At 35.1% G+C, this 72,089-nt stretch overlaps 3 protein-coding genes and 2 long non-coding RNA genes across 5 annotated transcripts; 4 read left to right on the plus strand and 1 right to left on the minus strand.

Annotated features, from left to right (window-relative positions):
• The first annotated feature begins 14,604 nt into the window (after nt 1-14,604).
• On the plus strand, nt 14,605-15,271 carry LOC136815532 (uncharacterized). Its single transcript, XR_010847730.1, has 3 exons — nt 14,605-14,711; nt 14,903-15,062; nt 15,196-15,271. It is a non-coding gene; the product is annotated as an uncharacterized lncRNA (long non-coding RNA).
• Nucleotides 15,272-28,882: 13,611 nt separating this feature from the next.
• Nucleotides 28,883-30,457, plus strand: LOC136815539 (uncharacterized). The gene is made up of 3 exons (XR_010847732.1): nt 28,883-28,964; nt 29,833-29,877; nt 30,322-30,457. It is a non-coding gene; the product is annotated as an uncharacterized lncRNA (long non-coding RNA).
• Nucleotides 30,458-36,656: 6,199 nt separating this feature from the next.
• Nucleotides 36,657-41,636, minus strand: LOC136815835 (uncharacterized). Its single transcript, XM_067072287.1, has 9 exons — nt 40,405-41,636; nt 39,828-39,949; nt 39,530-39,686; nt 39,064-39,300; nt 38,774-38,910; nt 38,362-38,560; nt 37,998-38,143; nt 37,639-37,878; nt 36,657-37,205 (listed from the first exon to the last, which is right to left on the minus strand). Exons 1-9 carry the CDS (start codon nt 41,609-41,611, stop codon nt 36,657-36,659), a joined length of 2,994 nt encoding a protein of 997 aa, XP_066928388.1. The 5' UTR covers nt 41,612-41,636.
• A 12,311-nt stretch (nt 41,637-53,947) lies between these two features.
• On the plus strand, nt 53,948-55,116 carry LOC136815844 (uncharacterized). The gene is made up of 2 exons (XM_067072298.1): nt 53,948-54,754; nt 55,008-55,116. The coding sequence occupies exons 1-2, from the start codon at nt 54,069-54,071 to the stop codon at nt 55,114-55,116; spliced, it is 795 nt and encodes a 264-aa protein (XP_066928399.1). The 5' UTR covers nt 53,948-54,068.
• A 7,037-nt stretch (nt 55,117-62,153) lies between these two features.
• LOC136815855 (uncharacterized) lies at nt 62,154-63,272 on the plus strand. The gene has a single exon (XM_067072309.1). The coding sequence runs from the start codon at nt 62,154-62,156 to the stop codon at nt 63,270-63,272; it is 1,119 nt and encodes a 372-aa protein (XP_066928410.1).
• Nucleotides 63,273-72,089: the final 8,817 nt, after the last annotated feature.

Raw genomic sequence — 72,089 nt, forward strand, 5'->3', positions numbered from 1 at the left:
CGCAACAACGAGAGAGGTCCCATTGGTCCAGTCAACGTTCCATCAACATTCAACAAATCATCCAAACGAATATCGACATCTTCAACACGTGGTTTGAAAATGTTGATCTCACATGTCCCCAAGCTTATTCACAACCAAAGTGGTTTAAGAACGACAAGCACTTGAAAAAGGGTGATATTGTCCTTTTCCTTAAGAATGATTCTCCATTGCCAAGACATATCATCTGGAAGAATAAAAATGTTCATGTTAGTAAAGATGGTAAAATTCGTAAAGTTGATGTTGAGTATGTCAATTCAAATGAAACTGCCAAAGTAATACTACCAGATTGTGTCAGAGATTTAGTTGTAATTCATCATGTTGATGAAATGGACGTTTTGCAAGAACTCAATAAAATGTTCAGAACTGACTGTATCTGGATTGGACATTTCACTTTTCCACGTTGGGGGAATGTAGCACGAACGTGCAAAAGATATTATTTATTTATAAGAAAAGCAATTAAAAAAAAATTTATTATACGCAAGGTCATTATGACGTCATTTGTCAATTAGTTTTTTATATTTATCAATTAATGTCTCCCCGTGAGCATTCGAGAGCTCGCATATCAGATCTCACTTTCAGCTTTTTTCACTCTCATTCAATCACATATCATAAGGCGTGAGTGTGGTATGAAGAGATTAGAAATGTTTTCAAGAACTCAGTGCATACATTGTCAATCAAGTTTTCTACATTCATTTTGAACATTTGCATTGATCATTTGAACATTTACATTGAACCATTTGGAATTATTTTCACATATCAATTCACATTTGGCAGGCTGGTAAGCTAATATTTTCTAAACTTTATTTTATATCAAGGCTTTGTCAACTCAAATTTTCTAAAGTAAGTTTTTCAATCAAATTTGTAATTTATCAACTTAGATCAATTTGTATCAAATTTATTTTTCAGTTTGAACATACATACATTCAATTCATAACGTTACGAACACCTGTGTCCGATAATTCCACACATACTTTGACAAGTTGCAGAGATCTAGATCTAGAATATTTTCAAATAAAGCTGCTCCAAATATAGGGATTCTATAACCACACAAGTCTTCTTATCAGTTATTTTGACATTTAAAGTCTGGCGTGTCAACTATTAGGCCAATCTGATCATTCCTCCAATAGTACCTTACACCCAGGATGCATTGACTACTTTAGAGGTGGGGGTGCTTGTTTTTTGTTCCAGGCCCAGGGAGGGGGTACTTATAGGCAAGAATGTGTGCGGGGTATGTGCATAAGGTAACGGTTTTTCTCACATTTTAAAGTCTCTAGGACTAGGGTCTCACAGAATAACCCACTGCATGGTCCAAGAATTCTTGGGCCTCTTTGAGCTATGTTCAGGCTGAAAACCCTATTAATTCTTTTGGCTCGATCTTGACCCTAGTCATTCAGGCCACTCGACGACTTAAATGTTAACTGATCAACCTATACCTTTGTGTCTGTCTGTGAGGATTCCATATTTAATTGATCCGGCTTGTCCAGTCACTTGAGTCACAACAAAATTAAGATGTGAAAATGACGTTGAAATTGTGTGAGAATGTTAGTTTTAATTTATTTTGTCGGTTCATCTTCTTGCTTAAAAAAATTTCTGTAGATTCACTTTGAAGTTTAAAACCAGAATCTGTTTCATAGCAAATGTTTTTTACCTAAATATATTTACAAATATGTTTATACCAAATAAAACATTTCATTTTTTATGAAATTTATATACAGTATGTGGCCCCCAAAACGGCGATCAAATTTGAAATTTCTCTCAAATCTAGGGGAAAAGAGATTTTACAAAAAATTTTGCTGCATGAAAACCTTTAACATCTCTACTTTATTTCCTGGAAGTTCTTTTTCAAAATTTTCAATTTCAACAATATTTTTCAATCGCTTAAAGATAGGTAGCTTTTTTCTAATGGCCCCCAAAACGGAGGTTTGAAATTTTAGCGATTTCTCGAGATATCTTTAAGATATGAATACAAAATTTTGACCATAGTTTTGAAATATTATTTAGAGGGTTTTTGGCATAAATTTATTTGATAAAATTTTTACAGTATACCCCTGGTTGTCAAAATGCAGGTTTGGGGCCCCCAAAACGGAGGTGTAGCTAAAATCAAATTATTAAGCCCGGTGGTAATAGGGGGAAAAACTATGAACATATTTGTGTTTTCCCTTAAATTTACGACCCGATGGATGTAAAATTTATGATTTTTATGAAATATTTCAAGATTTTCGATATTGCAAAGTCCAAACTGAAAATTTAGAAATTTTCAAAACGACAATTTTGATTTAACAACGTCTTCATCAAGTTTTTGAAAACAAATCCCTTTTGAAAATAGTTCCATTCATATATGGAATAGGCTGTGAAAATTTTAGAAAAAAAGCTTAACTGAAACTGAAAATATTAAGCTTTAAGATATTTTTCTCCTATATTTTGCAAAAAAATGACAGAATTTGCCGTTTTTGCTGATTCAGCGAAAAATTGACATTATATATAAAATTTTTCGGTTTTTTTGTTATAAACTATTAACTTAAGGTGATAGGAATAGAATTCCAAGATTTTTTACTTTTTCTCATATTTAGAATTTTCGGTTTTGTCAATGCTGATTCTAGGGCTCCAAAATACTGGTTGACCTTCAAGATGCTATATCTTTTACCCAGCCTCTAAAGTCACAGATGTATTTGCATTTTCTGAACGGCATTAGGTGTAGAAAGTTTCCTATACCCCGTTTTCATAACTTATTTTCAATATCCAAGGAGCTAGAGTGAGTTATATGCAATTTTTATCTAATTTTGGTGTTAAAATATTTCCTTTAGACGCAAATATGTTATTTTGAATCCGTCTCAAACCAGCAAAAACATGCTTATTTTTAAGTATAACCATCATTCTTTCAAAATAAACAAAAATCGTTTAATTCTGATAAATCTACAAGTCAGAATCTTCATTTTAATGAAAACCTCCTTTTTGGGGGCCGTCTCCGTTTTGGGGGCCATATACTGTATGGCATTCACAACAAATTGAAGTAGAGATTTAAAGTTTTTTGATATGGCATTCAAATATTTAAGAGAAATCAAGTTTTTCTACAGAAAATGTTGCAAATATCCAGAACTTGGGCCAGTTTGGGTCATAAACCCTGGCTTTATTCGAATTATATTACTGTAAATAATTTGGCACAAGAATTCTCAGGCCATGCAGTGGGTTATCGCAAAAATCACAAAAATTCAAATCAGTTTCTCTTAGGGTTGGAAAAATCAAGATTTTTAGAAGAAACTTTTGATTCAGAATGAAAAATTGAGAAAAAAAGGACGGATCGGTAGGGACCATTTAAAAAGTACGCATGCTCAAAGGGGGAGGGGGTGTACCCCTAAACGCGTACGAAAGCATACGGTGGGGGAGGGGGTCGACAAGAAGTACGTAGGCTGGTAATTTTTTTTAACTGTCTTCATTGAGAAAAACACATTTAGTTTCGGTTTGATATTTTTGTAAATAAATCAGGCTTAAAGAAATTCGAACTTTCTGATTTGAATTCTTTTTTGATTGTTTACGTCAAACTGTATCGCGAACAAAAATATCAAACCGAAACTAAATGTGTTAATGTAAATATTCTATGGTTTAAAAGAGTTATTAGTTTTGAAGGGGCTATCTTAAAAGGGTACGCCAAGGAGAGGTTACATTAAGCGAACCAAAGAGTACAAGGTGAGGGGGTCAAAAATTTACGATTTTCGCATGTACGTACTTTTTGAATGGCCCCATAGTAAAATCTCAGACAAGTATGAGTATTTATGTATTTTACATACCACCACACCCAGATTCTTTGAAGATGTATTTTACTACCCTCAGGTAATAAAATCTTTTGGGACAATATTTACTACAAAAATTAATGTTTAGCCCTTAGACGAGACCAATTTAATTTATTGTTCTACGCGGGCCCGACAACCCTATTTTTGATAAAAATGAAAAAATAATATTGAATGTGTGGTATCTTAATTTCAGAATGTTAGTTATTCTTAAAAAATATCTGGAGTAGTAGTAGGGCTCTACTAATAACCTTTAAAGATATCTTCACTTTTATTAGCTAATTTTTAATTTTTTTCTGGGTATCCCTTTGAGAGTGTTCCAACAAAAATTAACCAAATTCAACTGGAACAGCCAGTTAACAGAATGGTCTTCAACAGACTAGTTTATATTTTAAATATTTCTTCTGCCAATTAGTATTACTAAAGTGGTCATAAAACAAGCCTTCTGGTCATATTTAGTTCTCTTTGAGGGGATAATAACCGTGTAGTGGACTGGGATCTGAAACATTTGAAGATTAGATCGCGGGGGAAGCTATATTTGGCAGGGCATCTATAACCCCAGTTGGAACCATGTTAATTTCAGGATTGAAGGATAAACTTTAAATTTGTCTTGTGTTCAAGATGGAAGACCTGAGAAGAGTGGCAGAAGAAAGATCCAGATTATTCCAGCGGGGAAGACAGCTAATTTACCAGATAATTTACCACCACCCTTTGTTCCGTCAGACCAATCTAACAATGTAAGAGGAAGAGGCAGAAGCAGACGCGGTGCAGGAAGAGATCGCATGTCCACAAAAGACATAATATTGTTGGATGTAGGAGAAAATATAAGTCCTATAGGACAAGAAGGAGGTCGCATGGAAGAAACAGGCCAAATAGTTGTCGCCAAAATTTCAACCACATGGTCTCAAAGAGAATTAGAATCATTTTTAACTTCATTGTTTCAGAAGCTTCTGGACATGAGCAAACAACCTCCAAGGTATGTATTTCAATGTTATGGACGGGCACTGCTTTGATAAGTTCCTGTTTTTGATTAAATTAAAATCACCTTCAAACTTACTGAAGAAAATCTCATAATATTTTCTCATTCAATTTGAAGCATGAAAAATATTTACGGAAATATTCCAACTACTTGATGTACTCCCGTCGTTGATGAAAACTAACCATCTCTATTATCCTAAGGGCTTTGATGCGCAAGTTAAACCATCATTTGCAACGACTGGTACCTTCTAGTATATCCGTACATCTATTCTATCCATATCATATACTGAAGAGGAGGATTGTTTATATTTAAAAAACCCTTCAGCACAAAACAGTAATGTCAAATTTGTGTAATATAGAAAATAAAAAAGTTGATTTTAAAAGGCGTAAGTGTTGGTTTGAATATATGACAGACAAATCCCTTCAATACTAGAGATAACGAAAGACGGGCAAAGTGTTTGAAAAAGTGACAAAATTGGACTTTCGTGGTTAATGACTATCTAAAATTAAAATTTCTTTTGTAACTGATTTTAAAAGCTCGTTAATGACTGTTGATGACGATTTAACTATCTTTCTCTTTTTCAAATTAAAGATTTTTCATTCTTCATTTTTCACAATTGGTAATATCTTCAAGTACAGATGGGCACCTGAGTATCAATTCAGAACCCCTACATATCATATTAAGTGGATTAAATTTCGCGTGGATTAATTTTCGCAAATTCTGGCCGTTTTCGCGAAATTTAGTCTCCGCGAAAAATTTAAATCAGGAATTTAGCGAAAACTCCTAGGAAACTGAGAGAAATTGATTCGCGAAGTTTTGTCCAAGCGAAATAAAGTCCACGTGCAAATTAATCCACTTGAGGTATATCTTTGGCAATCATTGGAACCGTGTAAGAAAAGAATTTCTTTACCGGGTGCAAGATTAACCAAGATAAACCCCCTCCGAGTAGGATCGCAATTTGTTTTGAAAATTAACTGTAAAAACGTATGGGGGAAAGTTTTTATTTTGGCAATTTTCAGCAACTGTAGAAATTTTTACCCCATAGCAAAAGGGTAATCCACAAGAGCCAATCCAAAGACTGTTTAAATGCTTGCAAAGCAAAGTCTAAACGATTTAAAATTAAAATTAAAAGGTTTTCACAAAAATTTGTAAAAGATGAATATAAAAAGCAAAAAATCCTAGGAAAACTAACTTGATGAGAGCAATCAATGTGGCGAGATCTTTTTTGCCTTTTCATTTATCTTCACTCGAAATTTGATGAAATGAACATAATCTTTCCCAGTTTTACCACTTTTGTAAAAGTAGGCTCGTTATGTTTTACAGCATAAGTTTTTCTATCTTTACACTCATTATACACACAAACACAAACTCAAGGAGTTATTCTTGCGTTTGTAATTTTGGAGGTGGAAGAAAAAACAAACACACTCCACCGCGCATGCATTTTTTAGGATTCTTCATTCAGTAAATAAAAAAAAACATTATAGCAAAATTTAATGCGGAGGAGAATATTCTTCTTTTATTTGCGTTGTATTATGTTTTGACTTTTAGAGAGAAAAAAATGAGCTTGCTCTACAACAAATTTCCATTCATTTAATAAACTCACAAAATGAGAAAGTTTTTTTTTGTAGCGCTATATGTAAAGAAAATATGAGGAATTTTTCATACCTTGCAAATAATAACACCGTCACATCGGTTTTTAGAGGTTAAAATACCGGAATACCGACAAAAATAAGGCTAATCACCGTCACCGTCTGATTTTAAAATACCGTTTTCCAGTCTCTTTTTTCGTCAAATCCCATTATACCGTCCTAAAAAAGGGCCGATCCCCATCTGTGTATGAAAACGTCCATTCAATTTTTGGTCAATTTTCAATATTTCAAAAAGTTTAAAAATTGAATTTTGAATTTTGATAATTAGGAGGCCTGGGAACTAAATCCAAAACACAACCTTTTGTCATCGGGGATCTGCGAAGAAAACATGTGTGCAGTTATGATACGATACAGAATACATTACAAGAATTTGGAACATTTATTTATAACACTCTTAAATTAGTGTCCCTGTCAAGTCCGTCCAATGAATAACCCCGGTGAAAAAGATGCTGTAAAATCTGTCTAAAATAGCCTAAATTTAATGCACACGGCCTGTGTGTCAGCGGTTAATTGGAAAGTTATTGTATCAACAAGACGTAATTTCAACAAAAGCCTAATCATACAGTAAAATATATAAAATAAATAAGATAATAAAGAAATGTGCTCTCGACAAAAATATGATAACATAATATACTTTTTCCTTTCTTTCTTGTGAACCGCTGGCCGTGCCGCTGACCTTTTTTGTCAGTCAATTTTGCATTTCCGAAAATTTTTTGTTAGTCACACCCAAAGAAGAAAAAGATGAAAAGGTGATGACGTAGATTTTACGTAAACACCTACTTTCATCTCCTGTCTCATTTTAGAAATACCCACCAGAGATATTTAAAGAATTTTCTCCCGTGTCTGTTACCATTTATTTGCTGACTATTGTGTATTGGTCGAAACTCCATTCTAATTTGAATAGATTTTACAGGTACCTTTTCTTTGAACTTTAAATTATTTTTGCATAAACAAACGCTTATCATTGGGTTTCTCATTTTTACTTTCCTTTGTCACTTTCCCTATTGTTTTCTACGCGCCTTCTCCTCTGATTGGTTATTTTTCAAAAGCTTTTATTTTCGGTGATATTTATAACTAGCAGAGAGCGTATTTTTACAAAGCTGCCAGGTCATTTGAAAGTGTTAGGACGTCCGTGAGCTGGGTGAGTAACAAACAACACTTTCACCTTGTGTTATGGCGCGGCAGAAGTGAAATTAAGAGTCAAATCAATCAACGCAACATTGGGAGATCATTCCAAGTAAGTTTTATTGTTCTGAAAAAGGGGTATAAAAGTATGTTTGCTAAGTCCTGAAGTGATATAAGATTTCATCTGTCATATCTGAGCAATAAAGCTGGTCATTGTATTATGATATACGTAAAGGCGGAGCGGTGTAGACACCTTAAAGTTAAAAGCTATTTTGGCCCTACTACATATCTCGATTCTACTAGAAAAAAAATGAATTTAGGATTTCTTTTTTTTCTGTTATTTTTTACGGTTTTTTCAAAATCCATTGCATCTCCGGGGTGTGGTGTTTCGAGTCGAAAAATGGATTTTTCCGACAATAATTTTTATATTTCGTAAAATAAAATTTGATTCTGTCAGAGATGAAAAGGCTAAAAATGACAAAACATCGACCTTGTTGATTCGTTATAAATAATTCTCTCTTTTTTTTAGATTACTGACACAACTGGAATTTTCCTAAAACATGGCTCAAATGCCGAATTCACCAACGACCATGCAAACTTCGACCTCGGAGACTATGCGGAAAACGATTTTCAATGTGTGTATAAGTGGCGTTCCTCAAGCATCCCAATCCCAGCCACAACCATCAAGCAGCACTGATATAACATCATCCACCCCGGCTACCAATTCAGCACAAAAATCCACACCAAGACAGCCACCATCTAGTCTCCAGAGAATAGCCAGAAAACCGTTAGCCACCGTGAAAGTCGTCAGAGCTGATGTAGGCGAAAATGGAAAGCCGACAAACGTCCACTTTCACAATTTAAGCGTACATGTGAATTTGTACTCGGAGGAACAAGCTAATATTCCTTTCATACTTGGCAAAGTTAACGAAGAAATAAACGATGATTATGATTTAGTTCTTGTTGGCGCAAATGGATGTCCTGCTATGATCAAGAAGGAACCAGAGGTCTGTAAAAACTTTTCAGCTTAAATCATCGTTTCATTATGAAAAATTCTAACTAGACTTTTATCCACCTCAGGGAATAAGTTAATGCGAATTTGGCCGTGGTGGTGGCATTTATCTAATTCTATAACCCTGCCTTTGTACCCCAGTGGGTAGCGAGGTGAAATTTTATAACTTTCTAATCCGCTGGAGTGGGTCAAACGATTAATTTTTTTCATTGGGGTCATGAAATTCTATTGTTCTTCCATCATATTTTTAGTGGGGTGGCTCTTTTAAATTTTCAACTTTACCAGACAGGGGTGTTTACACACGGCTGAAGTCGATTTAAAACCTTGTTTACACTAGAGCTAATAGTTCAGTTTTCATCTATTCCTCCGTTTTTGTTGATCAAATGGCCTGTTATGTTTTGGGGTGTCGTCTACACATAAAATTATATTTTAAAAATATGCGTACTGTGTGCAGTAAAGAAAGTGTTTACATTGCTTAAAAAATAAAAAATTATATTTCACATGAAAATGGAAAAAAAATTTTCACTCTACTCTAATGTTTTCAAAACGTTGCGTTTTTATCAAAATTTGTCCCCAAAACGGAATTATTTTTCAGCTTTGAACGCAATCCGGAACTTTTAACTCTAGTGTAAACGAGGTTTAAGGGGCGTTGTCTAAGAATTATATAGACCTTTTGCTCATTATGCATTAAAAAAACTCACTGTTGAAAAAGTCTATGTACTAAAAGTTTGTGCTAAAAAGAAATATGGAAAAGATGTAATATGTATATTATAATTCTTGGGGGGAGGAGTCGTGTTCTATAATACCTAAAATTGACTGATTTGCATTAATAAGTTCAATAAATCATTAAATTTTTCTGTGATTCCATCAAGAAAATATTTTGGCTAAATCAGGAATAAAGTGTTTTTGCAAATTCACGACCTTGAAATCAATAAAGAAAGTTCAACAAACTAACGAGAAAATCAACTAGTACTCAAATAATGAGTACAATGTTTAAGCTGGTTTAAGTGGATTTTCTATAACTTCAAAACAAGTGACTGAACCAAGGAATACTGAACTGAAAAATTGCTTTTGCTCCTTGTGGTCAGGAGTCGTATTCTGGAAAGTTGGATCCCGTAAGGTTTTTGCTGTCCCTTGAGAAGACATCAGCAATCGCAGACGTAGATCCTTAGAAGAAATCGAACCTACAAGTTCAACCCCAAATAAACGCCGGCAAAGTTTGTACGAGGAATCAACATTGGATAATGTAGTCGGTGAGTTAACAGATATAAAAGGTGCTTTAGAAACATTTAAAAAGTTGGCATTCAAACACCACTTTTCTGCTACGTTTTTGCACTCCCTCGAAGAAGCTTTCAGCTGTTGCATTTGCCACCGATATCCTGCCTTAAAACCTATGGGCTGCCAACAATGTGGTACGTTGGTGAGTTGCCAGGCCTGCTCAGATCGACACTTTGGCTCAAGAAACGTGTCAGCGAAAACGTGCCCGAAATGCAGATGCGAGAGAGGATTAGCTCATTCATTTAGATTACGTGGATTCGACAATCTTATCGATCAGATAAAGATTATGGAAAATGAAGAATCTGATATCGACGACAATGAAGATGATGAGCTTGGTGGAGCCTTTGACGATACATTACCAGTCATTCCAGACTCATAAACTTTGTTAAATTCTTTTAAGGGCCATTCGCGAAAGTTTATAGACAGAAAAAAACATCTGTAAAACTGGGAATAGTTAACATTTATACACCCTGTCTCCTTAAAGTAAAATGTAAGATTTATACACCCCTGTCTCGGTGAAGTTTTGAAATCTACCAGGAGGCCTATGTAAAAGGTAAAATACACCGTTAGTATCGTTATAAGCATCTTTCAGCCTTTTCAAGCCCTCAACCGAGGCATCTCCGAGCCTGTCAAAATTTTACCCGATGAAAGTTCCCATTTCTCAATGCTCTTTATTTCTACTTGGCCTTCATATCCCTATCTCATCAAGTGGAAATTTAAGGTAATTAAAAGGCAAACCGTACCGAAATTCTCATGTCCTTTCTAAGTAAAAATCACATCGAATGGAAAAACATCGAAACATTATAAAGATGTTTTTGCAGCTTGAGCTCAAATGAAAATCGAACTAAACTCGCTAAAAGGTGGAAAGTTTCTCCCCTTGTCCCGGTGGACTGAGAGACAATATGATGTACCGTTTCCCCAATCTTACCGTATTCATAAAAACTCTTTAACAGACATGCAGGACATGTGAGACAGGGGTGTGTTTCTTTTTGTAAAATTAGCCAAAAACCATGTCATCGTATTGGCGAATAAAAGCCATAAATAAAAGTCTCGCCTGTCGTTCATAATTGACATAATTCTGTAACTTTTTTGTTACATTGTTTTAATTGATTTTCAGTTCATTTATTCCCAAGAAAATTACTTCGCACTTTTAACGACTTTAAAATCAACAATCATCGTTCGTTACAATTCATTGCACATTGTGTTTTAGACGATTCCAATTTCAGATAACTTGAGCTCCACCGCAGATGATTGAAAAAGTCAATTCTTCGTGTGCTTCAACTTCACAAACTTCGCCAATCCTGGTGGTGATAAGATTTATATGAGAGTAATAGTCACGAAAAGCGCTAATAAAATATCGAAAAATGAAGATTCCCAAGATTGGCGAAGGTATCTTAAATCTTGGTTTAAAAAATCTCTTTGATATTTCTTTTTTTTCTTGTGTTAATTGCTTACGTCATTGATGACTTGCGAGATATTTCTCATGATGAAAACACACGGATTTTACCAAGATGATAAGAATTTTTTATATTACAGAATTCATAGAATATAAATCAAATGTCTAAAAATTACCAATTTCCCACACACAAAACTATGTGCGCAAAAATTAGCACATTTTAGGAAAGTGTTTTCCCGCTGACAGTAAGAATTTTGCGGCAGTGATTGAATTTTTCTCTTTAGATTGTTTCAGAGTTCCGTCATAAATGTTTCATTCAGCAGTAACATATTTTTTATAAGCATATTAACATTCGAAAACAGATTTGGGGATGCACATTTTCTTAAGAACATGATGCACAGAATGTCTAAAGACTGAGAAACATGCTTTTAATGCGGTTTTTTGTTAGAACCCATCAATCAAAACAAATGTTTTTTTCTTTGCATGAAAAATAAGCTGATTACGTAAAAAAGTTTAGAAACATGTAAGAAACATTTAAGGCTCTAAAGGCCGATTTCTTAAGAAACATTGAGGCTGCTTGGAAAAACTAGTTTCATAAGAAAAAAAACGTGTACTCTCGGGTGTCTAATAAACGTGTACATGTACGTTTTTTTTCTCGTGTCAAATTTCCCGCCTGTACACATCTTATTAGGACCTGTACGTTTATTTATTTTGACCCAATATCACCCGATTCATACTGTACTAATGCTGTACTACATTTATTTTAGCCTGTACGTTTATTTTGGTCTTTATGTTTATTAGGCATCCGAGAGTACTTAGGTTGAGGGCAACAAGGATGTACGACGCTTACAAGGAGAGTTCATTTCCAAGAGATTTTTAGGAAAATCAGGACCCCATTTTGTTCATTTTTACCTGCAGTACCCACATCCCCTATTTATTCCACCCTTCCACAAGAGTACCCTATGTATATATAAAAAAAGACGATACGAGATTATACAATATATATGGTGAAGATCAGAGATCTGACCTCAAGGAGAGAAAGTGTTGAAAATACTAAATAAAATAAAGATGAAACATAAAAAGGCACAAATATTTTTATAATTATACGTTTTTTCCATTTTTTTAATTATATAAATCAAACCAATCAAACATTCTGTCAAGAAATGAGAATTTTAGGCGAAAAAGAACCAACAAACCAATAAACATAAAGTTTAAAAAGCCAAGCAGAAAAACACAAACACCAAAAACTACTCAAAAACCCAACCAATGCAATCTGGAGTCCCTGACTTGCGACAGGCGCAGCAGCTTTAAACATGTTTTAAGGACGTCCAACACTCAGCCTCCCCCAGATTCCATAACCCTGAACCGACCCGCAGTCCAAACAAACTAACAAACATAGAAAAATAAACAAAAACTCCCACACAAATACAAAGAAACAAAAAAGGGTAAACAACAGACAAGTACAAGTATCAAAAAACACAAATTTTCAGAAAGTAGGCCCAGAACCCGGTTCGACATCTAAAGTCCGTCCAGCCGTCTGCACGGGAAAGAACGAAAAAGAAAATGACTGAGAAAACTAACATACAATACATAATATTTAAAAAAAATGTTTCAATTTTTCAAAAATGCAGTTGCGCTAAAAAACCATTTAAAGATTCTCCGAATTTCATAAAAGTCTCCGGAAATCTATCAAAACACTTAACAATTTGTTTTTGCAAGAAAGATCTTTCAGCTTCCTGATTGAGCATGCGCTTGAAAAGTTCTGAAGTTCTGGGCAGAACATCTTGAAAAAGAAGAGTGCATCTAGCAATGCATATATACTATGAAAATGTTTCCTTATATTCACTTTTGTGCTTTTAGATAATGAATCGGTGGAATCGGTACATTCACTTAAGTACTCTGAGCATAGTCAAAAGAAATACTTCTCTTCGCAAACGTCTTCATTTTCTTCTTCGTTAATTTTTTCAATGCAACTTTTGAATTTTCAGATTCAGGAATAGCTTGTCTAACAGAAACAGTATAACATGTCATAATTTTGTTGGTAACAGTCAGAAAGCACACTTTAAACACGACAATTATGAAAAATTCATTATTGTCAGAGCCCTAATTTAAACCACAAAAGAATGAACATAGACCATTTTTACATCTTTTGTAGAGACCAACAGTTAAGACTCCAACAAAAACGTCAACGAAAGCGTTTGAAGAGTTGGGGTAAAGGCAAAAGTACAGACGCTTAACACAAGTTCAGTAAGCTATCTTTTATGTCAAAAGCATTGGTCTCGTACATGTCGTTCTAAATTTAGTAAACCATGCTCTCCTAACATAATTTTCAGAAAAAGAGAATCAAATGTCTAAAGAAAGGAATGCCTGAAAGTGAATCTAAATGTGTACTATTTACAGGGAAAACGTAACGAGAGCAGTGGAAAAATATGGTTTTCCAACGACTCAAATAAAATTAAAAACATCAGCAGCCACAAAGATCACTGTCTCATGTGATAAAGGTAGATATTTTTTAATATTCTTTCACTTCTCAATTGATTTAAAAGTTTCAACGTCTTCCAATGAAAACTACTTTAAAAAAAGAGTAAAAATTACGATGTGCGTTAAGGGCTCGAAAAGGGCATGTAAAAATCAGGTAATCAAAATATCATTGAAATGTGTCTCTGTGGTCAGAGTCGTCGAGCAGCCAAACGTCGTCGAGCAGCCAAACGTCGTCGAGCAGCCAAACGTCGTCGAGCAGCCAAACGTCGTCGAACAGTCAAACATCGTCGAACAGCCAAACGTCTTTCGAATCAAGCCAAACGTCCTCAAGTGATATTCATCCAAATTTCCAATGGAAAATAGGTGAAAATACCATTCTTGCATCATTTCTCGATTTAGATAATGTAAATCAGCGCGACCCATTCCATTCATTCTGATAATTTCATAAATGTGTTTGTCCAATAAATTCTCTCATTAGGTGATGTTATGTCTGAAATGGATAGGACAAAAGCTGTTTTGTACGTGTTGGACCGATATACTGTTTCTGTGAAGGCATACCATGAGCTGTCACAGATATCCTTTGATCTATCCAGAACCCATCAAGTTGAAAGGACCCAAAAAGAACTCTCTGGAAGCTTTGTTATTGACCACACCCCAGGAGACACTGTTATAGCTCCATGCTCACTGATGGGGAATTAAAAAGAGATACACGAGTAAAGTCAGCAGATAAAAGTATCATGGTATGTATAATAATCAGCATCTCTACTGGTGTATGGGAAATACCTCAAAAAGGTCTTAACCTCGAAAAAAGTTCCATGAGGCTAAAATATCAGTTTGTCAATTAGGATCATAGGTATTAAAGTTTGATATTATTAACTTTAGCTAAAAGTCAGTGGTGATGGCACAAAACTCACTAGAAAGTCGTACACTATTATAGAGGAGTCTGGATCATTCTACAAAAGCTCTGGTGAGTAAAATGTTTAAGTTCAGGATACACCTCCCCGTAAAAAAAATCAAAAACAAAAACAAAACGATTTAGTTTAACCACACTAAACTGTAAAATTGCTTGGTAATCAGGCTTTTGAACATAGGCCTCTAAATAGATAACAATTTTCAAAGATAAACAAATGTTAAAATAAGATGCTTCTTCATTTACAGGAAACAATGCTGTTGGTGTAGGTATGGCTAGTGAATCGTATGATTGTAAGTAAGATCGTAAGATTTGATTACCGAGGTGGGCGAAATTGCAAGAAATCCAAAAATCAATGTGGATGGAAAGAATTTAGATGTAAATCTTTTGATTGGTGGAGATTACAAAGTAAGTACATTTTTTTGGCTGGAGTTACTGAAAATCTAAACAACCAGTCTACTATAGTCATGTTTTGTTGGTAAATTTAAAATGGTCATGAATGTTGTTATTAATGATATTTTTACTTTGTTTCTATATTCAGTTTCTCTTGATGCTACTTGGTATGAAGCAGGCAACCTCCAACAATGCATGCATATACTGCGACATAAACAAGAATGAACGGTAAGTGTGCAACCTAAAATGTAAGATTATTTTCTTAACTGTAAGCTTGATTTCAACAAATGCAAAATAATGTAGTTAAACTCTGAGAGTGCCAAAAGTAGTAAAAAGATTACACAATATCAGCAAGGATAATTTATATAAAACTATCAGCTTTAAAAAATCTCAACACTTTACAAATCTTAAATCAATTTTTAGCCAAGATCCTTCAAAGTCAGGAAAAAAACGGACCATCAATGCAAAATGGAGCAAGCAGCCAGGATGCAAGGATGACCCAATCTTCTCAGATGTGCCGATCGATCATTGTTGCGTTGATGAGCTGCATCTTTTACTGAGGGTCACAGACCGGTTGGAGGATGGAATGTTCCATACCATTATTGATATTGATGAAGTAAGTGGACTTCCTGAAATTCGAGTTATAAAATGTTTCAAATTATTACTACTGATTGAAATTCACATCATAGGGATTTAGGCTAGGTATATTTTTCACAAATCAAAACTTATCCCTAATAATTTCTCTTTAGAAAAATGGAAACAATGATATGCAATCAAAACTTGTGTCTGCAATGAAATCAATCTGCATCACTTTGAAATTTTGGAGAGACAAGAAAAATAAATTGGAGTGGACATCATTAATGGGTAGTGATAAAAAGAGAATGCTGAAGAAGCTGCCAGCATACTTTGGAGAATTTCTGCCAAGCCAGGATGTGGCTCCAACACAAAAACTATGGAAGGCAAAGACTCATATGGGTTTTAAAACGAGAACATCTTGAAATATTTCTTAAAGGAACCAACTTCTGGCAAATTTAGAGATTAATGAAGATTTACCTAAATTAGATATTAATTTTGGTTTCCCAGGACTTCGAGGAGCTCTACACCATCATGAACCACCCAGAATTGGCAGACGCTGAAATTGATGACTATGAATTGAAGGTATGAAGATTTTTTCCCCCAACAAAAATGTCTACATTAAGATTTCAGGTTGCTTCCATTCAGTGTCGTCTAAGATCTCCATTTCTTTTGGTTGGTGAAAGTGGATTTCATCCTGTAAAATATTTTTGTAATTTAGACACATGCATGGATCAAACAATTAAAGAAAATGAATGGGTGTGGATATGATTGGGCCCTGTTACCCTGTTACAAAGCATGCTCCTGAAATCCTGGGGAAATACAAAACCTTACGGATCTTTTCTGGTCAAGGTAATTCTAATAAATTCTGAGAGCCAAAATTAATGTAAGTAGGGATAACCAAGGTATTTATTACACAGCTAGGTCATTCTAATAAATTTTGAGAGCCAAAATCTATGATACTAGGAAGTAAAAAACTTTAATATGCTTGCTGAACAATAAACTGACAAACTTTTTAGAAGCATTTCCAAAGAAAGACAATGTTGCATAGAACTTTACCTATTATTTTTAAGGATTCGAGAAGAAAAATGATGACCTGCGAAAAATCTTTCATTCGAAGATCAACAGGATAGATGCATGTGTGAACATGCTGAGTGTTGAGAAGCGTTCTCAGCAGCTCCATGAAGAAGGTTACGAGAGAAAGAAGCGTCCATACCACCACACAGAAGAATGATTGCAGTTAAATAAATGAGAAAAGAAATTTTATATAGTTTAAACATGATGCTTTTGTTAAAATTCTGAAATTATCATTTAGTGCAAATCTTGGAACTATGTTAGAGATTGCCAATACCCATTCCTAATTTGATCAGCATAAACTTGCATGATCATAAACTATATTTCTCAAAATCACAATCCTAACTATAAATCATACATAAACTAGGAATTTAAAGTATCTTTGCTTATGGTGACTGTAACCCTTTGTGTCAACCTCTGCTTTTTCTCTACTATCCTTTCTAACTGGGTTTTTATGTAAAGTTTGGGGGATTTCGATAAAAGCAGCGGATTTTGATAGTGAAAAGAATAACCCTCTTAGTTCCTCTCAGGTTTATGAGACTAAAATGCCAATCTATAAGGAACCATCTGGGATCAAAGTCATCTTTATGTAAGGCCTTAGTATCCTTTTTTAGGTCCACCCCCTTCCCATTAAAGAGGTACCGGAAAACTGTGACTGGAAAGTCGAGCTGCCTCACACTCTGGAGCCCTTCTTTAAGGGATGCCTCAAAACATGAGAGGAGTCGCTCTACTGACATCTGGCGATGGAGACTCCCAAAATTTAAAAATGCAACCAAGTTTAAATCAAACTTAGAGAAAATCTAGCAGAACTGTTACGCTATTTCACACATCAAAGCCAAAGTCGTGCTTGCGTCATTTGAGCCCAAAAATTTGAGTCCGTCAGTCTGCAATAAAATGCACTCAGAACGGCCAGCGCTGAGATTAACAGAAAAAGCGTAATCTAATGTGCAGATTTCTGATAGTCCTGAAAAAGTCCCTAATGTCTATAACACAAAGTTACAGAAATGAGTGGAAAGACTTACTGCAAAAGTCTTCTGTCCACCAAATGATCTGTCGGTTCCCAGGTACTATCCTCTGTGCCCCATCCAGACCATTTCACTAGATAAAACGTTATCTTCCCAATCTGCAGAATTACAAAATGAGCAACTATGTATTGTCTTTGAGAATACTAGACCATAGTTTTGAGCCAAATTTCTTTTTGTTTGAGACACAAAATAATTCTCAAAAACAAATCAAACAAACGTTCTTCTCTGCTAAGGTTTCTTCAGCTTGATAAATGTCCTTTCTTCTTTTCAGTCTGGATTGTTGAGCCAAAACTTCGTGCTCAGAGGCACTTGAAAAGTTATTCAAGGATACATAGTTAATCCTTTTTCTGCCGGACATTTCAAATCTTGATGTCGACTTCACGTGTGCAAGTTTCCAAATGAAATCTCGAATGTTCCTCACATGTGAAAATTTGCTGACGCGACAAGTTTTTGTCTATTGCCTATTGTTTTTCGGCCAATCATAAGAGTTTAGATTATTACAACAACCAATCACGCGTGTTTAGATTATTACAACGACCAATCATGCACGTTTAGAATGTTACTGATGAAGTAACAAATTCCGGGGGTGCGCGTGAAAAAAGAAAATATGACAACTTTTAGAAACCCCAATCTGCGCGATGGACTTACAACAGTATCAAAACGCTGATTTTTTGTTTGTGGTTCCCTCAAAAACAATTCAAAAGCAATGCAACGACATAAAAAGTGTTTTTCTTAACTTCCATCCCCTTTCAGACACATTGATGAGTCACTTTGCTCTATTTCTCATCATTTTCACTGAAATTTCATTTGTCTACAACCTTTTGTCCATGATAGAAGATTTCAAGTTTATTTATGGGGAAATAATGTAATTGCAAATAAAGTTTTCTTCCATTTTGACGAGCTCCAAAACTGTGGTTGAATTATTCTCAAGTTGGCAAATTAACTCATTTAAAGAATTCTTTTCTTTGAAAGAGTTAGATTTTGTTTTTTTGCAACATCTCCAATCTCCAACATCTCCTTCACGAAAAAAATAGCTTTAAGAATTTGATCTAAAGGAAGACGAAGTGTAAAGGCTTGGGAACACAAGAAGCTTTTTGATTCGAATCAATGTTGTTCCATTGTCCCGGTGAAAAATATCTCACTTTTTTTGGTAGAAAAATGGGGTCGAAACACGAGATCGTGTTTCAGGTTGGTGGGATGGAGCATGTTGGATTGCACCAACCAAATTTATCTATGGATTACATTTATAATGTTGTATTTGCAATGAACACGATCTTAGAAACCAAAAGGAGGATGAAAATTCAAACTCGTGTAATAAACACAATTCTGTTTCAGCGTTGAATTGCTCTTTTGAAACCTCAAGCCAGTCGATCTCCCAAATCAAATTGTTCTAGGGCTGAATGTTGAAGAGGTTATTGCGAGGACAAAAGATGATATTTGCTTAAACATCTTCAAAGATATTCCAAACTTACCATCCCAAACTATTCCACCAGTTGATCAAGGCAGATCATCCGACCACTCGAATTTCATTGATGAATGTACGAATCTGATAGTTCAAATATGTTAAATGATGACATGAATCAAACATCTTCAAAAATGTCTCAAACTCGCCATCCCTGTCTATTACCAATTGTATTACTGAATTGTATCTGGATTGTTAGTTTGTTTGGACTGCGGGTCGGTTCAGGGTTATGGAATCTGAGGAAGGCTGAGTATTGGACGCTCTTAAACAGGCGTACTGTATAACCCGGACCCGGACCGGACCCTGGACCCCAAGAAAACCCGGACTCCGGACTTTTACGAAAATGGACCCCTCGTAATTTTTCGAGAAAACCCGGACCCAATCCAAATTTACGAGAAAACCCGGACCCCGTCCAAATTTACGAGAAAACCCGGACCCCCATCTAAATTTACGAGAGAACCCGGACCCTACTCAAATTTACTCAAATCTATCTTTAATAACAATATATAAAGAAAAAAATGGCTAAAAGTTTTAAAATCAGCTAGTCAGAGCTTCAATTCAGTAGATATAGAGCTTTCAAGATTTGAAAATAGACACTGCATTGGTTATACAAGACTAGAGAAAGATGTCAACCATCCACACGGTTTTTTTTATTCATGAAAAAAATAAAGCATTTCAGGGGGGAGGGTGTACAGACACAGGGCACTGTGTCGTAGTGGAACACGCGCGAATGTGAGCGTTTGACGTCACTCAAGTTGGAGCAGTTGACAGTAGTACCCCATGGGTGAGTACCCTGCCTCTGTACCCCTCCCCCTGAGCATTTATCAAAAAAAGATTCTCTTTTGGTAATCAATTCCAACAAACAACTAATCAATATAACAGTTTTTTGAAAACCATCCCACGGTGTGAACATTATCAACCAACAAAACCCACACCGGCAAAATTGTAAAAATAAGTCAATATAATTTCTATAAACAATTTCTAGTTAAATTTTTTTTCTTCCAACATTCTGATACCAATCATGGATGGCTGGAGCAGCCTGGAAGCATAAAGTACCATGTGTAGAGTGACTGTGTGGCATTTCATTGCTTTTAATGATCATGATACTTGTTGCTTAAAATGTTTTGCATCAGCTCATTTCCATAACTTCTAGTTGCAAAAATGGAACTTTTCTGTCATACACAAACTTGTGTTTACCCCAAGAGCCAAGATTCATTTCACGTGAACGTACATAAGATCAAATACTGTTCTGTTATAACCAAGCCAGAAATAAAAAGTCATTGTGTAACAACAAAAGTTTATTGAAAATCATCCCACGGTCATGGTGTAGCTAAAGATTTATCAACCAAACAAAACTGACGCCAAGTCAAATCTGTCGATTGAAAATTTCCAAGAAAATTATCATCGAAACTTATCTCGTAAAGTGCTTTTTCAACATTCTGGAGGTGTTCAAAGTTAGAGGTATCATATGTAGAGCCAAGCAATACATTAAAAGTCATTTGCTATCCCATTTGCCATGAGATATATGAGTCAACAAATCAAACAAAAACCAACAAATCATGTCTCTTCACTTTCATATCACATCGTGTTTATATGGGATATACCAGAAAGTCAATCCACAAGAACAGCCATCTTCCTTTATTATGGAGTGTTCCAAAACTATTGGTAGGTTGTTTGGAAGTAAAGAAACCTACACAGTTTGTTTTATTTTAAAGATTTAACTTGAAAACAAACTGCATCTTTCCAGCACTCATGTTTCAACCTGTTACATAACAATTGTCAGTCGGGTCTGCTACTAACATCTAATAGTTATATTATAACCGAGCTTGAGAATCCTTTGGGAACTTGTAACATATATTATGTATAATTATATCAGTCGACTTGAATCACGATACATTACTCACATTTCACTGGATTTTCTCGAAAAATTACGAGGGGTCCGGTTTTTCTTAAAAATCGGGTCCCTGGTTTTCTAGGGGTCCAGCGTCCGGTCCGGGTCCGGGTTATACAGTACGCCCCTTTGTGGTACACACAGTAAATTGAATCAAATTTGTAACGATGATGTGATATTGTTCAAAGTTCAAACTGAAAAAGTAGAAAAAACTTGTGTTCAAATAATTGAAAAAAAAATGAAAAAATGACTAAGTCTTAATTGACAAATGAAGTTGAGCTAATTGAAATTAAAATACATGAAAGGAATTTAAGTCTGAGTAAATGAAATTTGTGACAGAAAATCTAAGTCTAAATTAAAGTTAAGTAAAAAAAAATGATGAGAAAAATGAGTGAAAAATTCTAAGTCCTAACTTAACCTAAGACACACCTAAAAAAGCAAAACAAAATGGCTGACACACACAAAAACAAACATGAACCTACCAGGTGGGCCAAAGTTGAAAGCTGTGTGAAGTGTGTGTGTTGATACTTGAAATTGATTGAAAAAGTTGTTGAAATTATTTGAAAAGTTTGAAAGTTGAAAAGTTGTTTAATCCTTCCAGTCTGAATGCATAATGTCTACTGCACATGAGGTGTGTTTGAAAAAATGATTTTTTTATAAATTATATAAAATTAATTAAAAAATACTTCTATTCCCTAGAGGTAATAAAAAGGTGATGTCATGAGACATAATTATTGATAATTGGCCTAATTAAACATATGATAAACTAGTTGAAACAAAAGGATAAGACACATGGGACTGAAAATAGGAGTGACAAACAAAAGACAAAAACCTGAAAAACACTGAGAAGGAGAGACTGAAAAAAGCACAGAATGAAAAGTAAGAAGCTGAAGACTCTCAGGAGAATTTGAAAGAAGAGTAAGATCGTCCACAATCTCTTTAAGAGAAGCAACATCTGTATCCTCAGACCAGCACAAACATATTCAATGATAATATTCTTAGCAGACAAGAAATATAGTGAAGTTATATCCACTGAAGAAGATGCAAACTAGCGACTAACCATGACAATCTGTAATAAAAACCCAATATACATTAAGGGGTCTTCGACAAAAAACTTTCGAATTTTTTATCGGCATTGGGCCGATAAGCCTTAGACCCCCCCACCCCCTGCTCTTATCGGCCCAAAAATTCCTTTGAAGACTGAGTAACCATTGATTTTGTCTATTTCACAGGTTCTTACGATGACCAGAGCACCATAAACGTCTTCCTTTATCCAAGCACCGATCCACACACGTCTATTTGTTCACGAAAAAGCTTTTCCGGAATTTGCTCATGAGCAAAGTTGACATCACTTCATCGCAGTTTGGCATCAAAACCCCGCCCCTTTATCCCGCCGCCCGATTGATTTGAACAGTTTGAAGACATTTGGATGGATAAACACCTTCTAACACGGAGTATTACGAATAATATAACCATGAAAATATTAGTCTCTTGTTATGTTTCATTTTAATTTTCCTTGAGGTCAGATCTCTGATCTTTACCATATATAAGTATATCAGTAATTGATAGTCACTCCCATTTTCATGACGAATATCTTGTATAAATAAAAATATGAAGAAAGAAAAAATATTTATTTATCTAATTAGCAACACAGTCAGCTGTTCTCGTGTGCGTGTTTTGTGTACACTTTCGCACTTTGAACACTTTGCGCATGCTCTACTCCTCTTTTTCATTCGAAAGTCTCATTGACTTGACTTTATTTTGTGTGATCGTGTGGAAAAGTTGAATCGAGATTGTGTGAATGGTAAAAGAAGAATAATGAATTATTAAAAAACGTCGAGCTTAAGTATGAGTGGAAAGAAGCAAACAACACTTTTTGGATATGTAGCCAAACAGAAAACTTTTTATTGTTTTAAAAATCCTTCAAACGATTACGAGTGTTTTGTTGAGAGATATTGCTTGCGGAATAAATGTTCTGGAATGGACAAGAAAAATTTGATAGATGAGGCAACTTCTGTGTGGCAAAAAAACTCTAAGACCATCAAGAACAAAGAAGATAGGAAAACAAAGTTGAAAAATTCTTAGAATCAAAGCGAGGGGAAAAAGCATTTGTAAGGTAATTCTTTTTAGTTTGTTTACATTCTTTTTTACTTTTTTTGGGGCCCGTGAAGCGTTTTATAATAATCAATTGGCTATATATAAAGCTTTGAAATACAAGACTTTTAAATACTCACCCCTATGTCTTTTTCCAATTTAATTTGAAAAATTTGTTTTGGCATGGCACATTTAGTTTTGATTTGATTCAATTTTGATTTCTTTGTTGTCTTTGTCGCCATATTCTTTGTTTTCACGCATTTTCGAATATTTTTAAAGCAATAGAATGACTTCATTTCGATTGTGTTTCGCACACGAGGTTAGGCTGAGGGTGCGGGAGGGAGGCGGCACAAGACTCAAGGTGGCGTCACTCATCTAACACCCCGGTGGGGATAAAGTGAAGAAATTATAACTATAGCTCAGATTATTCAGGGCAGATAATAAATCTAAAAACTCTTCCCCTTTCGATTGATACTAGGCATGAAAATGATCGTTATACTTTGAGCCCAAATGAGGAGGGACAGAAGCAACCAAATCTAAAGCCGTTCTTTGTACGAAACTCTACAGAGTCTTTATCTGAGGAACCTGGACCTACTCAGTCTCATGAAGCAACCACAGCGTCAAATAACAACGAATGCGATAACTCTTTCCGACCAACAGGATCTAAACAATTAGACGCCCTAGAGATTGTGAATGATAAAGCAAACAAGAAGCCGAAGCGGCATGAAGGCCCAGCTGACGTGGCAATAACCAAATGTCGTTTGTATTGGGTATATACCTTAAGAGAACCAATGTTCGCGGAATCGTATTTTTGCAATTTTAGGGTTTGAAAGAAAACATCGAATCTTAGAATCCTACTGCACACATTTTCGGCAGAGATTGAAATACAGAACATTCAAAAAGTTAAAAAAGTTCGAAAATTGGCTGAATGAAAAAAAAACAAAAAAAACAGCTGCCCTGGAAGGTCAGTAATGATAAATGATACGCAATATATGTATATAATAGATTTACTTTATGTTTTTGTTACTAGTATGAAAGAAAAAATCGGTTTAAATAAATTCACAAACTTCAAATGTCAAATGTTGACCTCCAAAGTTCAGAAATATCAATTTAACGCGTAGCATCATGAAAAACATTCCAAACTTATTCAAATTTACACTCACATGAGCTGCATTTTAGTATCCTTTAATGAGTTACAGCATAAGTTTACTTGGGAAAATTCTCTGTGTCAGGTTTGAAAAATCCAGCCACCGTCCGTTTAGTTTAGAGCGATAAATCCAAAATTAACCATTTTCACGGCGTAGCATCATGAAAAACATTCCAAACTTATTCAAATTTACACATGAGCTGCATTTTAGTATCCTTTAATGAGTTACAGCATAAGTTTACTTGAAAAAATTCTCTGTCAGGTTTGAAAAATCCAACCACCGACCGTTTAGAGCGATAGATCCAAAATTGACCATTTTCACGGGTAGCATCATGAAAAACATTCCAAACTTTATTCAAATTTACACATGAGCTGCATTTTAGTATCCTTTAATAACTTACAACATAAGTTTACGTGGAAAAATTTTCTGTCAGGTTTGAAAAATCCAGCCACCGACCGTTTAGAGCGATAAATCCAAAATTGACCATCTTCACGGGTAGCATCATGAAAAACATTCCAAACTTATTCAAATTTACACATGAGCTGCATTTTAGTATCCTTTAATAACTTACAACATAAGTTTACGTGGAAAAATTCTCTGTCAGGTTTGAAAAATCCAGCCACCGACCGTTTAATAGAGCAATAAATCCAAAATTGACCATCTTCACGGGTAGCACATCATGAAAAACATTCCAAACTTATTCAAATTTACACATGAGCTGCATTTTAGTATCCTTAAATGACTTACAACATAAGTTTACTTGAAAAAAGTCTCTGTCAAGCTGGAAATATAAAACTCCAACATCCAAATGCTCCCACTTATGCTCCCTGACCTGACTCCATCCATCTTGAAAACATTAAAAAATACTTTGCCATAAAGAGAATGAAATTTGACTTTACTACCAATTCAATCCAATATAAGAGTAGGTCAAACATCGTGCGGGTAAACGAGGCAAAAATTCTAAATCGGCCGCTGGTTTAGCCTGGACTACTCGACTTGTTAATTTATTGCGCGCACAGGCTCCGACAAAGCCAAAATCTTTTTAGTCAGTTGCTTTTTAAAGGCCCACTTGAGCTACGCGGCTGGGCCAAAAAGAAAGTTGCAAAAAACCATTTTAATCGTCTAGAGGTTCAAAAACTGTTGAAAGACTTTTGTCCGAAACTTATATCAGATGATGTTTTAAATAACGACTTGTTTGTCGACGGCATACACAGGAAAAAATTTTCGATTTCCAAGGTTGGAAATTTCAAGTTTTCTTAGTTGGAAAAAAGATAAAATCCAATGGAAAATCCAACCTGAAAATGTGGGTCATTGTCCAAGGTTGGAAATGTTGCATTTTCCATGGCTTGGAATTTTCGAAAATTCAGTTGGAAAAAAGCCAAAATCCAAGCTTAAACAAGGTTGGAATTTTTAAAAATTCAGTTGGAAAAAAGCCAAAATCCAAGCTTAAACAAGGTTGGAACTTTCCAAAATCGAGGTTGAAAAAAGCCAAAATTCAAACTTAAACAAGGTTGGAATTTTCGAAAATCGCGGTTGAAAAAAGCCAAAATCCAACTTTAACAAGGTTAGAATTTTTTAAAATTCAGTTGGAAAACAAGGTTGGAATTTTCGAAAATCTAGGTTGAAAAAAGCCAAAATCCAAATTTAACAAGGTTGGAATTTTTCAAAATTCAGTTGGAAAAAAGCCAAAATCCAAATTTAACAAGATTGGAATTTTCGAAAATCTAGGTTGAAAAAAGCCAAAATCCAAAAAGTGATGGCAGAGATGTGGAAAAGAGATCTTAAACAAGGTTATTGTTTTTGTGAACAGTCACTCGCTAGCCTAGGCTCGATGGCTCCCGGTCAATCTCTCGTTATTGTTCGCACAGATACGTGGTTGATCTTAGATCACTCACACAGCTCAGCAGGGCGCTATTTGAAACTATGACACAAGTACCCTATGTGCTTCACTGTGCGAACTCACTGCGATTGACCGAGGCCGCTCCGAAGGGACGCCTCACCTGACGGAAACTTACAGCTTTACTGCTCACATTATAGTCTAATATTCAGGTTAGCTATACATCAAAACAGTTTTGTGCGAAAAATCGCTTGTGGTTTTCTCAAAGGAGCATGCGCAGAAAATGGTTAGAAAAACGTAATTTCCACATGGATTTTTAACGTTTTCCAAACTGTTTGGAGAAACACAAATTTCCAACCCAAAAAGTCTAGTTTTCCAATCGAAAGAGTTTCAATTTCACAAAAATGTAATTTCCACATGGATTTTTAACGTTTTCCAAACTGTTTGGAGAAACACAAATTTCCAACCCAAAAAGTCTAGTTTTCCAAGAAAGGGTCTCAATCTTAGAAAAAATATAATTTCCACATGTATTTTTAACGTTTTCCAAACTGTTTGGGAGAAACACAAATTTCCGACCCAAAAAGAGACCTTTTTTTTCAATTTCCAAACTGTTTGGAAAATAAAAATTTCCCACCCAAAAAGTCTTTTTTTCCAACCAGCCTTGGAAAACTGTCATTTCTACATTGGTTTTTTTCACTTGATTTTTCAAGTGCATTGGTTTATTCTACAAAACCTATGGGTAATTTACGTTTTCCAAATCACTTTAAAGTAATCGCCCAAATTTCCAACCCAAAAATATCGAATTTCCAACCTTGGAAATCGAACATTTTTTCCTGTGATAGTTTCCCATGCTAGCGTTCTCGGGTAAGTTATGGCCTGTCCATTCTTTTTGCGTTCGCACACGCGGGACATGTCTTTGAAAAACGCGTTTACTAAGTTCCTTATTCTGATTGGTGGATTTTTTGATGACGATGCGTTTTTCATTATGAGATATATCTGTCCTGCCGTAAACCGACAAATTCGGGAAATCGAACAAGAAGCTTCCTGCAGTTTTCTATTTGACTAAAATGGGAGCCGCCATTTTATTTCTTCGAGCTGTTTCAAGAATATCTCAAGAGCAATGTCCTCAAACATCACTTCAACCATCAAGTTTTACATCAAATCTAAGGGGTATCAGGTAGGGAGTCATTATTTATGATTTAGAACTTTAAATTAAAATAAATTTGATATTTTTAGCTGTAAAACGACTAACAACTAATCAAAGTTTGGTGCTCGATGTTGTTGTGTTGTAGCCTCAGTTAGATTTCTTTTGGAGCTTATTCAAATATTTTTTCTTTTCCATCAGACGAAATATAAACCTAGGGTGGATTGTCCATGTTGTACAATATAGTCACTTTTTTTTTTTTGGGAAACAACACCCAACAAGTGCACAAACAGTTCACCAGTTTATGTGCTTTCAGACAAGATGAAATGACTGAAACTATTTTTATACTAGACTGGTTTGGTAAAAAGATTCCCTTATCATTTCCCTTATTTATCCCTCACTTTTCTCAAAAAAATGTATCATCATAGAATAGACCTTGATCAATAGAGATATTTGCCTAATGTTTACAATTTGAAAATAAGCTTTCATAGTAGACAATTTGATTCCTTGTATATCCACAATAATTAATTATTAACAAGTACCGTGAGATCGGGTAACTTGCATCAGTGGAGTAACCTGGCTGGTCATTAAAATATATTAGAGCTACGAGCAGAGCTGCGTAGTTCATTTGTTTTGAAATTTTGCCACTTTGATTGGTCAGTCATTTGATGGCCATGCAAGTTTCCCTCCACTGATGCAAGTTACCCGACTTCAGGGTATATACATTCTCAGGCGATGTCAACCAACCAATTAATTGGAAGTGAGGCAAAATAATTTGTTTTTGTTTTTTGAAAATGAAACACTATATTGAAGACAATAGGTATAATCCAAGGTTTATGTAATCAAATTGATCAAGTAAAAATGTAGTACCTTCTATTAGATTCTATAATTGAATTTTAATCTTGCGATTGACTTCAATTAATTTGACAATAGAATTATTTGGTTGACATCGCCTTTTGACATCAATTACAATCAATAATAGATATAGATATAATAATTAAGGTCCAAAACATTGTGACCTAGTCTAAAACACAGTGACTATCGGTTATCAATCGATATAGATCGATTTAATGTAATCAATTAATAAACGATATCAATCATATTGATAGGTACAATCGATAATATCGATTTCAACGACAAGTTTGAAATTAACTTAGAAAAATTAACTATAGATGTAATGATAAAATAATTAATGTCCAATTGTATTGGGTTGTAATTGTGTATTGGTTGGTATTTTCAGTTTCAACAAATTTTGATTTTTTTTTGTGTTTCTTTCAGGCTTTTTTCACTGATGGCTGACCCTGGGACAAGCTAGGAAGAGATGACCGACTGATTCTATAATTGTTGAGTTGCCTTTCTTCAAACGGTAATTAGTAGGTAATATTTCTCGTACTTGCACCACTTTTTTAAAAGCATAAATAAAAAGTAGAGAAATATTATAAATTCAAATTATACTTTTTCTGACTTGAACAAGGCTATTTATAGCAAGACAGTTAAGTCAAAAACCCCTATCCAAACCTTACCTCAATTAATTTTTTTGTAGAAATTAGAAATGAGATCATTAGGTTTCTTTGTTGATTTTTTTTAGGGATGCTAAATGAATGTTGAACTACAAAACAAGATTTAATTGATTCAAACTGGGAAAAAGAAAATCATCTTACAAAAAGGTGTATATGTTTATAACTTGATATTAACTTGTAACATATGTATAGTATGTTGGCTTTACCCCCTTCACATACGTAGGCTTTTGAAATTACCCCCATCCGGGGGGTACAAGGGTTGGCGAATGAGGGGTATGTGCAGACGGGACCTCCGAAAACCAACCCTTAGAGAGACTGATTTTTGCTGAAAAGGTGACCCTTAGAGAGACTTTTTGAATTTTTTTTTTCGATTTTTGAAGAAAGTCATACCCTTAGAGAGACTTTATTACAATTTCTTCTCTGGAAATCAAAAAATTTTCTAAAAATCTTGAAAAACCTTAGAGAGACTAATTTAAAACTCTCTGATTTTTCCGACCCTTAGAGAGACTTTGAAAGGTGAAAAAACCGACCCTTACTGTCCGCACATACCCATCATCCATTTTTGCCTAAGTACCCCCCACCCTGGGTCCCCATCCCCCAGATTGAAGGCAGTTGAAGGGTTTATACATGAGCAATTGTTTAAATTAAGGGATTCTTGGAAAAAGTATATTCAACTTCAACTTCCTTTTGTGTTTGTTGATGAAAATACAGAACATCCAGCCAAACTTTCGCTGAAATTTGGTTCTATTGAAAAATGTTGATTTGTACTCTCAGACAGGTGGTCTGAAATTTTTGAATAAAACTATTGGCCAAGGGGTGTTATAAGAATGTCTCGAGTGGAAAATTATACAAAGGCTGCTTATGACCGCACCCTCCCCCTCAGAGCATATGTACTTTATATGAATGGTCCTAAATGATGTCCATGTGTTCTGTTTTCAAATAAATTTAGCCATGTCACAAGTGTTCTAGTGGAATATTAAACACTCAGTATTCTCTAATTTCAAATTTTATTTTCAGGTCTCAAAAGCTAGTGGAAGAAGTGTCTGGATAGCAATTTTCAAGGTAAGGATATTTCAATTTGAAATAATTCTATGAAATTTTTGGACTGTGGTAATTTTTGCTAATTATTTCAGGGTACACGAACTGTGACAAGGAGTTGTACATAGTAATTAGTTCTAACACCTGTTTTAAGGGGGTCTGAACCATGTGAAAATTTCTCTAAGGAAAGGAGATCCCATTGGAAAGGAATTGAAATGAATTCTTATTTTTCTGATCAGGAATGGAGACTTTTCGGTATTTGTAAACAATCTAATAGGAAATTTGCCCAATTTATGACCCATTCCCCATTTTTAGGCAATATTAGTGTGGTATGTGAGTGGTAAGCAGTCAGATTGAGAATCGGAATTTTTTAAGATTAGGGGGGTGCCAAGATGGGAAGATCCGACCTATCCACACTATGAAATTATGTATGTTATGTAAATTTTATTTCTCTTTTTCATTCTTTAGACCTTAAGGATCGGACTGATTGGATTGGATCGGACAGATTGCTCATCGTCTCGACGTCTTGTAGCGATCAGATTCGTCAACCTTTATAACATCAATCCCATGTACTATTGCCATTTGGATTTTGAATTTTTCTGAAGCACCATATTTTATTTTAATGTATCAACGTCGAACAAATTTATATGAAATAATTATTTTCAAAAGCATTATTTGAAACTCTTTTTCAGTTCCTTTTTGCATTATGATAACTGCTGTTTGGTGATATTTTCTTCAGCTAATTTCTTTTCAATTCAAAAATTTTTGGACTCTTAAAGCATCAAAGTATAGCCTGCTATGATAGCGCAATGTAGAGAATAGAATTACTTATTTTGGATTTTTAGAACCCCTTTTATAAAAGAAGATGACCTGCTTTTCTAAAACAATGTTCAAAATAAGAAAAACCCAAAAGCTCAACGCCCGACTTGCACTTAAAATCGGAACCCGAGGGGCTTATCTTCATTTGATTTTGAAAAGACGAATTTGATCTAGTATCTGTGAGGGACAGCAGAAAATTTAGGAGAGTGAGCATGGGCTTATCATCGGAATTCAAAGTGCTAAACCCAAGTTGACTTAACTTGCACTTAAAATCAGAATCTGAGGGGCTTATATCTACATTTGATATATAAAAAAAACAATTTGACCTTATACGCACCTTTCCTTGGGGGAAATGTCCAATAAGAGAGTTTTATTCGCACCTTTCCTTGGGAGAAATGTCTAATTGAGTGACAGTAGAGAGTTTAGGAGAGTGAACATGGGCTTAATCATCGGAATTCGAAGTGCTAAACCCAAGTTGACTTAACTTGCGCTTAAAATCGGAATCCGAGGGGCTTATATCTACATTTTGATAAAAAAACAAATTTGACCTTATTCGCACCTTTCCTTGGGGGAAATGTCCAATTGAGTGACAGTAGAGAGTTTAGGAGAGTGAGCATGGGCTTAATCATCGGAATTCGAAGTGCTAAACCCAAGTTGACTTAACTTGCGCTTAAAATCCGGAATCCGAGGGGCTTATATCTACATTTTGATAAAAAAACAAATTTGACCATTCGCACTTTTCATTGGGGGAAATGTCCAATTGGGTGACAGTAGAGAATTTGGGAGAGTGAACATGGGCTTAATCATCGGAATTCGAAGTGCTAAACCCAAGTTGACTTAACTTGCGCTTAAAATCGGAATCCGAGGGGCTTATATCTACATTTTGATAAAAAAAACAAATTTGACAATTCGCACCTTTCCTTGGGGGAAATGTCCAATTGGGTGACAGTAGAGAGTTTAGGAGAGTGAGCATGGGCTTAATCATCGGAATTCGAAGTGCTAAACCCAAGTTGACTTAACTTGCGCATAAAATTGGAATCCGAGGGGCTTATTATAGTTATATTTGATTTTTAAAAAACAATTTGACCTTATTCGCACTTTTCATTGCACCCCTTCTCGCAGTCCTATTGGGAACCCTTGATAAAATTGGCCAACATATCGTCCCTAGGTGGAAAATTATCCTCTGCAATTTTAGTTCCTACTGAAGATAATCAAATTAACCAATGCTTACTGCACGATATTCACTATTTTCCCCATCGCCACTGAATTTTCTGACTTTAAAACAAAAGAATCCCCATTCATAAAAAGATATTTGAATATCCATCCCCAGATCGAGTTTTAATCCGTTATTTTTATCCCCACTGGCTAAAAAATCCCACCGGGTCTGTGAGAAGGGGGTGTTTCATTGTATCTGTGACAGTTAATCAACCCTCTAAATAATTCTAATAATTATACGCTCCTTTGCTAATGGCCACCACGTAATAAGCAAATCAAACTCTCATCAATAGATAATAGAAGGATTAGTTTCATTGATACTGTTCCTTTTGATGCCAATACAGGGGCTGGGAACTTTTCCAGGGGTTTAAGCTGGAAAATCTCCTTATGTTTCCAAATTTCCACGGCTTATAGTAAAAGTTCAAATCTTCCAGGGGTTAGGCTTTCATCTAGTTTGTCCATCCTTCAATTTAAAACTAACCTATCAATTGAAGATGGAACTGATTTCCCAAAGGATTTAGTTCTATTTTCAAGGAAAATTTCTGATGCTTCTGATTTCTGACCCTTTGATAGAACTAAATAAAAAGCGTAAATTTGACGGGATTGCAACGACTATTTTATCGAAACGCGTCTCGTCACACAGCAACAACTAAAAAGGATAGGCTTCAAAAATAAATGGTAGTTTTGGAAATTGGAAGAATGTTTATCCTCTTGTGTTGTATCTTTTAACTCTATTAAGAATATAAGTAGTTATAAAATGAAAATTTATGAAATAAATATCTTATATGAATAATTTATGAATGCTACTTAATTATTATGATACATTGAAATTCAAATATTACAGCCTAATTAGTTTAAAATATAATTGCTAAAAACTACGATACAAAATACATAATGTCCTTAGTTCCCCCCTTGAGATTTTGAAATAGAATGTTCCCCTTCTCAATCCCTCCTTGAGCCAAGATTGGCATTTTTGATGAAAAAGTTATGTCTCTGAAAAAGGTACGTGTTTACAATGTTTTCCTAAAAAAAGCATAAATGCCAAATTAATGCTGTATTTTACTGACTTGAAACCTGAAAATTTTTCCCGCCTAGAGATTTTCTCAGTTGCAACTAATTTTTGCCCCCTTTCAATAAAGTTTTTGTCTCTGAGGACACCATGCGAAAAAATGTGGTCTATTAATTATACGAATGATAAAATTATGAAATAGTGGAACCATGTTTCAATAATGAAACAATCAATAACTTAATAAAATATAGTAAAATGAAGCGGATAATGATGAAACAAAAGGTTCAAATTTGAAAAAGCAGACAAATAGCATGCATTTCTTCTGGATTTTAAATAGTTAGTGAGAAAATGAATGATTTTAGAGACCATACTGCGAAATCACCGAGTAACCAAAAAAAATCTTATTTCCCACCATCTTTTCCCAGTTAAAAATAATTTTCCCATAATGAAAGAAGTAGAACCGTAACTAACTATAGAGCTATGAAAATAAATAATTATACAACTTTTCTAGGAAATATATCTTTGATCTAAACAGATCTAAAAGATAGTGAAGTTATAAAAAGAGGAAACAAGATATTTCATTACTTGCCCCATGACTTTAGGACAGCGACACAGTGTTTAACTTTATTTAAAGATAAAGAAATATCTTCGTTCTTATTAACATCGTCATTATTGGGTTCGAAACCATGATCTTTGAAGAATTTACCTTCCCACTTTTTCACCAATTTTTTCTGCTCTTCATGGATGGTAACAATTTGAGGCCTTAATCTGTTTTGGATTGTCCGACATATTTCCATAGATCTTTCATTTCTATCGGTACGGTGCTTCATTCGGTGATGATCAAAGTTTTTGATGTCGTCACACATACCGAACAAGATGTAAAGACTTTTTGAAGTACTCGATTTGAGGGTGTGTGACAGGTCGTGTTTGATGGTATTTACTGAAAGAATAAAATGATTTTTGAGAAAACATTGCAAAAATAATCGTTAACTCGATATTTTTAGCATTAAATAACTTTTAAACAGAAGTAATCTTAAGTTAACTATAGTTGTACACATCATACAATACACCTGTTTTTGCTTTTAGCCAATGAGATGTTGTTTACTCGAAATTTTGGTGACTTTTTATAGAAAGCAGCTAACCGTAAAAGGTGTATTTACCTGGACATTCTGGTCTCTCGCTCTCAACATTTGCAGCAACCTCAATGATTTCCACGCGTTCTTCTTCTTGTTCTTTCTCTCGTTCTTGTGGAGGACTTTCTTTTCTCGGCTCCTCAACTTCTGGATCATCGTCTTAGAAAATGAAATGTTATAGGTGTGAATGAGTGGTGGATATGCAGGTTTATATATAAAATGACAGAGATGACAGAGATGAGTTTCATAATTGCTACAAACAGATTTACCCTAAAGAACTAGATCTCAAAGTTGAGCACCATGGAAACCATGCATCGTTTTTAGATTTAGATATTACCGTTGAAAACAATATTTTTAGATATAAACTTTTTGATAAGAGAGATGCCTTTCCCTTCTTCATTGTAAGGATGCCACATGCCGACAGTAACATCCCATCGTGCATTTTTTATGGATCCGTCTTTTCAGAAATTTTACGGATAGCACGTAGCACACTCATGTTTGAAGATCTGACTCCTAGAGTCACTGAGCTTTTCAATCGAATGCGAAACCAGGGTGCTTCAAACGCTTTCTTGAAGAAGCAAGTTGTCAAATGTTTTTCCAGGTTTCCTGACTGTTTTATGAAGTATGGGAAAACCGTCGAAGAATTTTTACATATTTTCAAATTGTGAAATTGTTTCTTGTGTATTGTACGTGTGTTTGTTTGTTTGTTTGTTTGTTTTTTTTTTTTTTTTTTTTTTTTTTTTTTTTTTCTGTCTAAAGAATCAGCATTAGCATCGGAGGTATTCATTTCCTACTTTTCTTTGCCCTGTGCAGTTCTCCCGTCGCGGCACGCCGAACCGGGTTCTCGGCCAACTTACGATTCTATTCTTTTCAGTTTTTGTGTGATTTTTTTTCTATTTCTATGTAAGATTGTGTTTGTTGTAGTGTCTGTTTGTTGTCTGTTATTTATTTGGAAGCTGCTGGTCAGTTCCTTTTTCTACTATGTTTTCCGAAGGCGACTGAGTGTGGGCCCTTAAACACGTGGAAAGTCACTATGCCAGTCACAAGTCTGGGACTTCGGGTTTTGTTTTGTTTTTTTTATTTATTTGATGTGTTTGCTTTTGTATTTGTCCCCATTTTGTATGTATTTTGATGAACTTACGGAAGTGTGTTTATCAAAAAAGTTTTTTGCAATTCATTGTTTCTCCACTATTACTTTTCTTCTATCTTCATTTGGATTAGGTTTTTCTTTCACATACCACTATTTAAATTCCCTTAACTTTTTGCTAAATTACCCTCTGTTTCGGAATGATTAAAAAATAAAAAATACCAAAAAAATCGTAAATACACACAATTAACAAAAATATTCTTAACTTTTTTCGTTTTTATCAGTTTGAGTTATTTATATATCAATACTTTTCTTTTTCTAAAATGACAGATATTACATATCTTCACTATATATATCCATTTTATTAGAAATTTTTATTAGAGATTAATGAATCACCCCATAGTATTTAATTATGATCCTCCCCACTTTATGGTTTTAGTTATGATTATGAAAAAGAAACTAATATACCTTCGTCGATGTAGCTGCTATCCAATAGTTTCGCAGCAACGCCGTTTCTTTTACACTCTTCCCAGTCTTGCTTCAAAGGCTCGTAAAGCTAAATTAAAGAAAAATAAAACTTGAATCAGAATTTCGTACTTTGTACTCTTTTAAAAAGCAATTTATCAGATTTCTCAACTCAATATCACTTTAAGACCTCCTTCATTTTTATGACTGATTATGACCTTCATTTTCAGAGGAAAAATCACCATCTCTAAATTATAGACCCCCTAAAATTAGACACAAAAGAGTAAAGGGATTCATAATAACACTTCCGATAGAATCACACCTCTGACTGGCCAGGGAAAAAATGAGCGAAGTACCAACAAAACAGTTCTACACCCAAAAAATAAAGTTAACTTACTTCATAAAGCATTGTATCAGTAAAATCCTTCAACCGTGGACCTTCTTCGCGAAAATCATCTTCATCTTCACCATCCAAAAATTCGACATAATTGCCGTCTCTTTTCCACCAAACTCCTTCATCGTGTTTCAAAAAGTCACTGATTTGTTGCAGGAAGGCACGCCAGTCTTGACTTTCGAACTCACTTACCAAAAACTTTGCATTTGAACCACGTTCTAAATAATAATAATAACAGCTTAGCCATTCAACATAAAAATATCTTGTATTATAGCTATGTTCTAATTATCTTAAAAGAAGGCGAGATAACTTCACTGGATTATTTCAGTCTTTACTGAATAATTGAATTCTAAACTTATAGTTCAATTTACCTAGGCCTTTAGCAGCTTTGCTAATTTTGCTATCGACACCAGACTTTCTTCTACCATTTCTCTGTTGAAAATCTTTCTCTGCTTGAACTCTAAAATTACAAAATCTACAATCGAAACTTACATTTATATATGCATATGTCACTTAATATTTCTTAATAAATACAAATAACATCAAAACCACTTTCTGAAAGTTTTATATATCTCTAGGCTAAACTTTTAAAAAATCACTAAGACTTAAATTAACGTAAAACATTGATTAACTCTAAATTTCCACTGAAGAATTTATCTTTGTCTGGAATAACGTAAAAGTCTACCTTACTATACCAACATCACGAACTGATTCTACTGATCTTCCTGATGTGGCCAGCCCTATCAATCGCAGCGTTCCAAATAGTCGCTCTTCACTTTCCGTGTGGAGAGATGAAGGGGCGACAATTCTTTGAACAAAGGCAAAATGATCGATGATTGAGTGATAGTATTCACCATAAAACTTAGATAATTTTGGATATTCACCAAAGATTTGCTTACACCTCATACTATGCAAGAAAGACATTGTATAGAGCCTCAAAATTGATTTTGGAGATCGTCTCAGTGCAGGTTGGTAAACAAGCCTAGAAATCTCAACCAGCGAATAAGTTAAATCAGAAACTTCGGATGGAAATTTAGGTTTCATTTGACGGTGAACAACAATAGCAGAGAAACGGAAGTCAGCACCACGATATTGGTCCTTTGGTCCGAGAATAATAGCGACCTCCTTTTGGAACTCTTCCTTTAAATTTGTAGGGAGATGATCTGGCAAAAGATCCCATAGATTGCGTATGTGACCCTTCAAGTCGTGGAGTGGTTCACTCGGACTAATCTGAAAAGAATCATTATCATTGTGGGATAAACATGGAAAAAAATGGAACTTTATTGAGTAAATGTATAAGTAATTGATATTCATGTTCCATTTTTTTCCATTTAGAAAGTGATCAATCTTAAATAGAATACAGTAAAATACATATAATGACTTTCAAACAGAGAGAAATCTTCATAACAAATTAAACAGAATAAAATTTTGTAATTTTAGTTAATGTTAGAAAATCTTCATAACAAATTAAAAAGAATAAAATTTTGTAATATTAGTCAGTTGTAATCAGTCAATTTGTCCTGGATGAGATTCGAACTCATGTCAGGACTTGTGTCCTTGCTCTACCAAATTAAGCTACCAGGTCTTATAGCTAGCTCATGGGAGCAATTGATGTCATGTTATGTCAAGTAAAGTTAGTGTCTGGTAAAGTCAAATGTCAAACCTCATATTTTGATGTATTTGTCTCCTCTGTTGATATATTCACACAACCTTTGCATAAAGCAGGAGGACGCACCAGGCCAGCCATTTCAGTCTTTAATAGGTGTTCCAGGTAGTCCTTCAGAAGGCTTGAATCTTTTTCCAATAGATTTCGGTCCATCACTTCATTAAAAAGATCTTGAGCTTTTAAATTTGAAAGCGGATTTATCTCATTCTCCTGTCTACCTCTTCGAGTTTGTGTGAGCTGAAAGTATCAGTGAAAAATGAGAAATTTAAAAAAAAGAACTTAAATGAACAGAAAAACTTAGCTTTCACATTGGATGCATTCTTACAAATATTAACGGAAAATTCAATGGTACATACTTTCTCCCTTCTCCATTCTAGTGAAGTCAATTTGTATTTGTAGCCTTTGCCAGGATTATTAAATTCAAACTTTGGACATCCACAGTGGCAAGGATAGTTTCCACCAATACTATTCCCACTTTCAAATTGTAGCTCAGGGTGGTCTCCTACAAAAGTCAAATAATTGATTAAGGGTAATTTGATTACAAATATATCCACAAAATTTGAAGGAGATTTCCAATTTCCTCATCAATATATTTCAAGAATATCCGGTTAGTCTTGTTTTATTAGCATCTCAACTTGGAAATATGCTTAGGATCATGCTTAAATATTTCAAAATTTCAGCCTGACCAAAATGTTAGGCTTATAAATAAAAAGTGCATACCTTGGAAAAATCTCAATTTATCCTTCAACTCGATACCATCTACAACGAGAGGGTCAGCCATCTCCATGATCTCCTCTCTTCTTTTTGAAACAAAGGAATATTTTTCTTCAATGGTGTCATTGCAATGGGCCAAAATGTATATTTCAGGCTGCTCCACTTCACTTTGCACGTTCACTATTTTCTTTTTCATCTGTAGCATCTAAATAAATATTTTTTTTATGTAATAGATACAATATTTAACTTAAAATTTCTCTGAACGAGAAAAATATATCTCATATTGTACAAGTAAAAGTGTGATAACTGGGTTTCAACCTACACATTAAATGAATTATAAAATTCATAAAGAAGATTTCTAAAAAGTATATGTGTGGAAGAGTAAAAAGTTCCAAAGAAACCTATTTTGATAGTATACCTCCTGATCAGTGAAGAAAATTTTGCTGTCATACAGAACTCGTGTTGTGTAAACCATAAATCCTTTGCTAAGAAGCGATGAATGATCTCCCCAAACAATGAAGTGACGAGTATAAGAAACCATTTCACGCAGATAACCTATTGTAATAAAAATGCAACAATCCTAAATAAACCCCGTCACAAATCGTTTTTGAGATTTCAAATCATAACTAAACATAAAAATTCCAAATATAAATTCTACAAAAGGTCATCGACTTTTTTTTCAAAAAAAATTTTCATTGTAAGGTTTACCTTTAGACTTGTGCTCTTGATAAATCTTCTTTCTAATTTCAACCAGTGGAATAGCCCTCCCTTCTACCGTAAATGTTTCCACCTCGATATCTCCATTCTTCTTAATCTTGATTTTTTTGAATGTTTTTGGCTCCAATAGTTCACCTTGCAAAAACTTTCCATCTTCAACCATCTTAACCATTTCTTTCCTTAACTTTTTGTAGCAACGGGGTTGAGGAAAAGATATGTCACCTCCAGCTTAAAGAAAGAATTGTTATTATATTTAATATATCTTTTTAGAAATCATGCAGAAAAAAATTGCCTTAACATTTTTTAATCATTTTATTAGCACTATTTAGTTACACAATTTGTAAACTATGAGGGAACAAGGTGTTTTTTCCACCAAATTAACTTTTTGTTAATTATCGCAGAATTTTAATAAAAAGTATGAAAATTGGTATCAATTTTATAAAACTTGCTATCATACACAATTTCTTCTTTGCTCTTCGAGGATCTCTTGGTCTTTCAAAATTGTTCACGAATTGATCCAGATTGACTCCTTCTTGTTGCAAAAATTTCTTGCACGTGACATTTTTGGTAGTATGTGTCATTCCATACTTTTCGGCAAGTCTATTGTAGCTTATCTGTAAATAAAGAGGTTAAGGTGATACAAAGTAAAATATCAAAAGTTAAAACTAGGAAATTGCTCGCTGTTTTGCGAAGAATTTTTCTCAAATTGAAAATGAAGTTGAACAATAAAGTAAATTTGAATGAAAAGCAATTACATTATCTCCAGGTTTCATGGTGCTCACTTCAGCAAGTAATCCAGCTCGATCAAATTTCACTTTATGTGGACTTGGAGCATGTTTTTTCCGCTTCACCAGACCTTCATCTTCCTTCAATTGTCCTAAATAATTAAAGTATTATCTATTCAAGATTCTTTAGTCACAAAGGAATAAACAAGCTTTGGACTAAACTGAAAAAATCTCTTCATCGTATTTTTCAGTTTATGGTAATCTTGTTGGAAGGATTTGAAGGTACACAACATCTAACCGTCCCCTTAAAGTTTTATTGAAACCCATACTAGATTCGTTTCATGGATCTTGACCTCTCCTTACGTTAGTGGAAAAAGTAAATAAAAACTAATATTGTACAGGCCGCTGGGGTAATGTCGCCTGACTGTCTTAAATGACAGTCAGCCTGTCCCAAGCCAGGATAAAGACAGAGGGACCCAGAGAGGACTAATTACCCTTTCATTGTAACATCGTCTCTCTAAGAGGAAAAAGAATTCGGCCAATCTTTGTTGTTTGTAGTTCTGACAGGAGAAAACATTTTATTTTTTCATACTATATATATTCATACGTGCATCTGTTCTTTCCTTTGCCTCTTCTTTTGATTCATGGTAGAGACCAAGTCGTTGATCTTCGTATCGACTGCCTGCTTGACGTGTTCCATATAAAGTCAAAGTGTCACGTTCGCTAAGTTCTTCTTCAATTTGGTTTTTAATTTTTCTTTTCACCTGACGAGATTGATTTTTCTTTTCTGTTGCTGATAAACGACGTGTCACATTGGCTTCAGGGATCTTACAAAGCACTTCGGTAAACGAGTGAGGATACATTTCATTCCATTTGCTATTAACCTCTTCCAAAACATCACGACAAATTTGTTTCTCCATTGAAATTGTTGGACGATGAAACGATGGAAGATCAATGGTTAACCGCGAGATTGGTGTAACAGGCGTTGAAGGTGATTGGTTTGATGGGACAGTCATGGTGGTATTTTGAGGAGAAAATAAATGAGGTGTACTACTTGTATGGTGTAATGATGGATTTAAAATAACAAAGTTTGATGGACCAGCCATTGGAGTGGAGGGAGTTATGTTTGAATTTGATGGACCAGCCATCACAGTCGAGGGAGTAACGTTATAATTTGATGGACCAGCCATTGGAGTTAAAGGAGCAATGTTGACGATTGAATTTGATGGACCAGCCATTGGAGTTAAAGGAGCAATGTTGATGATTGAATTTGATGGACCAGCCATTGGAGTTAAAGGAGCAATGTTGACGATTGAATTTGATGGACCAGCCATTGGAGTTAAAGGAGCAATGTTAACGAATGAATTTGATGGACCAGCCATGGTAGATTGTGGTGACAGAAAATTGTTAGAGAGAGGAAAAGAAACATTTGTTTGCATATTATAAGATATATCAGATGCAGATGAAATACACGGAGTTGGCAAATTCTCTGAAGAGTTTGGTAGATTAATATGTTTACAAGAACCACAACTGAAAAGTGTATGTAAATGTTTGTAATTCTCATCAAGATTATTCCACTTCTCAAGTGTGAAGTGACTCATCACTTTTTTCTTCATTGAAGTGGAGTATTTTTTTTTTGCCAAAAATTTATGAAATCTTGCTAAATAGGTATAAAAGGTTCTCTTGTCCATGTCAATATGGCTAAATTGCTGTTTAAAATATAAATATTTTTCTTCTTTTTTAGTTGGATGAATAAATTCTTGAATATAAAATATTGAAGATCTCATATAATGACATTGAAAGATGGTTGCCATATTTTTCAATTAGTGATTTTGCCCTGGAAAAAAAGATTGGAGGAAATAAATCAGAATTCATTCTCATTAGGTTGATTATAGACTCCAACATGAAATTATCTACAATAGACCTTTTTTTAAGAGGCGACCCTGTTGAATAATTAAGGAGTCCAGCATAAAAACATAAGAACAATGATACAGTCATGCATAATTATTATATCATGCATATTGTAATAATTATGCATGGCTATATCATTGTATTTCTGCTGGAATACGTAATCATTCAACAGGGTAGCCTCTTTAAAAAAAGGTCTATTGTAGATAATTTCATGCTGGAGTCTATAATCAACCTAATCTCTACCCTTATGCCAAGGAGAATTATTTACCAGGCCCTATACCGTGAGATCGGGTAACTTGCATCAGTGGAGGCTAACATGGATAGCCCTCAAATGAATGACCTGGCTGGTTATTAAAATACAAAATTAAATCAAAACAAAAATGGTAGCGTAGAGCTATGAGCAGAGCTGCGTAGTTCATTTGTTTTGAAATTTTGCCGCTTCGATTGGTCAGTCATTTGATGGCTATGCAAGTTTCCCTCCACTGATGCAAGTTACCCGACTTCACGGTATACAGTAAGAACTCCGATTTCCATAGCATAGGAAAAATGTACGGTCAACTGCTCTAACTTGGAACGATTGGTCAAAACATCCGGGACTGTTGATATGTGGCCTGTATTTTCACTTACTGTTAAATCTCTTTGACAACAAATTTGTTTTGATAACTCCACCAAGTTTATCAATCATACTTTCTGTCATAACATGTCACCATCTTTCACTGATTATGCGCCCTTTTTAACTTTTTCGTTTTCATTCAAAATGGGAGGACGCAGATTAGAGAACGCCCGCACCCTAACCGCCTATTACCTGATGGGATTAACGAGTGTGTAATTTGATTATTTTTGGTGCTATACTGTTTAGTTTTGATGAAGCTGTTTTATAGCCTCAAAATCAAAAAGGTTTTACTGGTGGCTATTCCCATTAATCTTTCTGTCCTCACATCTCATCTCTAACTATTTTTGTCCCTGGATTTGAAGTAATTAGGTTCCAATTAGACAAAAAGGATTTATCTCAGTCAAAACAACAAACAAAGATAGCATATAGATAATAGACCAGACTTTTTTTGTTGAGTTGTTGACTTGCTTGTTACTTGATAATTAAGGTACATTACAGCATCCAAACAAATTTACAAGTACAAATCTTCCATTCATACCGATTTCATTGTTGAAATTCTAAAGATTAAAAAATATAGCCTTCAAACACTTCAAAGTAAGCAAAAGTACAAACATATCTATTTTCCACCACCACCAGAAAATTCGTGAACATTTTTTTTGAATGATACTCTTTTTAATGTTACGGCAGACGAAAATATTTCAGACGGCAAGAAAGCGCGGTTAGAGTTCTAAAAGTTACTATATTTAGAAAACATTACGTCATTTTCGCGAAAAGTCAGAAATCCGCGAAAGTAGGGCATTAGCGCCCCGATACTGGGTATAAAAACTAGTTTACGTGAAACTAGACCGAAAAACGCTCCTTCTAGTTGGTGTTACCTAATTATTTTCGATTTCTATATGCGTTTTTTTTTAGTTTGAAGTGCCGCAAAAAAATCGACTTTTACGGAAAAAATTCAATAATGACGTCATAAGCGCGAAAATAATTAGGTAACACAAATCAAGTGAAGAATCAACCTGTACTGGTCACTAATCAATCGTTGTTTTATTTGATATCTTTCGACTAATGCCCTCCAAAAATTATGGTAATTTCGTCCCATTTTTGAGACATGTCATAACTTACCCGAGTTATTCTTCTCTTCAGAAAAGCATACGATACCTATAAGGAGGGTCAATCAAGAAATAGAAAGGGTACAAACTTAAGTGCAATCATTGGTGACAAAATATCCATACAGGAAAAGCTCAAAGCCATTATGAAGCAAGCCTCTGATATAAATGTGGTGGCATCAAAAATTGGATCCCCTTAATTTCTTCAGTCACTTCAGAAAAAACAGCAAATCCTTACATCGGTCCTCGGTTTATGTATCGAAGCTAGCTCCAAAATTACTGAAACCCAAGTGGTTAAAAAACTTGCAAAACGATCACAGCAAAGAAAAAAGGAGCAAGCTACAACTTTTTCAAAAAAACTAGAATCCAAAGACTTTATTCTAAAGTGTCTCAATTCAGATGTTCTTTGGGAGACAGCGTTCATTGATGCCGAGAGCGGCAGTATCGTGGGTATTGGGGATAACTGTTCTAATAGGGAGCTGATCGAAACTGCGAATTTCATACGTGATAATTTCTATTTACCTATTGACGATTTGCCTGGAAAAAAAAAGAACATTACTGCCCGATTGCTATTGGAAAATTTTCCAATTATGTCAATAGCAGCGAAGGGGAAGATGATTCTGATTGACATCCACGAGCTAACATTAAACCCTTCATCTTTATACGAAATCTCGATGCTAGGTATCGATACACCCTCGGAGGATATCCAGGTGGATGACGATACTGTCGAAGCTAATGACGAGGATAACACCAACAATGTGTATTTTGGGCCACACAAAAAAGGGGTCGAAAACCACTTCATGAAATTTTTCCGCCATTCGTAGAATGCGCTACCAATTTCATAAAGTCGCATTCTTTCTCAGCATATTTAAGGCGCCGAGAGACTTCCTTTACCTGCAATGGGGTCACTCTAGAGGAAATTGTCCGCCATCTAGAGGAAAATGTACCAGGCTTAAAAAAACATGGGGGTATTTCAAAAGATACAGTTCATTTTTTAATGCTACCATCACGAAAAAATACATCACGTGCATCACGATACAAAGGACTTATTCAAGCGAGAGTTCCTAAAAAGTCGAATGCATATCGTAAGCTGGCAGCAAATCAACACTACCTTTTTGCCAGAGTAAAATACAGAGAGGAGTTTTGTGCTAAATTTCAAGACGATTGACAATTTTATTCGAACGACGATATGAATAAATTAAGGATGGGGCCAGCTACCGATTCTTCATTGAAGAAGATGTACCTGATTTGCCAGACCACGACTTCCCAAACCCTGGCTATTTACTATGTCCCTCTGGTTATATGCAAATTGAGCCTGGCACCCTCGAAGCAGTCGATGACCACGATGAATTCGAAACCAACGATCACATAAGCCGTGAAACGATCGTTCAAGTTGATTGTGAAAAGGTTTCGGAAGGGAGATTTATCTTTAATAAGCTTAAAAGGAAGCACTACCGACGTTTGGTTGCTGGACCTAGTCTGATAAAATTGAGAGCTTGTAAGTTCGACACCAGCTCAGGAATGACACATGCAAATGACCTCATGCCACTGTAAAATGCCCAAGTCAAGGATGGGAAAAGCATTGCATTATTAAAAGTGGACAATGGGTCTGATTGGAATTTATTATCAATGGTGAATGCAATCTATTTTTGCAGGTTGTGGAAGGTATCATACTTTTGTTTAGTTATTTTTGAAGTGAAAGGTATACTAAATGAATGATTTAAGTGCAAAATATTTTGAATTAAAATTGAATTTGAGGTTTAAATCAAGCGCTCTTTTTAAGTCAAGGCCCGAAGCAATTTATTATCTTTGAGCACCCTGTCTCACCTTGCTTTAAGCTTATAATTTTTATGACTTTCTATGTTCTTTTGAAATTGCGATACCCTAATTTATTTTAGGACTCAGGACTTGATATTTTGGTTGTCTTAAGCTACGCAGCTCGTTATTCCGCTTATAATAACATCGAGCATCTCTGGAGTCCTGTGAGCAAGAAATTAAACAGCGTCATTTTACCATCGATACTTGAGGGTGACGAACAAGAACCGCATAAGCAAACAAATCTATCAAAAGATGAAAAAAGGGCAAAAGAAGCTTTGATATTTAAAATTTTCCTTAAAATCAACGCCTCTGTTCATGATTCATTTCTATGGAGTTTTCATATATTAAAATCTATTCTATCATTCGAGACTTTCTATCATTCGAGACTTTCCATCACTTGAATAAGCAAATAAGGTTTTCATCATCAAAAAAAATTTCACTTACTTTTAAGGTATTCGACAATACCTATGCTATGGAGCATATTGTAAAGAATTATTGGTTGGGAATGACGTTCAATGACAGTACTGTACAAACGTCTTTCAAGCCTTGTATGGATAGAGAAACACCGTATGATGACTACGACACAGTTCACAAGGTAATCAAAAGTTTCTTTCATTCTTCTAGATCAAAGACTAATTAATATCTCTACTATTAATATCTAATCTAATTGAATCTAATTATTCTTAATTTTTAGATTTTGACCGGGCCAATTGGAAACCTTCGCGAGACAAAAGACGTAATGAAGGAGGTTAGATTCATGTAGAAAGGAAGTCAAATGAGGTTATCATTCGCAAATGCTCTGATCCCAGATGTGATTTTTGTGTCAAGAACCCCCCTAAACAATCGCCTGCATGGAAATATCTCGCAGAACGAGACTTTAAATGGCCCAACCCGGTACCATCAACCGATCATCCCGAACACTATATGACTTTCATGGAAATTGAACAAATTGCTACGGAAATGATGAAGACAGGTATACAAATTGAGATTTAAACAGTTCAGTATAAAGTGTTCAAACTTCCCACAATCTCAAAGGTTGGTCAAACTAATTTTGTTTATCATAACTGCCTAACAGAGCTTTTATTGAAATATTCCAGGTGACGATGGATTACCATTTTCGCTATCCGTTTCAACGTGTCCTTATTGTCCCTCGATGATCCTTTATTCTGAAGCAGAAAAGACGAGACATATGTCGGTGATACACCACATAAGAAAGGGTTTGTTATTCAATACTTACAAATGATTACACTTTGAATAAGTTTCTTTGTTGATATGTGTGATGAACGTTTAATCTAGACTAATTTTAGTGGGGGTAGGCAGGAATAAAAGACAACACGGATATAAAATTTTCGTTTCCAATCGCAACTGACAAGGTCTTTTTTAGCTCTATTGTTAATGTCTTTATCAAACAGAGATGGAAACTAGATATGGAAAAAAGAATTTCGATGTCTTTTCGTAATCAAAGAAGGGGAGAATTCGAGACGCTGCAATCTTATTTTCCAAACAGAGAATAAACTAAACGAACACAAAAAACAGACAGGCCATTCGTTAAAGAGAAAATCATCCGCGAAAAATGCAAGACCAAAAAAGACGATGCGAATCGACGACCATTTCCGTTCGTTGACGCCAAACATACAGAATGCTCAACAACCAAATAACACCGCTGCTGCTCAACAACCAAATGACACCGCTGCTGATCGAGAAGCCAATGAAGATGTCGATGATGGCAAAGAAAGTGACGATGGAGTTGTATGTGAAATATGTAAGAAAACTATCAATGTTACCAAGAATTCAATAAATTAGAGTTTGCAATAAACTACGTTTGAACTTCGCCTCAAAAAGTTTTATACCAATATTCTGTAAAGAAGAGGTTAATTGGTTTGAAAATAATATACAATTATTGCATTTGCTATTAGGTTTCGCACCAGAAGACGAAGATGCAGACGATAGCGTACGCTGGATCCAGTGTAGTCGGAAGAGTTGTGCCAATAGTGGCAAATGGTTTCAAGTGGAGTGTGCAGAACAGAATTTTGAGGAGGACGATATTGAGTCGTTACGAGCCTGGTACTGCTGCAAGAATCGCTCCAGCAGATGAATTAAACAAACGGACTTAACCTTATAATATCATACAGTAGAAATTCTTTAACTCGAAATTCGAATGTCTCTTTAACTTGATAAAGTTTTATAGTCCCTTCACTTTATAACTTTGCTTTATAAACCTAATCTGTATAACGAGATTTCCTCAACTCGAACAAATTTGCGTTTCATGTGTGTGTTCAAGTTATAGACTCCAACTTTGCGATGTAACCGTTCCCTATCGTCATGTTTTACGATTTCTATGAACCATCCGGAATAAAGTTAAACAAACGGAATAAGATACAGTTTGATCGATCACGGAAAGATTTTGTTATGGTTGTTATCACGTGTTCATTAATTTATATTCACACTCCACTGTTGATAATTTTTCTGTATACGCCAAACGAGTTGTTCGTCTGTCAGTTGGTTTGGGGAAAAGTATGTGTTTTGTATAGTGTATTTCTTCATTTCTTTCGTAGTATATTTTTTCTACCTTTTTCTCTATTTTTTCTCTAAAAGATAAAATAAAATTGGTGTTATTGACAACTGAGACTTTCGTCTCGATATTCAAATTTTTATCGGACCCAAGCCTGACCCCCCACCCCCTTATCTGCCCAATGCCGATAAAAATATCGGTTGGTTCGAAACGCAGGAAACAGGACACAGGAAACAGGACACAGGACACAGGACGCAGGACACAGGATACCCATTACAGGCCAAAACGTTTTTCGAAATAGATAACAACCGAAGTTTTGAGGCAAATGGCTAGGTTTATTTCATATTTCGTCAAAGTTTACCATCCAGAGGTAAAATAAAATAGTTTTTAAAGACCCTTCGAAATTCAACCAAATATTCACCCGAGGGCGGCAATTTTCCAGACTGAAAATTGAAACTTTGCAGACCATCAAAAAAAATTGCTTTAAACTCTACTAGCCTGAATCCCGCCAATGACCAGCGGAATAATTTTCCACGGCCTAGTATATTTCACAAGAGTGTGCAGATGTAAAAAAAGTATCACGTGATCATTCGCGATTTTAGTCGCGATTGATTTATATCACATGTTTGAGTGATGCTCACGTGTTCAAAAGCAGCGTTGCGTAATTGCAACTTCCCTTCGCACCTTCGCACATGGTTCATTTCTAGGTTCATTTCAAACTTTAGCTTGGTGGTTACTGGATGTGCTCTCAATTTGGTTGTGGAAACTACATCAAATTTGTTTTACTGGTTGTGCTTTCAATGTTTTTGGAAACTACATAAAATTTTTTTTCAACATTGATGGAGAGACAGAGGTGGATTTGGTAGTTGGTAAGAAAAATCTGACTTTTAAGGAAAGCACTTTTGCCTATAGCTTGATGGATGCCTTTCGACTTAAGGGCTGGCTTTTAATAGACTTTTTCTCAACTTCTTATGAGCTAGAATTTGAGGATGGGTGTGTGTGTCTGAGTTTTTTCAGTCAAAGCTAATTTTGGCTATAAAGCTTTGGGGTAGCCCCTGGGGAGGGACTTAGGCAAAATAAGGTGGGGGGACGTGCCGCTGTTCAGGATTCTTTTTCAGGCCCTGAAAATCTCTGATGGGGTCACAAAATTACCGTGGCTGATTCAGCCAATTGTGTTTGTGTTTGAGTTGCAAACTCTCGGCCGAACTTTCAGATTCTCGGCCGAGAGTTTAAATTTCCGGCCAAGAGCTTAAAAAATCTCGGCCGACTATCGTTACGATAGGCCGAAAATGCATAGTCAGGGCCGACAGGGTCCAAATTTCGCCCAAATTTTGTCTATTAGGGTATGGATTTTGTCAAAAATTAGTATCTGACTGGGTCCATTTTTCAAACGGGGGTAGCCTCTCAAGTGAGTTACGGCATGTCCAAAGTAAAAGTGAAGCAGTTTCACTCACTTTCAAAATGTCAAACATAGCTGGAAAGAAGCGCCTTATGATGTAGATCAACGCGATAGCTGTATGAAAAATTTAACTTAAGGCTATAAGAAGTTATATCCCAAAAACCTGTAATATGACGTCATAAACATTATGTAACATTACGTCATTAAACTAAAAATTTGAATATCTCGTGAACTAAAAGTCATATCATAGTCATTATAAAAAAACACTGGTCTGGCAATGTATTGTTTTAGCTTTATTGTCGAATTTTCTTTTGTTATAAATAAAAGGCAAGTTGCGATTTGCATACTTTTTGATCACGTTACCAAATTCTCGTTTTGGGATTGGTCTAAATTTCAATCACATGATCAAAAAGTATGCAAAATAAAGTCGATTTGCGAACACAAGCTTTATCTGTTAACAATAGAAAGAAACAAAAGCCTTCCAGACCGGGGTTTTTTATAATGACTATGGTCATATACACGTCAAATTTTGACCATAAATAGATATTGATGTAAGAAAAATTTTGAATTGAAAATTTTTTGAAAAAAATGATGACGTCATTTTTTAGAGCCAAAAATCGAAAATAGCTTAAAAACGCTGACGTTATCATTTTCAAGAGATTTGGAATTTTTTAAATCTAGAGAATTACGATATATTTGTTCTGTCAAAGTTTCATATTGATATCATAAACAGTTTTTGAGTTATTCAAATTTTTAGTTTAATGACGTAATGTTACGTAATGTTTATGACGTCATAATAGAGGTTTTTGGGCTATAACTTCTTATAGCTTTAAGTTAAATTTTTCATACAGCTATCGCGTTAATCTACATCATAAGGCGCTTCTTTCCAGCTATAATTGACATTTTGAAAGTGAGTGGAACTGCTTCACTTTTACTTCGGACATGTCGTAACTCACTTGAGCTGGAGACCTCAAAAATGGTTGGTGGATTTGGCTGAAATTTTCCACACTTGGTCTCTGGGTACATACATGGGGGTGTACTTTCCATTTTTTGTAAATTTTGATTTTTGGGGCCTGTGGACAAGTTTTTTTCAGCCTTAAAGCTAATTTTAGCTTAAAAGCTTTTGGGCAGCCTGGAGACTTAAAAAATGGTTGGATTTGGCTAAAATTTTGCACAATTGTTCCTCAGGTGCAGGTGTTTTTTTCATTTTTTGAAAATTTTGATTTTTGGGGCCTGGGGACGGGTTTTTCACAAACGCTAAAATTGGGCCTCCAAATAGTTGGAAAAATGCTGAAGTTGAGCCCAGTGCGTTGCGCACGCTCGACTATTTTTTTATCAGGCAGGGTTAAAAAACAGGGCGGCATGGGTCGCTGCACTCCTAGGTCCAGACCTACCGGTTCAGGACCGAAAAAACGGCTTATCTCATATGATGCCAGTGACACTTAATGGGTTAAATAGAAATGAGATTGAAAATGAGATTCCATTTAGAATGTCTATTGAGAGGCATTGTTATGAAAAATGTTTGACAAAACAAAAATTTTAGAAAAGCAACCATTAAATCAAAATTATTCTGTGTTACATTTCTAGTAAAATAGTGAAAAACAAAGAAAGAATGTCTGTATGGTAAGCGATCGTAATCGAGTGGGCACAGATACCTAAAAAGATAAAACGAATGGAGAGTATTGTACAGCACTTTTAAAGGGAAACATTTTTTGCGAGAACTTAATTTTGCGGAGTTCTCAATTCAAAGAAAATCAAAGTCGTTTTGTTAATTACTCGACGTTTGTTTTTCACCTTAGTAAAATCAGCCTAATAATAACTTTGAAAAATTGATACCTTGTGTAGCTTTGTATCTACGGCAATCACATCTAACAGTTTTATCAGTGACCCTCACTTCGTGCAGAGAATCAGCTTCGCTCCTTGATTGCAATCAAATGGGACCTTTCAACAGTTGTCAAAAAATTATTCAAATAGTGGTCAGCACCATCCCAATCAGTCGACAAGTGGCCAGGGAGCCCCGTAATTGAGAAGTCAGGAAAGGGTGGTGGTAAGAGGCTGGAGTTTAAGGCTTCTTGTTGTTGTTCTTGTTGTTTTCGCTTTTGTTTTTGTCGTCTTTTTCGTTGTTCTTCTTGTGCGTTATCCTCGTCAGATGAAAATTCTTGCCACTTTTCCCATCCGGAAGTTGATTGTTGTTGATCATCTAAAATTAAATCAATAGTATAACTCCTAAGATTAAGGAAAGATTTCCAGATATCATCCCGGTTTGGGAGAAGTTTACTAACTTCTGGGTCCGGGTTAGCCTCTCAGACTTGTTTGACCATTTTTGGACTTTACTACTCTATCTTTTGTTTCATTTTATCCTTTGACCCATCTCATCATTTCAGGCTAAACTTCCAGCGCGGCTTCGCGTTTATTTTCCTATTAAAAGGGGCGTGACCACAGTTTTCTAAAAGCCTGGAAAACAAAGCCTCAAGGGTCCAACAGCAGTAGATCGCTTACCTTAATAAGGCACACATCAGGCCGACAAGCCAATTTTTTTTTGCGGCATAGTTAGTAAATCAGGACCAATTTTGGCCAAAATGTAGGACAAATTAGAACAAAAATAGGCTAAAATTTAGGAAAATTACTACATCAGTTAAGTTTTTGGACCAATTTTCATTATAGAATTTCTCTTTCAGTTTTTCCATGCCATACTTGTTTTGTAATTTCCATTGATAGTTTATATTGAAAACCAAAGCAGAAAATTGATGAAACAGAGAAAATCATCATTTCATTTTAAAGCTACTTTTTTTCTAAATTTGGAGGAAAGCACTTTTGCCTATAGCTTGATGGATGCCTTTCGACTTAAGGGCTGGCTTTTAATAGACTTTTTCTCAACTTCTTATGAGCTAGAATTTGAGGATGGGTGTGTGTGTCTGAGTTTTTTCAGTCAAAGCTAATTTTGGCTATAAAGCTTTGGGGTAGCCCCTGGGGAGGGACTTAGGCAAAATAAGGTGGGGGGACGTGCCGCTGTTCAGGATTCTTTTTCAGGCCCTGAAAATCTCTGATGGGGTCCCAAAATTACAGTGGCTGATTCAGCCAATTGTGTTTGTGTTTGAGTTGCAAACTCTCGGCCGAACTTTCAGATTCTCGGCCGAGAGTTTAAATTTCCGGCCAAGAGCTTAAAAAATCTCGGCCGACTATCGTTACGATAGGCCGAAAATGCATAGTCAGGGCCGACAGGGTCCAAATTTCGCCCAAATTTTGTCTATTAGGGTATGGATTTTGTCAAAAATTAGTATCTGACTGGGTCCATTTTTCAAACGGGGGTAGCCTCTCAAGTGAGTTACGGCATGTCCAAAGTAAAAGTGAAGCAGTTCCACTCACTTTCAAAATGTCAAACATAGCTGGAAAGAAGCGCCTTATGATGTAGATCAACGCGATAGCTGTATGAAAAATTTAACTTAAGGCTATAAGAAGTTATATCCCAAAACCTGTATATGACGTCATAAACATTATGTAACATTACGTCATTAAACTAAAAATTTGAATATCTCGTGAACTAAAAGTCATATCATAGTCATTATAAAAAAACACTGGTCTGGCAATGTATTGTTTTAGCTTTATTGTCGAATTTTCTTTTGTTATAAATAAAAGGCAAGTTGCGATTTGCATACTTTTTGATCACGTTACCAAATTCTCGTTTTGGGATTGGTCTAAATTTCATCACATGATCAAAAAGTATGCAAAATAAAGTCGATTTGCGAACACAAGCTTTATCTGTTAACAATAGAAAGAAACAAAAGCCTTCCAGACCGGGGTTTTTTATAATGACTATGGTCATATACACGTCAAATTTTGACCATAAATAGATATTGATGTAAGAAAAATTTTGAATTGAAAATTTTTTGAAAAAAATGATGACGTCATTTTTTAGAGCCAAAAATCGAAAATAGCTTAAAAACGCTGACGTTATCATTTTCAAGAGATTTGGAATTTTTTAAATCTAGAGAATTACGATATATTTGTTCTGTCAAAGTTTCATATTGATATCATAAACAGTTTTTGAGTTATTCAAATTTTTAGTTTAATGACGTAATGTTACGTAATGTTTATGACGTCATAATAGAGGTTTTTGGGCTATAACTTCTTATAGCTTTAAGTTAAATTTTTCATACAGCTATCGCGTTAATCTACATCATAAGGCGCTTCTTTCCAGCTATAATTGACATTTTGAAAGTGAGTGGAACTGCTTCACTTTTACTTCGGACATGTCGTAACTCACTTGAGCTGGAGACCTCAAAAATGGTTGGTGGATTTGGCTGAAATTTTCCACACTTGGTCTCTGGATACATACGGGGGTGTACTTTCCATTTTTTGTAAATTTTGATTTTTGGGGCCTGTGGACAAGTTTTTTTCAGCCTTAAAGCTAATTTTGGCTTAAAAGCTTTTGGGCAGCCTGGAGACTTCAAAAATGGTTGGATTTGGCTAAAATTTTGCACAATTGTTCCTCAGGTGCAGGTGTTTTTTTCATTTTTTGAAAATTTGGATTTTTGGGGCCTGGGGACGGGTTTTTCACAAATGCTAAAATTGGGCCTCCAAATAGTTGGAAAAATGCTGAAGTTGAGCCCAGTGCGTTGCGGACGCTCGACTATTTTTTTATCAGGCAGGGTTAAAAAACAGGGCGGCATGGGTCGCTGCACTCCTAGGTCCAGACCTACCGGTTCAGGACCGAAAAAACGGCTTATCTCATATGATGCCAGTGACACTTAATGGGTTAAATAGAAATGAGATTGAAAATGAGATTCCATTTAGAATGTCTATTGAGAGGCATTGTTATGAAAAATGTTTGACAAAACAAAAATTTTAGAAAAGCAACCATTAAATCAAAATTATTCTGTGTTACATTTCTAGTAAAATAGTGAAAAACAAAGAAATGAGTGATCCTTCTAACCCAATTGTTTTGTCATCTGGGGAAGAAGATTTTTACATAGAACAAACAACCAATCCAGTCAAAAGCGAAGACTGCAAAAGAGAAAACACTTACGTACTATCTGATAATGATGATGCTGTATCTTCAAATAATGACACTGTATCTTCAAGTAATGAAAACAATGTGAATGAATCTTTTGAGGATGCCGAAATTGATGCTGGCTACATGAGCCCGCCTGATGAAGATGTGAAATATTACAAGAACAACAAAAACATTCCAATATTCAAGATCACTTCGGATATTGAATATTCTCCTCAAACCCTCATCGACTTACTTGTCTCTCGGAAAAGTGCAAGGGTGGCCACAAAAAAGCCTGTCAAAGTTCAGGATAATTTTACATTTATTATTGATACCAAGAAATTGAAGAGCCCAAATGACTGGGCAGCAGATGATAATGGATGTTGGGAGAACAGGGGAAATTACGGTACTATTGTTTCACTCGACGAAAATATGAAGATAGTGCATTCCTCTCGCATGAACAACAAAAAGCGCACTGCACTGAAATCAGGAGAACTCCTAATATACAAAGTCTACTACAGAAACAAAGCATACCACGACTACAAAAGAAACTCTTATGTTATCAAAACACAGGATGATAAAACACTCGATTTAGTGTTGGTTGAATACAGGTATCAATTCTTTTATTTTTGGAGCTTAGCTTAGTCATAGCCTTAATATCATTTGAATCAGGCAATTTCTGAAAATAAAGGAAGTGGTATCACTTCCTGGCCCATGACCCTACCTAATTCTTACAGCCTATGGCTCTTAAATTAACCCTTTGTAGAGTCATAGACTACTTTCTACTGTCAATGAGACAAATTATGAAATCTACTTCAATTTAATTCTTATTATATTGAAAGTATTTTTTATCTCTGCTTACAGATATATCGGTGAAGTACGTCCAATTATTCCAAAACCACATGGACTGGCTAAGAAAAATAAAAAACCTTTCACTCCAACAGCTGAATCGCACCAAACACAGGACACATAACTAATCTTTGTAGTGCTAGAAATGGTAAGAATCTCTATTTTGCTTTTTGTTTAGGTTATTGGCAAATGTACCAAATTTTCATTCCCCTCCCCTATCTTTTCACCAGGGCTCCCAGACGTCTTAATTTTGCTCATTTTTAAGAAACTTTTACTAGTTTTTGAGTATTTTGTCCTATCTGTCATGATTTTTAATAGTTCCTTTGAATTTTCCTCCAAATTTAGAAAAAAAGTAGCTTTAAAATGAAATGATGATTTTCTCTGTTTCATCAATTTTCTGCTTTGGTTTTCAATATAAACTATCAATGGAAATTACAAAACAAGTATGGCATGGAAAAACTGAAAGAGAAATTCTATAATGAAAATTGGTCCAAAAACTTAACTGATGTAGTAATTTTCCTAAATTTTAGCCTATTTTTGTTCTAATTTGTCCTACATTTTGGCCAAAATTGGTCCTGATTTACTAACTATGCCGCAAAAAAAAATTGGCTTGTCGGCCTGATGTGTGCCTTATTAAGGTAAGCGATCTACTGCTGTTGGACCCTTGAGGCTTTGTTTTCCAGGCTTTTAGAAAACTGTGGTCACGCCCCTTTTAATAGGAAAATAAACGCGAAGCCGCGCTGGAAGTTTAGCCTGAAATGATGAGATGGGTCAAAGGATAAAATGAAACAAAAGATAGAGTAGTAAAGTCCAAAAATGGTCAAACAAGTCTGAGAGGCTAACCCGGACCCAGAAGTTAGTAAACTTCTCCCAAACCGGGATGATATCTGGAAATCTTTCCTTAATCTTAGGAGTTATACTATTGATTTAATTTTAGATGATCAACAACAATCAACTTCCGGATGGGAAAAGTGGCAAGAATTTTCATCTGACGAGGATAACGCACAAGAAGAACAACGAAAAAGACGACAAAAACAAAAGCGAAAACAACAAGAACAACAACAAGAAGCCTTAAACTCCAGCCTCTTACCACCACCCTTTCCTGACTTCTCAATTACGGGGCTCCCTGGCCACTTGTCGACTGATTGGGATGGTGCTGACCACTATTTGAATAATTTTTTGACAACTGTTGAAAGGTCCCATTTGATTGCAATCAAGGAGCGAAGCTGATTCTCTGCACGAAGTGAGGGTCACTGATAAAACTGTTAGATGTGATTGCCGTAGATACAAAGCTACACAAGGTATCAATTTTTCAAAGTTATTATTAGGCTGATTTTACTAAGGTGAAAAACAAACGTCGAGTAATTAACAAAACGACTTTGATTTTCTTTGAATTGAGAACTCCGCAAAATTAAGTTCTCGCAAAAAATGTTTCCCTTTAAAAGTGCTATACAATACTCTCCATTCGTTTTATCTTTTTAGGTATCTGTGCCCACTCGATTACGATCGCTTACCATACAGACATTCTGGAGCAGTTTTTAGTAAAATGGAATCCGACAGCAGATAACGTTCTCGCCGCGATTCAACCACCCAACGCAGGTAACAAGAAGAATGAGCAAACAAGGAAGAGAAAACCAACAGAAAATCGAACCACCCAAGGTTTTCGTGACAAACGGCCAGCCAAGCCCTTGGTTGAAGATGATGAAAAATTCCACCTGATTTATCTTAACCAAACTCGATCATACAAATGCTATATGGCTGCAACAAAAATACACGTAAAGATTTGGCGGAGTTACCACCAGCGCCGAGTGATATGGTTTTGGGCTTCAAACTTCACAGAGCTTATCCGGTTCGCTCCGAAGGCCGAATTATAACGCGTGTCAGCAGTAACAAAGAAAGCGTATACTTTCATTTAGATAGAAAATGCATTGCAATTGAATTCCCTCATCGAAAGTTAACCAAGGCTGACATTGTAGTAAAAAATGATGTTGCGCCACCCAAAGAATCACATAAACTGAAGATTAGAGAGGAGTTCAATTTGATCTTGGATTGAACATCGCATTGTTTCACATTTGATTGAAGCCCTCTAACTGGGACAGTTTTGTAATTTAACCATTCGGGCAGTGTTTGCTTTTTTTATCTATAAGGCGAGACCAATTTGATAAGTTGTTTTACGGGCCCGACCGACCCTCATATTTGAAAAATCGAAATAAAAATAAAATTGATTTTGGTAGTCCATATTTTTATATTCATTGTTGCTGACTGTCAAGTTTTCAAAATTTTGTTAGCTTTTCCAAGTTTTTGAGGGTTCTATATTCAATTTTTCATTTCATTCACGAATTCACCAATTCCGTGTCTTCTGATGTTCCATTTTGCATTTTTGTCACGATTTACTAATATTTGCTCCTGTTTTGGGATGTTTTATGACTGAAATCTGACTTTTATTTTTATTTTCTTGCCGACCAACCGACCCTCTTTCTTGAGTAGCTTGGCCTGTAAAACAACAAATTAAATTGGTCTCGCCTAACTTTAAACTATAAAAAAATAGAATAAGGTTTTATTTTTTATTTTAATGTACATAAGTCAAAACCTTTTTGAAAAGCGAAAAAGCATGATACTACAGATTTTTTTAACTTTTTCTTTACTTGTGTATAGAGCAATAGATTTAAAAAGTGAAAAAGGCTGGAAAAGAAGGTTTTATTTAGAGATTTTATCAGATTTTATTCATTTTAATGTACATTAGTCAAAACCTTTTTGAAAAGCGAAAAAGCATGATATTTTTACAGGTTTTTTTTTAACTTTTAACTTTACTTGTACATACATAGAGCACACTAGATTTGAAAAGTGAAAAAGGCTGGAAACGGAGGTTTTATTTAGAGATTTTATCAGATTTTATTGATTTTTAATGTAAATATTTTAGTCAAAACCCTTTTTGAAAAACGAAAAAGCATGGTATTTTTACAGGTTTTTTTTACTTTTTCTTTACTTGTATATAGAGCACTAGACTTGAAAAGTGAAAAGGCTGGAAACGGAGGTTTTATTTAGAGATTTTATCAGATTTTATTGATTTTTAATGTTTATATTTTAGTCAAAACCCTTTTTGAAAAACGAAAAAGCATGATATTTTTACAGGTTGTTTTTTTAACCTTTTTCTTTTCTTGTACATACATAGAGCACTATTTCAAAAGTGAAAAAGCTGGAAACGGAGATTTTATCAGATTTTATTGATTTTTAATTTCCATATTTTAGTCAAAACCTCTTTGAAAAGTATGCATCTAATTTTTAACGATTTATGTTATCCTTTTAACAATATTCTTTGTTGTCATTTGTGGCCTTGTTCGGGCTTTTAGCTTGATATTGAACTTTGTTTCCGCATTGAGAATCTCCATGGTTTTTGCCAGTCTTTCGTTTTTCTTGAAAAAGTCTCAAAAGTGAAGATGACTCAAATACAAAGATTTGTTTGAATGCGAAATCTACTTTGACAAAGTTTAAGCCATTTATCATTTCCTTTTAGACTTATAAACAGCTTTGTAGAATGCGGGGTAGAATGGTGACATAAGTTACTGTTATTTTGTACTTTTGTCTTCTTATTTGCGTAATCTTTATTTTTTTGGTATTGAGATCAAATTTCGATGATTTTAATGTGTAAAGAAAACAAAGATTCTTGCTGTAAAATATTTTCTCTATTTGTCATTTTCTTGTCACATATAGTACACGGTACACCCTTATTTTATACCTTCTAGAAGTATGTCACGTGGAAGTTTTGGAGAAATTGTGCTTTTCTTTCAGATTTAAATCAAATTGAGAATAATTGACCCAGCTCGACTCGATCTAAGCCTATCTAAAGTCACTCCCTAAGATATTCATATTAATCGGATTAAATTAACCTGTTAATTCGTCACTGATTTCAAAAATTTCGCATGGATTATGGTTACTTTAATCGGGTTAATTTTTGAGCCTCATTGTTCTTATAAAATTGTTCTTATATAAAAAAAAGTGTAATGGTAAATGGTTATGCTTTTTAAAAAATGTAACGCGTATACGTGTCAAAAAACTATAACGACTTCTGTTACAGTTTGTTTGTTTTTTACTCTGGTCCGCATTTCTAACATAATAAAATTCATTCCGGTCTGTATTTTATTGTCCTGTGTCCTGCGTCCTGTGTCCTGTGTCCTGTTTCCTGCGTTTCGAACCAACCGTAAAAAATTCGAAAGTTTTTTGTCGAAGACCCCTAAGGAAGAAAGAATAAAAAAGTTAAAACAAAAGGAATGCACAAGACACAAAAGGAAGTGATAAGCTGAAGACCGAAGTCTGAGATCAGGTGCGGTACCTTGAGTAAGCATCTCCTGCCAGCTTAACAAGAAGAAAGAAATTAAAACACAAAGTCTGACCATACAGTTAAGTGCAGGAGAAAAAGGAAAGGTTGAAAAGTCGGCTTAGAACCCGGTTTGGCGTCCCGTGCCCGCCTCAAAGATAACAGTTGGATCTCTGTAAGTTCTACATATTTTATTTCACATGCATTCATTTCTGTTGCTTGAGCTGAACTTTGGACAAAGCAAAAATTTTAATTGAGTATTAAAATTTCATGTCTCTGTCTTGAACTTGACTGTCTGGGACTGTTTTTTTTTTCATCAGAAAATTCTTCCAGTCCTGATTTGACAAATGAAAATAATGATAAAAGTCTAAATTGTAGTGAGTATACACTTTTTTGGATTGCATGCACAAGTATGACTCAATAGCATACTTCGATCCAAGTATGCAAAGCAAGTATGAAGAAAATCAAGTATGCATACTTCAAGTATGATTTGTCTCATATCAGACTTGAGCATACTTGATTCCAAGTATGAAAATTCAAGTATGAAAATTCAAGTATGCGTACTAAATCAAGTCTGTATTTTTGAGTCTGCATTTGAGACAAATCATTCTTAAATTTTCATACTTATGGCATACTTAGCTGCATACTTGGTATACTTCGAAAATTTTCTGAAGGGACTCATATATGTCTGAGATTTTACTATAGACCCCCCCCCCTGATCAGTGAAGTAATCTAGTGTATGCAGAGAAGAATTGAGATGCCTAAGAGTTGTTGTGTTGCTTTTTGTACAAATAATATAGCTGGGAGACCCGACTTCTCTGTTTATGTGGTTTCAAAAAAATATCAAAGTATAGACAGTAGTAGCCGGGAATTATACAAGATGCAAGAATTAATCGCAGAATTTGATTGGCTAATATCTTATTGTTATGATTTGATAAACAAAAGTATGACGTCAAACAGCTCTATTGTTTCAAGAAGTGGCGCGAGCTTTTGAATTGTTTTGAAAAAATAACGGTTTTTTCTTTTGTGATTTGAAGTGATTTGAATCGAGTCAATAATTCCATACTCTGTATTTCAGTGAAGTTGTTGGGATTTTAACAGGATAGAAATATTTTTGTAACAGAGTATGGTCTCCAGACTACAAATAATACATCTAAAACTCCTAATAAGAAGTTTTATCTCATTCCAAATGATCCTGAAAAAAGAAAAACTTGGCTCAAAGCTATCAACCGAGCAAAAACCTTTAGACAGGCAGCTGAGGTCACAAAAAAATTGGACGGGGTGCGAACAATCCCAAACCACTTTTAATTGAAAATATACAACCTAAATATCTAGAAACCATCAACCGGAGTTGTTGAAATTACTTACCGGACGTGTCCGGTAATATTTTAGTACCTGATGACGTCATGCGTGCCTATAGGGTAACTGAAAATTTTTTTGAGAACCAACATAGACATATCATATACCGATCGAAGCGTTTTTTAACGTAGATTAAGAAAATGGTCAGTAACCATATCTGAAAATTTTGCTATAAAAAGTTAGAACGCTTTTCCTTTATGTCAGTAACGTCAATTTTACCTGTCAGAGACGAAAAAAAAATCAAAAATTCAAACTTATCAAAATTGAAATCTAAGACCGCCATTCGAAAGCTCTCAAAAATCGATATAGAAGACTTTTAAGTGGACATATATGATTTCTCAACCTAACTCAAGAAAATCGATCCTAAAGAAAGTGTAAATATCACGTCATCAAAACTTCGGAAGCTTTTAACTTTTTATTATCAAATTTTCAGACGTAGTTACTGACCTTTTTCTTAATCTACGTCAAAAAACGCGTCGATTGGTATATAATATGTCCATGCTTTTTTTCATAAAAATTTTCATTTTGCTTGTGACGTCATCAAATACGAAAATATTTTCAGACGCGTCCGGTAATTATTTTCAAACTGTCCGGTTGATGATTTTGTGCTCAGAAAGGTCGTATCTATTGAAAACAACTGTTTAAAGTTTGCTCGCAAACTTTGTAGCTACTGCACTTTTTTATGTGACCTCAGCTGCCTGACCACTTACCTGATGGAAAGGTCATCTCAGGAGCACTTTGGTCTCCCAAGCCAAAATGTTTGCTCTGACCACTTCATTAATGGTAAGTTTAGTATATTTTTGGTCAATAGAAAATTTATCTCTTGTACATCTAGTATAACACCATAGGAAATTCATGGTGTATTGTAATATCGTAACTGCCAACAAGTAAAGATGGATTCAAAAAGGCTTTATTATTATTATTATAAATATAATTTCATAATGTATTCATAATTTAATTAATCTTATAGGTGAAAGGTCCCTTGCTACAAGTCACCCAAATTATGTGCCTTCAATTTTCCTGGTGAAACCGAAGATAAAAATTCAAACTCTTCATCAACAATCACCTCATCGGCAATCACCTCATCGACAATCACTTCATCGACAAAAAATTGAACGCCACAATAGAAAGCTCAGTTTGGAACAAAAAAGAAAAAGAGGTATGTTTTTACTTTTTATCTTTTACAGTGTACTTCTTGATACTAGTACCAATCAATTTTTTCAATCAAGGATTAATCAATACTCAGGATTTTTGGCCTTGTTATACTTTCAATTTTTCACTTTGGCCGCTTCTATTCTCAAAAACCCAATTTTACTTATTAGGGTGGGTAATGTGTGCAATGGCAGTATAATATGTTTTAGGGTGCAGAGTTTACTTGTAACAAACTTGTCCATCTAGCAGTGATCCTAAGAATAAGTTTCTTTTCTTTTCTCAGGTTTCCAAGGAAAAAAGCTGTTATTGAAGAGCCTGACTTTTCTCAAAGCAATATGACCGAGTTGCAACAACAAGCCAATCATGAATCAGTCTGTTCTAACGAACAAGATACACCATCACAAACAGAGGAGCTTCCCAATGCAGAAAATCATTTTGATATTGGAGAAAGAGTGGAGGAGCAACCTTCAACGTCATCTTACGGTAACATTTATATGGAGATGGACAATTTGCGGAATGAGAGAGACCAACTACTAAAAGAAAAGGCTGAACTAAAACTGTTGGTACAGTCTACTGGTCTACGATATGCTGCTGCTATGGAGAGTGAGGATAAATGTTTATTGTTAACTGGTTTGAAACCAAATGTTTTCACTTGCTTGGTTGAATATCTAGTGAAAGATCGCAGTAAAGTGAAACCAACTAGACTTTCGTTTGAAGACCAAATCGTCTTAACCATTATCAAACTTAAACATAATTTGGTTTTTGACTTGCTTGCTGCAATTTATGGAATTTCCTCCACAACTGCAATGGAGTATTTTTGGTGTTGGATCGACATTATGCATTCTAAATTGAAAAGGTTGGTGCGTATGCAAGACATGGACCATATATACAGAACCATACCACCCCATTTTAAACCGAAGATTCCTCGGCTAAGATCAATAATCGATTGCTTTGAAGTTTTTGTGGAATCACCAAGCTCTCTTTTAGCCCGGGCTAAGTTTTACAGCCATTCCAAGAAACACACAACTATCAAAGTCTTTATATCATGTACACCTCTTGGTGCCGTAAATTTTGTATCGGAATGTTATGGTGGACGTGCAGCTGACATTCAAGTTGTGAAAGAGTCTGAATTCCACCTTTCGAAATACCACATGCCAGGGGACCAGATACTGGCAGATCGAGGGTTAACTTTAGTAGAGGAGTTTGCTGCTGGTAGTTGCTCAGAACTTTTAATCCCAGCATTTACAACTGGGAAAAAACAATTGTCAGCAAAAAAGTTGAAACTTCAAGAAAAATTGCATCCAAGACCACAACAGCTACATGAAACACATCCATCTGGTGATGCAGCCAGCCAAGGAGTTTGGTCGGAAATCACAAGCCCAAGCGACTGCAACTCAAAATCACGGTGCACAATTTCAGGAGCAAGCGAAAGATTGTTAGACTGGAAGTCTTGATTTGTTGAGGCGTTTTTGTATATTTCCAATGCATCATGTTCGTGCTTCTTGCCATGATCTAAGGATGCTGCATTAATAACTTTCTTTTTATCGGAGCATATTTTGGTGACAAGTGACCTGGCTGGTCTATCAATGGAACCATGACAAATGGAATGTACTGTAGAGCCATTAATCCGACCAGCTCTTTGTTCATACCAGGCAAAACATCCTGACTGGTTTCTTGTTGCCTCCTCTACATAGAGGTACTGGTCCATGGAAGTATTTCTCATATCAGGAATAGTTTCTTCTGCGAGTAGCATGTAACCGCTCTCTGACAATTGAATATTTGAACCTTTGTAAAGAGTTCTGAGTGATGATGGTAGTGTTAATAATGGTTCAATAATTTTATTTTCAGCAGCAACAGCAAAAGGTTCTTGGTACGCACCATACAAACTGAGACCTACAGCTTTTGGTGCTGTGTCCCTCAACGCCGAAAGGAAATTCTCAAATTCTTCGAGTGGTGGTGGCTCCGTCAGTTTTTTAACAATACTAGGGTTAAGCTTTGCTTTCGCTTTGTCTGTGTAAAGATTAATCATTGCCACGGGACATCCCATAATGTTCTTAGTAAAGTTTTGATTCCATCTACATGGCAGATCAGTTGGGGTCAATTTTGTGAGGCCCATGCGAACAGCAGCTTCGATCTTGAATAGTACAGCAGCAACATGGGAACATGTTTCACCAAGACTAAAAATAAAAAAAACAAATATTACTTGTCATGTAAATATTGCTGTATGGATAATCAGATGTTTTCTATGACTAGAGATGAGATTTTGCTCAGGACCATGCTAAGTATTTGTAGAAAAAACACATAAAAACATCTGATTATCCCTTCAGAAAAAATTCCTTTTCCATTTTTCATTGGTTGCTTTGGTATTGAAAAACTATATGATTGTAAAGTGTAGTTAGCTTTTTGAAAAATTGCTCTGACATATCGGTTTCGTAAATGCTGCTGCCACAAAGTGAAAAATGTTAAGCATCAGGAATACGTTTCAAGCATATTTACATTGACTTTGTAATGATTTCATTTATTACAAAGTAATAATAAAGACAATTACCCTGCCATGCAATCACAATGACCAGTGATGACAGAACCAGAATTGCTGTTTAGTGCGACCAAAGGATTGTGAGGCTTTTCTGTAGTTCTGAATGAAGGTGTGACTTTAGCTCTCAACACTGTTACGGTACCAGATTTGTAATGTGTAATCGCTTGAACCCATCCATCAATGAAGAACTTGTAACTTGTAATTTTCCATTGCTTCCAATGAATAAACTCCTGAATGAAAGAAGTGTTTATATATAAAAACTATGAGTCCACAGAGAGAAGAATTATAGATTCTGGCATGCAGCTTTTTATACATTACAAGTCTTAAAATCAATCATACACAGTTGACTATGAGTTACTCATGAGTTTATATATAAACCTGTGACTGTCAGAGTTGTTTCTCACAAAACTTGACCAGAAGGTTGTAACACTATGATGTAAATAAAAGCCAAACGAGAGTTACTTGGTGTTTTGATTAAATAATGATAGAGATATGGATACGTGAGGTCAGGCCACTGAGAAGGATCTTCCAGTCATTTGTTTTCCAGTTCCTTATATGGACACTTATCAGCCCCATTAAGATTTAGCTTTGATTTGTAACGTTTCCTGGCTTCATTTTGAAGACCATCTATGTAGGTTTCTTCTGATTTTTCTGCTTTACTTTCAACTTTAGAACACGTTTGATCACCATTAGAAGCCATTTTTTACTGTTTAACATGAGAATGCTGCGATTTGTTTTCAACCAATTCAAGATGGTAGACTTTTTAAGCGGGAATTACGTAATCTTGTGACGTCACGCCGAGGCGAAGAATGAGATAAACTGATATCCGGGAGAAAACACAGTGGGCGAGAAAAAATTGGCCGTCTCTGAGAGAATTTTTGCAGACTGTCGGAGCGGGAAAGAAAGCAAATACGATATATATTAGCAAAGGAGATGTAATTTGACATGTCTGGTAATTAAGATATACCACACACAGTCAAGAACACCTTCAAATTAGCCTATCATAGGCTGATTAGCCTATCATAGGCTATTTAGACTATTTTATATAGGCTATTTAGCCGAAAATCGATAAAAACCTCGATTTCTGACGAAATATAAATAGTCGCGTCTTCTCTAAGAAATACATGGTTTCTCAATGTCAGAGAAATGCTCATGACAAATTTTGACTTTGGATCAATTTTGGTTTAGGATATATTCCACTTTTTGGTACTGTGCATGCGAGGGTAAGAAAATCGGGCTTTTTTAAAAAAAAAACAAGAAAAAAAAACATGTATTTTTGCACACGGCACTTCATTATAAGAAAATTAGCCTATAAAAATAGATTTATTTATATATTTCTGTTTCCAAAATTGAATGTCATATCAGTTTAAGTGGAAAAGATTCTTTTGGCTTTGGGCAATGAAGTAATGGTGAAAAATAGACGCGACTATTTATATTTCGTCAGAAATCGAGGTTTTTATCGATTTTCGGCTAAATAGCCTATATAAAATAGTCTAAATAGCCTATGATAGGCTAATCAGCCTATGATAGGCTAATTTGAAGGTGTTCTTGACTGACACAAGTTTGTGTCTGGTCTTGATTGTGTGGTAAATGCATGTAAATGGTAGAGAAAGCTGCAGGAATAAATTTCTTCTACATTCTTGGCTGTTCCAATGACTGGTGACTGGCTGATATATGGGCATGGAATACGTTCATCAGTTTTTTGTTTCAATAGATATAAAATGATCTCATAATTTTTCGAAATCAAGTTTTCTTTGATGACTGGAGCTGTCTTGTCCAGGCCAGGGCCAGAAAGGGGGGGGGGTGAAGCTTAGTACAAGACATCATGCCGGTTAGTAACGTGGTGGTGTGCCATAGACGGGTTCGCAGTGACGACACATGTTATTGTTACCCAGGTCGCGCGCGGTTTCGGGGGCAAAACAAAAACAAAACACAGCAAAAAAACCCGTAGAAAAGTAAGAAATAATGAGTGCTTTCAAACATAGAGGGAAGTAAAGCTTCCCAAACCTTTGCCATTTTGTTGTTTACAATCTCCTCTGTCCTCGTCTGTTGTTTTCATTTGTGAAGCTAATCTCGATTACCCGAAAGTTAAGCATATTCATCAATACAAAACGTTTGGGAAGTAGCGGGCCACTTTCGATCGTTGTTATTGAAATTAACCAATGAAATTAGAGGATTGCCTTTGATTGACAACAAGAGTTATTTAATACCCTGTCTATGCGCTGAAGAAAAGTACTTTCTTATAGCCTTGATCACTACCGTGTTATTATTATTGTGATCTCATTAGCCTCGATAATAATAATCGCATCTTAGTATATACAGGTCTCTAAAGAAGATTTTAGCGGGAATAATACGAATAGTATTTTTTTCGAAACGCACATGTTCTCACTTTCTTTCTGAAACATGGCTCCATCAAGTGAAGCTTCCTATTCTTCGTACTATAGAGATCTTGAATCAGATGACAAAATATCCTATCAATCGTAAAAGGGGTTACGCACGGAGAACGAGTCTCGTGTTCCCGAAGCGAAAGGGATTCTATAGACGCCAGGTAGACGTCCCAAGCCCACTAGTTATGTAAGAAGAGGTGGTAGAGGCTATCAATCCGCTGCTCAAAAGAATATCATACTTTTTTTCCAAAAATCCCAAATCCCAAAGAAATTCCAAAAATCTGAAATTCCATAAATCTAAAATTCCATAAATCTAAAAATTACAACTTAAAGCGGATCAAAACTCAGAGTACTGCGAATCTTGTGATGATGACGTAAATCTATTTACAGAAAGTTAAAGGAAGCAACAATTCCCGAGTTAGAAAAGGGAAAATAACTCGGGTAGTTAACTTAAAGGAGGCACAATCTCCCGAGTTAGAAAATCAAAAATAACTCGGAAAGCTAAAGGAAATAAAAATTCACGAGTTACAAAATGAAAAATAACTCTGACAGTTAAAGGAACCAAAAATTCCAAAGTTAAAGGAAGCAAAATAAACCGAGTTATGAAATGTAAAATGACGTTATAACTCGGGATTACTCGGTTTTTTAACTTGGAAAAAATAACTAGGGAATTCCGGGTAATTTCGAACGTTTTTGTTCGAAAATTTTGTTAGATTCGAACAAAAACATTCGACAATTAAGTTCCCGCCAAAAATATGCACATCAAATTAAATAAACAATTTTTTTGATCCAGGAGCTTCAAAATAAATGCAGCAGCTTTTTCAGTGATGTACGTAGAAAAAGAAGATGTATTGTATTTTTTCGATTGAGAAGAAATTCTTCATCATTGCGTTTCTCTATAAGATTGATAACACTTTTCGATGTTTTTGTTTCGATGCATGGATGACAGAAATTTGCATACTGGTTTAATAAATGGTCTGAAACAACATTTTTGCAACAAAGACTGAATGGGGAACTTCTCGACTTTCAACTTTATTGTCAAGCTGTAAACTTGTCGAATTTTCGTTGTTAAAGAATTGATGCTGAAAAGTTAAAGACACAGTTTTGTGTAGAATTGGCTGGGAGAGACACCGGAGACCTTTTACAAAAATCCCTTGTTACACGGTTTAATCAAAGACATTGATTTTCCCTTGTTTTGTTATGGAAAATATTCTTGACAAGTATTAAAGAATTTCAAGTTTTCATGCATTTATTGTATTGATAAAAAAACTGTTTGGTTTTCACGAACGAAAGTGCCAAAAGCTGAATTTATCTGCTTTGGGTTGTGTCACGTGTGTGTCGAGTAGTTTTGTAGTAATCTTTATTTTCATCAGATTTAATTTCCTGACTTTTTGGAAGAATAGAATAGAGCTCATCAAAAAATATTTATTCGAGAGTTCAGCGCTTTTCGGTGTTTGTTTTGATTTTTCTCACACCAAAACCAATCTCATGTTATTGCATTTTTTTGTTTTGATGACGTCATCAACTGAAAATGACTAAAAATTTAGCCAAATTTGAAAGTCCTTTTCAAGTCTCATAAATCCTCCATCTTATTCCCCATAAAATTCCCGATAAATTTAGGGGTCAACGACCTCCCAACTCCTCTTCAAACACGAGATATCCCATTTTGAAGTTTTTCCCAAACCCGTGACGTCATTGGGTCCCTTTACCCCTAATGTTATCAACGGTCTATTCGCGAATTTTGAAATTTTTGCGGTCAACAGGTACCTTATGCCCCAAGGGTCTCAAAAAAATCAAAAAACGTCAATTTTTTCCAAGGGAAAGTGGGCTTTTAAATTTGCGAAAGATTAACACTGCAACGACTTCTTCTTAAAAACGCTAATTTTCACGAAATTTTCAAAGCTGAAACATTCCAGAGGCTAAAAAAAAAGGTGAAAAAACTGAATTTCCATATCATTGAAATTATTTCATATGCTGATATTGTATTCTACTTGTTGGAGACTCCAAGCGAATATACACGAGACAAGATCAGGTGTTACAAATCTCTGGAAGCCTGGAACTTTTTCGTTTGTGGGCATGTACAAGATATGTTCATTTACAAATCAAAGAAAAAGACGTTCGACTTTGTATTTCTAAAATCATCAGTATTGCCCGTATTGCCCAGTCAACGTCAAGGGCAAAAGGACTTTAAGGGCTTTACGATACGTGGTGCATCCTTCACAAATCTGGATGGATATTATCTGGAAACTGCACATGTATGGCTGGGTAAGTTCGATTCTATATTGACTTTTATTTCTAATTTCTCGTTGCTAGCCCTGGATTATTAATGACAGTCACCTCGTATGTAATCTTGTCTTTTAGTAATTTATTCATCCCATCTCTAACATATATCATTCTTATTCCTAGGCTTGGTGTGGGGCGTGCAGTCATTTTGGTGCTATGTTGAGCAAATGGGACATTTACATGAAGGCTTTAAAGCTACTACTACTACTGGCTTACATATAAACGAAAAGTATCCATTTATGGGAGACAGCCCTGATGGTTTGACAGAATGCAAGTGTTGTACAAAAATCTTGATCTTTTGGAAATTAAATGTCCCAAAAGCTAAGTCACAAAAAAGAACGGCCCAATCAAAGATGGGAAAATGAATGAAAAACATGAATATTACTACCAAATGCAATTACAAATGCTGGTTACAAATAGATCTTTTTGTGACTTTTTTGTATGGTCCAGTGTCGAGACAAAGCGAATCCGTGTTCACAAGAATGAAAAATTTTGTGAAAAGCTGAGAGAAAAACTTGAAAAAGTGTTCCTACGAGTAATCCTTCCAGAATTGGGTGACACGTAACAGGGATCCCAACAACGTCAACCCAAATAAACTCTATTGTGTATGTAAACGACCCACTTTTTGTCCAATGATCGCATGTGATGGACCCTCGTGTAAAATAGAATGGTTCCATTATTCATGTGTTAACTTAACAAGAAAAGCCAAGTGGGGAATCAAAATGGTTCTGCCCGGATTGCTTGAAGAAAAAAAAACTCAACAAAGAAAGAATCCAAAGCGAAAAGAAAAAACAAAAACAAAAACTCAAAATAACCATGTATAGGAAAATTTTGAAAACTTTGAAATATTTTGCATAGTGACATTTACTATAATGTAAAGTTATATAATAGATATATACTATTTAGTATAATTATATAAGTATATTTATTTCATATTTTTGCTTGTATCTAAGTCTTTAAGAAACTGTTGTTGTGTTAATATTTACTAAACCAGCAATGCAAGCCATTATTTCATCCAACATCTCAACTTGAGGCAGTGGTATTCTTGTGTTGATTATATTAAATTTTCGCATTCTTCCTATGACTCGCCCAATATGTATGCGTAATCTTGCAATATACCTGTCCCAGTCTACTTCCTTTTTTGGAAGTTTGCAATTTCTTCACCAACAGTAAATCCTCTATCAGCAAGGACCTGGTCACCATTCTCAAGTATTCAAGAAACCCAAACTTTGTCGTTATTTCTTTGTCACTAACACGTCCACCCCATCCATTTGAAAGAAAGTTCACAGCTCCTGTAGGAGAACAGCTGACAAAATACTTGCTGGTATTTGTGTTCTTATAGTTTGACCAGGTCCTTGCTCTTGTGTTTAGATCAAATGGTCTGTCAATAAAAATTTCCGTACAATCAATAATGACGACACATTTGGTGAATTTACCCTTGAAGACCTTTGGTAGATTCTTTCTCAAAGCCATCTTTTCAGGCCAATAAATTAAATGAGTCGATGAAAATTCGGAAAGATCTTTAATCCACACTCGAAGCAGTTTTGAAACAGTACCTGATCCAAGCCCAAAACGATAAGCAAGGTCTTGGTTGGTTAAACCTCGCCTTAATTTTACCAATGTCAGTAATAAGTGGTCCTCCAATTTCACCTTCTTACAAACAATTGTTTTAGGACCATACTTTAAAAGCTATTTAAAAAGAGGATCATATTTGAATCGTCCTTTATATTAGCAAACTTTGATAGAGACTTGTTCAACTTGTGAATGGTTGACTTGAGACGTTGATTCTCTAGCATCCTTGCGATCGAGTCATTTTGGTTTTAATGAAAATTTATTTTGTCTCATCCAATTCTCCTTTTATTTTGTCATTGGATACCGACAACTGATTGAATTTTTCGGTAAGAACTAAGAAGACACTTTTCACCCTCAAGCTGTTTGATCTTTTCCCGTAATATTTCAACATCATTTTGTTCACATTCCATTTCTAAAAAGATGTTTCAAAAAATCAAAACAATTACCTTGAAAAACATTACTAAGTGGTGGACCAATGGCCATACAAGTAGGAAAGTCCTCACTCATTATTGCAAAAAAGGTGACCATGACCTTAATAATATTTTGAATATAGATGGATACATTACATCGATAAAATACCTCACAAAATTTAAGTCGAAAGTTTTGGGTGATAAATACAATGTGTAAAAAAGTTGAATGGAAAATGTGGCTTTTCTTGGCGGAAAATCGTGTAATACATACCTGATTCTCCAGATGGTGTATCATAAAAATTCTACTTGTGGTTGAGCTTCAACTAAAGATCTACGATTGGTGGCTCTTTCTTGACGTGCAGCTTTAATCCGCTGTTGAGATTCTGTTGGTCGAGTGGTGTACGAGAAAACTGAAGGTACGTAGTCTTCATGTGTTGGATTGGATGACTTTTTACCTAAAAGGAATATGAAAAGAATGGCTCAGGCTTTGTTCAATTAACACAAACCTACCTACCAAATGGATGAAGATAAAGTTTATTTGCTTAAACTAACCTACAACCTAAAACCTCGTTTTGGGGGAAGTAAGTACCCACTCAAAAATAGTCCTCGCAAGTGAAATTTGCTTGAAAAGCCCAAGCAGACAATAAGATATCAATAACAAACTAACCTGAGATAAAGTGGGCACTGCGCAGTCTTGCATTTTCAAAGTCTTGGTCACTTCCCCATCCTTCTCTCTTTAGGGCTTGTATCCATTTCCTACTCTGTATTTCCTCCTTTTTTGGAAAATGATAATGAGTGAAGTGAGGGTGTGTTGTCTGCCTATGTGTACAACCAAAAGCACATCATGAAGGCATCGTGGTAGTTTTGAAAAAAAACTGCTTTTAAAAAGTATTTTAACTGCAGACAATCCTTCTAGTTGCTTCGCTTTGCTTGTGTTTAATAAGAAATGGCGGATTTGCTCGCAATGTTTTGCCCCTAAAAACTTATGACAACACGCGCATGCGCATTGCGATATAAACAAACCGCGATCGCGAAGCCGTCTATAAAAAGTATTGAGGAAAAGAACGGATAATGCGAAATCTG

Source organism: Clytia hemisphaerica, unplaced genomic scaffold (assembly GCF_902728285.1).
Source record: "Clytia hemisphaerica strain Z4C2 unplaced genomic scaffold, Clytia hemisphaerica genome assembly, whole genome shotgun sequence".
Taxonomy (NCBI): domain Eukaryota; kingdom Metazoa; phylum Cnidaria; class Hydrozoa; order Leptothecata; family Clytiidae; genus Clytia; species Clytia hemisphaerica.

What these genes read in the sequence shown, in the direction of transcription:
- LOC136815835 (XM_067072287.1), bottom strand. Translation starts at nt 41,611, where the DNA reads ATGGCAACCATCTTTCAATGTCATTATATGAGATCTTCAATATTTTAT. An exon ending in AAAGGAAAGAACAGATGCAC is followed by an intron (nt 39,950 to 40,404) that starts GTATGAATATAT and finishes TTAATTATTTAG; the next exon opens with GACAATTGAAGGAAGATGAA. An exon ending in TAAATTGAGATTTTTCCAAG is followed by an intron (nt 38,144 to 38,361) that starts GTATGCACTTTT and finishes TGACTTTTGTAG; the next exon opens with GAGACCACCCTGAGCTACAA.
- LOC136815844 (XM_067072298.1), top strand. Translation starts at nt 54,069, where the DNA reads ATGAGTGATCCTTCTAACCCAATTGTTTTGTCATCTGGGGAAGAAGAT. An exon ending in TTAGTGTTGGTTGAATACAG is followed by an intron (nt 54,755 to 55,007) that starts GTATCAATTCTT and finishes CTCTGCTTACAG; the next exon opens with ATATATCGGTGAAGTACGTC.
- LOC136815855 (XM_067072309.1), top strand. Translation starts at nt 62,154, where the DNA reads ATGACCGAGTTGCAACAACAAGCCAATCATGAATCAGTCTGTTCTAAC.